The sequence below is a fragment of the Podarcis cretensis genome, assembly GCF_951804945.1.
Source record: "Podarcis cretensis genome assembly, chromosome: 17".
NCBI classification, from domain to species: domain Eukaryota; kingdom Metazoa; phylum Chordata; class Lepidosauria; order Squamata; family Lacertidae; genus Podarcis; species Podarcis cretensis.
Window position 1 is genome coordinate 24,057,209 of NC_137187.1, and position 71,499 is coordinate 24,128,707.

The 71,499-nt window shown below is 43.8% G+C and overlaps 2 protein-coding genes across 5 annotated transcripts in view; both read left to right on the forward strand.

Moving 5' to 3' along the window:
• The window catches only part of TUSC1 (tumor suppressor candidate 1), a 1,195-nt gene extending 729 nt beyond the window's left edge, over positions 1-466 (forward strand). Inside the window, exon 1 of the mRNA XM_079959842.1 lies at positions 1-466. This exon is cut by the window's left edge and continues 729 nt beyond it. The gene's annotated coding sequence lies outside the window, so the exon portion shown is untranslated.
• A 27,785-nt stretch (positions 467-28,251) lies between these two features.
• Positions 28,252-60,666, forward strand: SMC2 (structural maintenance of chromosomes 2). Of its 4 annotated transcripts, none has more exons than XM_079959184.1 (25): positions 28,252-28,377; positions 30,348-30,560; positions 31,640-31,789; positions 31,958-32,080; positions 32,710-32,748; positions 32,847-32,957; positions 33,229-33,273; positions 40,110-40,343; positions 42,217-42,366; positions 42,939-43,172; positions 44,635-44,794; positions 45,317-45,434; positions 46,517-46,655; positions 47,080-47,199; positions 48,158-48,362; positions 48,876-49,011; positions 49,899-50,023; positions 50,695-50,888; positions 51,256-51,399; positions 51,790-51,984; positions 52,631-52,831; positions 55,569-55,685; positions 55,957-56,117; positions 59,083-59,230; positions 59,792-60,666. In XM_079959184.1, the coding sequence occupies exons 2-25, from the start codon at positions 30,393-30,395 to the stop codon at positions 59,984-59,986; spliced, it is 3,612 nt and encodes a 1,203-aa protein (XP_079815310.1). In that variant the 5' UTR covers positions 28,252-28,377; positions 30,348-30,392; the 3' UTR covers positions 59,987-60,666. The 4 variants fall into 4 exon arrangements, with proteins under 4 accessions (XP_079815310.1, XP_079815313.1, XP_079815312.1 ...); XM_079959186.1 differs by lacking the exon at positions 28,252-28,377 and adding an exon at positions 28,424-28,444; XM_079959185.1 differs by lacking the exon at positions 28,252-28,377 and adding an exon at positions 28,516-28,615.
• The last annotated feature ends 10,833 nt before the right edge of the window (positions 60,667-71,499 follow it).

Below are 71,499 nucleotides of genomic sequence, written 5' to 3' on the forward strand. Positions count from 1 at the left end.
CTGCCTCAGAACTTAAAACGCTTTCCTTTTTTTGGCACCTGGTGGGGGAAATCAGGCTCTCTGCACACCCCACCCCTCACGGAGGTTAGCATCCTCCCCGTTTGTACCTTTCCCCCCTCGCAGGCAAAACAAAAGGTTCTGGTTGCCTGGTTTCCAGAATCTACACCCTCCCCCCTTGTTTACCTGCTAGCAGGAGGATGTCTTTGCCACCTGCCTTGTCCCAAAAGTGCATCCCTTGGGAGCCTCTGCTGATGCAAGGAAGCTGTGATCAGCAGAGCACCTGCCGTCAGCAGCCTCAGAAGCATGGGATGGCGTAAGGAAAAGACTTACTTGTCAGTCGTCAGTTTAACAGCAGTCTTTGGAAGGCTGGAATATTTGCTGAATTGCTGGCCTTAAAACACATTGCCTCTGGGGTTAACAAATCTTTGAAAGGCTCTTCAAAAAATAAAATTTGCGATGCACTGGATTGTTCTCCGTTGTACGTTTGTAATTGGTCCTGTAATAGCTTCCAGCTTTGCAGTCCAAACTCCAGGAACAGGTTTGATTCTTTGGGATGAGGGTTGCTGGCTAAGGAGAGGCTAGTTTGCAGGATACAAAGCTGGGCTGCAGTGCCTATATACATATGTACCTGGGAGTGTTATTAAACCCATTGGGTATGTTTAGGAGTGCACCGTTAAGCCAACAATGCTGGTCCAGTTTCTGTTGTGGTTTTTTGTGGTTTTTTTGGTGTTAAAAAAAATTAATTGTCTTGCAGATGCTATACCCTTTTAAAATGTGGCTCTTGGGGGGGGCATTATTGGGTTATTGCTTTTATTTTTATTTTATATACTGTGGTCTTTTTATGTGAACCGCCCCGAGACCTCCGGGTATAGGGCGGTATATAAATTCTATCAATCAATAATTATGTATCCAAGTTCCTGCAGCAGGGAGAGTCCACCTGAGTTTTGAAGTGAAGTTGGCGCAGCTGTATTTTGAGGCTGGAAGTCCTGAAAGGCTGATATTGTAGAACCCTGTTTGATATATATTCAGTGAGCCACAGCCACATATATATTTATTCATATGTATTCACATACATTTCAAGACCACGGTTAGCTTATTTTTTATAAGGGGCCAATGTATCTGTGGCTCAGGTGTTACTTGAATAGGCCTAAATCAACCATAGCTGATATAACAGTTATGGAGATTATTCCATAATGCCGTGTTCTTTAGGTCTCTTTGCACATGCTGAATCTGTAAACTGAACAAAAAATGTTTGTTTTTAACAATGGTCTAAAATGGCACAATTCAGCCTAAAAGGGTTGTCTTTGTCCTTGGCCATTGGAAAACTTTACAACCTCCTAAGCGTGTTTTCATTCTTGGGAGATGCTCCCCCACTGATGGGTCCAGCTTCCAAGAATGTGTGTTCAGAATTACATTCGTGTAATGCCTGCTTGCACGCCCCCCCCCCTTTCTCTCTGGGGGGCTGCTGCAGCATCAGCAAGGGGTTAAAGGAAGGAGCATTTCATCCTCTCCCCTACACACCTTTCCTGCATATAGGGCACTACTGGGGGTGGGGGGGAGAGGGGATTACAGCAAAGGAAAGCTCATCCTTGCTGGGCCAGAACTGAGCAGGCATAAACGATGACTGTTCTTCTTCCAAGGAGCAGCCAATGCTTTCTCCACACCATTTGCGCTCCACTGGGCTCAGCCTCCCTGCTACACAACCCTACTAAAGAGCAGAGCGTACAGGCTGGTGGATCTTGGAACAAGACAGTAACTCCAAGCAACAAGCCAAGGACAACTCGCCTAATCCAATAACCAGGACTCTGGGCAGGCAGGAAGCACTGGCAACAGTTAGTGCCACAGCTTGGCGTACATCAGTTGCCTGGGGCAGCTCTAGAAAGCTGGACTGCCACCAAAGGAGAGACATCAAAGGGGGTCACCCCAACATCGGGGTGGGGTAAAGCGAGGGCCAGGGCTGTGGTTACAGTGGTTCAGGTACATATCCAATGAGTATGTGGATAGCATAGGGACCAGGGCCTTAAGCAGGCAGGCAATAGTGGGAATACCCACTGCCCCAACTTAGGTGAACACCAGCTGTGTGTGGGGGGGGGGACTTTATAAATCCAGCCTGCCTGCCCTGGCGGAGGGGCTGGCACCAAAGGGGCCATCATCCCCTTTGGGAGTTGATGCCTCGGGGTGGGACGAGGGCATGGGCCAGGCCCCTGGGGGGGGATCTGAAAAATGTGCCCGGAAGGAGAACCTGGCGAGAGCAAGGGAACCAGTTCACAACAGGGGGCAGTACCGTAGGGGAGCCCCCCGCTCTAACCTGGGGAAATTGCAGTCATTCTACCAGCCAGCCCTTCAGGTCGGCTCAAAGCGATCCATGATCGCTGGTTGCCCAGTAGTTTGTCCAACCCGCTGTGGGTCTTGTGGGAGCTGCCCCCTGCCTCTCTCCACCAGGCCTAGGGCAGGGCCCTGGCAGACTACAGCTGCCTCCAAGGACTGCCAGGCCTCTTCTACTGGGTAGGAAACCCAACCCTGGGCGTTAACTGCAGCCTTGGAAGCCGAAGCTGCCCAAATAGTCCAAAACTGTTTAAAAACTGATTTAATCATTTTCAACAAATATTAACTTTCAGAGGTATTGCTGTTTGTTTATTCTTTTGCCTTGTTGTCAAGTTTTACTAGTCTTTTTGTAAATCCCCAACTTTTCTTAACATGTTTTGAAAGCTATTTTTGCAAGATGTGCCTGGGGGGGAACCGGGGGGGGGGGCAGGGGGCTGCATCTATTACAGTGGTTCCGGTACATATCCACTGAGTATGTGGATAGCGAATTTTGAGTCTCTCTTCGTGTGGACCGGGGATGAGAACGGCCCTCAGCCTGGGTTTGATCTGTGCTGACTTTTCAATTCCAACATGCCCCATAACAAGGGACACCACCTCAGTTCTTGAGGAAGTTCCGTTCTAAAAAAGCCTTGGCAACACTGCAGAAAGAGCAGTGATCATATTTTGGAAAACAGCCCCAGGAAACTCCTTCAGGTGGTTCGTAGTCTAACAGAACCACTTTTGACATTGGGGGTCTGGTGAGGACCACAAGATCTGCTGCAAGCCATTTACAAAAAAACTGGGGACTTTCTTGGGTTCCATGGTCACTGCAGGTGGTGACAGCAGTCCCAAAATTAAGAGGCCTGCGTCTTGGGAGAAAAGCAATGACCAACCTAGACAGCATCTTAAAAAGCAGAGACAAAGGGAAATCAGCCCCGAGTGCTCACTAGAAGGACAGATCCTAAAGCTGAGGCTCCAAGAGTTCCTGCATGGGAAGCTTCATAGGAAAGGACCAGGCCTGGGGCTCAGCCCCTTGAGGGCCAGGGCAGCCGATTAGAAGGGGGACAGCCGATACAGACTCACGAGGAGGAGAGTGGCATTCATCACCTGCCACTCCTGCCTCCTCCTCCTCCCCTTAATGAGCTTGCGGAAAGAGCACATTTGTCCCTAGAAGCAGGGGCATCTTGCCCAGAGGCTAGTGGTGCCAGGTAAGAGGCAGAGGCTCGACGCGGCACCTGCTGGCATCAGCTCACAGCCCTCACCCACCACACCCAGAGCCTCCATCTGCTGTGGCCACCAGGGCACGAAGCCTCCCTTGGGAGCCTCTGCTGATGCAAGGAAGTCGTGATCAGCAAAGCTCCTGCTGGCGACAGCCTCAAAAGCATGGAATGGTGTAAGGAAAAGACTTACTTGTCAGTCTTCAGTTTAACAGCAGTCTTTGGAAGACTGGAATATTTGCTGAATTGCAAATTTGGACAGGGCTCCCAACAGAATGGCTGGATAAGGCTGCACTGGGGGGATGCACTAGGGTACAGGATCTCAGGTAGGATTTCCCCTAAAACGGGGGGCGACAAAACAATTACTGAGATGGCGATAGGCACAGCAAAGAGGACCTTCACCGGGAGACTCAGGTGGTTTGTAGTGCAACAGAGACTACAGTGGGGTTCAGGCACCAAGCCCAAGGAGAATGTGACTACCTAGTCTCTGTTCACATGGACTGCTGGGAATGAGAACATTCCCTCAGCCTCAGACTACAGCTGCCTCCAAGGGCTGCCAGGCCTCTTCTACTGGGTAGGACACCCTGGGAGTTAACTGCATCCTTGGGAGCTGAAGCTGCCCAAATGGCCCAAAACTGTTTAAAAATTGATTTACTTCTTTGCAACAAATATTAACTTTCAGAGGTATTGCTGTTTGTTTATTCTTTTGCCTTGTTGTCAAGTTTTACTAGTCTTTTTGTAAATCCCCAACTGTTTTTAACTTGTTTTGTAAGATTTTTTGTGGGATGTGCCTGGGAGGAAAACCGGGGTGGGGGTGGGGGGTTGCATCAATTACAGTGGTTCAGGTACATATCCACTGAGTACGTGGACAGGGAATTTTGAGTCTCTCTTCGTATGGACTGGAGATGAGAACGTCCCCTCAGCCTGGGTTTGATCTGTGTTGACTTTTCAATTCCAACATGCCCTCTAACAAGGGACACCACCTCAGTTCTTGAGGAAGTTCCATTCTGAAAAGCCTTGGCAACACTGCAGAAATAGCTGTGATTGTATTTTGGAAAACAGCACCAGGAAACCCTTTCAGTTGGTTCGTAGTCTAACAGAACCAGCTTTGACATTGGGGGCCTGGTGAGGACCGCAAGATCTGCTGCAGGCAATTTACGGAAAAAAATGGGTGACTTTCTTGGGTTCCATGATCACTGAAGATGGTGACAGCAGTCCCAAAATTAAAAAGACGCCTGCTTCTTGGGAGAAAAGCAGTGACCAACCTAGACAGCATCTTAAAAAGCAGAGCCATCACCTTGCCGACAAAGGTCCGTATAGTTAAACTATGGTTTTCCCAGTAGTGATGTATGCAAGTGAGAGCTGGACCATAAAGAAGGCTGATTGCCAAAGAATTGGTCTTAATAAGGTTATGATTTATGTTTGTTTCTTTGTTTACTTGTTTGTGTGTTTAAAAATTTTGTCGAAAATAAAAAAGGGGGGGCAGAAGGTCTTTTAAATCACTTTGTAATGTGAATATAGACCTAGCCTAAGGCAGCAGAGGGCGATCTTAACATAGCAGCGGCTGTAGCTGAAAAGAGCAAGCCTGGTTTTCATTCCCTCCTTTTTGGCTGGCAGGAACACGATGGCACTTTGAAACTTCTTAAAAATGTGGGTTGGTACACAGCGATTTTAAAATGTACCAGTAAAGGGGAAAATCATGTCACCCAATCTGCCACAACACTGAGCAGGTGTCCAGTAGGGCCCCTTTTCCTTAAGATTGTGACAATAGGTAGGAGGTTGCCAGGAGGGATAGCCTGGGAGGAACTGGGCAGGATTTGGCAGAGTGGGAAAGCACCCCGAGAATAAGGAAAGGAAAAGAGAACGAGTGCCGAGGGTCTGGGGAGGAAACCAGATAGCTAGGGCTTGATAAACCTCTAGGGAGTTGCCAATCAACAAGAAATAGAAGAATCAAAGGAAAACCCCTATACGTTACCCAAAATCCTTACCGACCCCCTCTCTTTCTCCCCTCTCTATCCCAGACACGCGTGGATTAGAAACATGGGTACCCAGGCTTCCAAAAATGCGCGGGCTCCCTCCAGGAGGAAGGCTTTGAGAAAGCCATCCCAATCCCAGAGGGACCCTGACTCCCCTCTTGTATTCGTCTTGACCTATTGGAAGTCAATACCTGGCCATAAGCTACTGTCTAGACAAAAATTAGAGGACCTCTGCAGAAAAGCCTGGCCCGCCAGTACTGCCTCCGCAAACCCAGAACTACGTTGGCCAACAGGAGGCTCTTTTAACGAAGATCGCTTAAACCATCTAAGAAAGTACCTGATGGAGCAGAAGCCCTGTCAGTTAGAATATTTTACTGCCTTCGAGGCCGTCGGAGGATTACTTCAAGCTCCCAAAAGGGCCCCCTCTTTCCTGCTGCCCGCTAAATCCTGGAAAGCAGCCTTTGCCCCCCCCCACGAGGGACACCCCGCAGACAATTCCATCGAGCGAGCCCTGATTCCCTTCTACTATCAAGGGTTGACACCATCAGCCCCAAACAATGCAGATAATGACACAGAAACAAGGGAAGGAGGAGCAGCAGGGGCACGAGCCATGTACTTACTCGCCAGCAAGCTAAGGCAAGGAAGGGCGCTACCCCAGAAGACTCCATTAAATCAGATGAATCCACAGAGCCACCGGGAACCTCTAACCAGACAGCGGTTCAAATGCCTTAAAAGGGCTGTACCGATTCCACCTCTAGATCCCAATGGGGCCCCCCCGGGTGGTATACACACACCATCCCTTCTACACGGCCTAGTTACATGGTCAAAGCAAATGCCTTCCTTGAGAGATGACCCAGACAAGTGCCACCGCCAAGTCAGCGCCATCTTCTCTACTCATATACCCACCTGGGCAGACATCCACGTTCTACTAAATGCCCTCTTTAATGAAGCAGAAAAGGCAGACATACTAGCCAAAGCAGGAGAGGCGCTGGAACTCCCAGACTATGAGGCTGGCCGACCCGCACGGGTAGAAGCGTTCACAACCCAGATATTAAGGAACGAACCGTCCTGGGACTACAACACCACGGATGGGATCTGGTGTTTGAATTTATTCAAAAAAGCCATATTGGACGGCATAAAAGCTGCTGGTCAGCGCACCGTCAATTGGACAAAGGTCCAAACAGTGTTACAGGGACTGAACGAGCATCCCTCAGATTACACCAGGCTGGTATCAGCTATTAAAACATGGGGAGGGATAGACCCAGAAAACACCCAACACGAGGTTATTGTAAAGGGCTTCTTTAAAGACCAAGCTAGCCCAGACGTCAGGAAGGCTCTTAACCTCCAAATCGGTTACGACGGGAAAAGCATAAGTGAGATCCTGTCAAAAGCTAAGTCTGTGTACAACTCCTGGGACGAGAGGAAACAAAAGGAGCCCAAGCAGGAGAGTGAACACGTTAGCCTTGAGTATGGAACCCAACTCCTACCGGGGTGGGGTACTGAACGAGGAAAGGGGGTCCGGGGAGGAGGACCCCGTAACTCCTACAGACCATGGGGGCCCACCACAGGAGGATGTTTTAATTGCCAAGAGGAGGGGCACATCAAAAGGTTCTGCCCATATCTCAACGCAGGAGGCTATGGCGGGCAGGAATTCAGACCTCCCTATGAGAAAACCACCTATGCCCCTTTCCCATCCCGTCCTAATATAGCCCAGGGATATGGAAGCCTACACCCTATGCCCCGCAAGCGTCTTCTGCATCCTATGGCCCGCAAATACCTCCGTCTCAACCGCCCCAGAGCCACCGACCGCAACAAAATGCGAGACCTCAGACGCCCACCTTAAACCCACCTAACTCCCACCGAGTCAACACTACCACTCCGCCTATGCACCCGCCAAATCAGCCACCTCCTCCTCTCGACATCATGAATCACACATCAAAGGGAGTATTAGTCTCAATGGACCAATGGAGTATCTCTGAAGGGGGTTCCACCCTATGGAATATGAATGTACATGCAGCAAGAGTCCAAAGAGCATTTCCGATTGGTTGGAAACTAGAGCATCATTTTTGAACAGTTGATAAGAGTAGCTAACAAGTTACCTGTTTCTACTGCGCAAAGAACTTAGGGGACCTGCCATTGAGGCACCAGCAAGGATTTCTTGAATTGCAAGTACAGTTCCTGCATGGGAGGCTTCATAGGAAAGGACCGGGGCTGGGGCTCAGCCCCTTGAGGGCCAGGGCAGCCGATTGGAAGGGAGGCAGCAGATACAGACCCACAAGGAGGAGGGTGGCATTCATCGCCTGCCACTCCTGCCTCCTCCTCCCCTTAAGGAGTTTGTGGAAAGAGCACATTTGTCCCTAGAAGCAGGGGCATCTTGCCCAGAGGCTAGTGGTGCCAGGTAAGAGGCAGAGGCTGTGTGCAGCACCTCCCAGCATCAGCTCACAGCCCTCACCCGCCTCTGCCACACCCGGAGCCTCCATCTGCTGTGGCCACCGCGGAACGAAGCCTCCCTTGGGAGCCTCTGCTGATGCAAGGAAGTCGTGATCAGCAGAGCACCTGCTGGCAACAGCCTCTTGACCAAAAAGTGTTTAAAAACTGATTTAAACATTTTCAACAAATATTAACTTTCAGAGGTATTGCTGTTTGTTTATTCTTTTCCCTTGTTGTCAAGTTTTACTAGTCTTTTTGTAAATCACCAACCATTTTCAACTTGTTTTGTCAGGTATTTTTGTGAGATGTGCCTGGGAGGAAAACCGGGGGGGGGGGGGGGGGATTGCATCAATTACAGTGGTTCCGGTACATAGCCCAGTGAGTATGTGGATAGCAAATTTTGAGTCTCTGTTCCCATGGACTGGAGAGAACAACCCCTCAGCCTGGGTTTGATCTGTCTTGACTTTTCAATTCCAACATGCCCCACAACCAGGGACACCACCTCAGTTCTTGAGGAAGTTCCGTTCTAAAAAAGCCTTGGCAACACTGCAGAAATAACAGTCATTGTATTTTGGAAAACAGCACCAGGAAACCCTTTCAGGTGGTCCGTAGTCTAACACAACCACCTTTATATGGTGGTTATATGGACTCTGTTCTGAAACCATATGCCATCAGTGCTCCCAGCTATGTACGTGACACCACAGATTTTCTGAGGAAAATACAATCTTTAAATAATCTTCCCAACAATACTATACTATCTACTATGGATGTGGAATCTCTGTATACCAACATCCCACACAATGATGGTTTACAAGCTATAAGGAACACCATTTCAGATAAAACCACAGCGGACTTTGCTGCCAAACTCTGCCAATTTGTCCTTACCCACAACAACTTCAGATTCGGTGATGACCTGTTCCTTCAGATCAGCGGCACAGCAATGGGCACCCGCATGGCCCCACAGTATGCCAACATCTTCATGGCGGATTTAGAACAATGTTTCCTAAACTCCTACCCACTCAAACCTCTCTTGTACCTGCGATACATTGACGATATTTTTATCATCTGGACACATGGTCAACAGACCCTGGACACCTTCCACCAGAAATTCAATGATTTTCACCCCACAATCAACCTAACAATGAATCAATCTATGCAAGAAATACATTTTTTGGACACTACTATAAAAATACAGGATGGACGCATAGACACCTTATACCGTAAACCAACTGACCGACAAACATATCTACATGCCTCTAGCTACCATCCCAAACATACCAAACAGTCCATTGTATATAGCCAGGCACTACGTTACAGCCGCAACTGTTCCAATTCTACAGACAGAGACACTCACCTAAGAGATCTACAGCAAACCTTTTTAGAACTAAAATACCCAGCAGATGAAGTTAGACAACAGATCAACAGAGCCAGACTGATACCCAGAGAGAACTTGCTGCAAGACAGACCCAAAAAAGAAAATAACAGTACACCTCTAGTCATCACATACAGCTCCCAAGTTAAAACAGTACAACGCATCATCAGAGATCTACAACCTCTCCTGGACAATGACAGTTCTCTTTCTCAAGCTCTGGGAGGAAGACCTTTCATTGCCTACAGACAGCCACCCAATCTTAAACAACTCCTAACCCACAATAATACTACAACCAGACTTAACACGGGCACTGGCACCAGAGCCTGCAATAAACCCAGATGCCAACTTTGCTGCCACATACACCCGGACAACACCATTACTGGCCCCAACAACATCACACATACCATCTCGGGACTATTTAATTGCCCATCGTCTAACATTGTGTATGCCATCAAATGCCAACAGTGTCCTTCAGCTCTCTATATTGGACAAACAGGCCAAACCTTACGCTAAAGAATAAACAGACATAAACCTGACATCAGGAATCACAAGACAGAGAAACCAGTAGAACACTTCAATCTCCCAGGACATTCTATACAAGATCTCAAAGTAGCTGTTCTATTACAAAGGAATTTCAGAAATAGACTGGAAAGAGAAGCTGCTGAATTGCAACTTATTACCAAACTTAAAACCATGGAGAGACCTGGTCTGAACAAAGACATTGGATTCTTATCTCATTATACATGACAAAGCCATTTTTCACCTTCTCACCCCGGGAGAATGCCTGTGTTCCGTCTAGTCAAGTTGTATGGGATCAAATTCCACCCGTTACCTGTGAGGGTGTGAAGAGGCTTTCATGGGTGGGTGAAACCAACCCCGTCTCCTTGATTCTTGCCCATCCTGGCTCCTAAAAGCCATCCAGGCCAGGATTATCAATGGGCTCTATGGGCTGGCCAATGCATTTCTTGCCAGGAGGGAGTCTTTCCCAGATCTGCATGAAAAAGCAGTTATTAAACCCGCTCTTTAAAGCTGCATCAGAGCAAATGGCAAATCTGGGGGGGGGGGGGGGACGCAAATAGACCTTTATAGAATAAAGATAGGGTTTTATGGGCAAAGCGTCCAGACACAGGAAAGCATGGACGGCTGGATAAAGGAGGCCAAAATTAAGCATCGATAAGACCCAAGAGAGGGTGGATTAGATGGCGAGCAGCTAAGGTAGTGCAGGGGACCAGGAGCTTGGGGGAGGGCAGGCAGGGAATAGTGGGCATACCCACTGCACCCTCTTAGGTGAATACCAGCTGCTGGAGGAAACTGTATAAAGCCTGCTTGGTAACAGCAGAGAACCTGCAAAAGCGACGCTGACACGAAACCCCACATATATTAAGTAAAATAGAAATATCGCTACCCCACCCCCACTCACCTTTCCCCCCCCCTTCACTCTTTCCCCCTTTTCTATCTAATGTCTCAAAAAATGGAACTGATTTGCAAAAAATGTTGCTTGAAAGATAAGAGACATTGCATACTTTTGTAAACCAAGAAAATCTTTAATCAATATGCATTAAAATAAAGCCAGGCTGCCCTGGGGGAGGGGCTGGCACAAAAGGGGCCACAAAGGAGCTCATCATCCCCTTTGGGAGTTGATGCCTCAGTGGTGGGATGACGGCGTGAGCCAGGCCCCGGGGGGGGGTGTCTGAGAAATGTGCCCGGAAGGAGGAGCTGGCGAGAGCAAGGGGGCCAGTTCACAGCAGGGGGCAGTACGGTAGGGGAGCCCCCCCCCCCGCTCCAGCCTGGGGGAATTGCGGTCATCCTAACAGCCAGCCCTTCAGGTTGGCTGGGAGTGAGATCTCCCTGACCCATGATCACTGGTTGCCCAGGACAAAACACCACCCGCTGTGGGTCTTGTGGGAGCTGCCCCCTGCCTCTCTCCACCAGGCCTAGGGCAGGGCCCTGGCAGACTACAGCTGTCTCCAAGGACTGCCAGGCCTCTTCTACTGGGTAGGACACCCAACCCTGGGCGCTAACTGCAGCCTTGGAAGCCGAAGCTGCCCAAATAGTCCAAAAGTGTTTAAAAATTGATTTAATTGCTTTCAACAAATATTAACTTTCAGAGGTATTGCTGTTTGTTTCTTCTTTTGCCTTGTTGTGAAGTTTTACTAGTCTTTCTGTAAATCCCCAACTTTTCTTAACTTGTTTTGTAAGGTATTTTTGCCTGGGAGGAAAACCAGGGGGCGGGAGTTGCATCAATTACAGTGGTTCAGGTACATACCCTTTGACATTTGGGGTCTGGTGAGGACACAAGATCTGCTGCAAGCCATTTACAAAAAAACTGGGACTTTCTTGGGTTCCATGATCACTGCAGGGGGGTGACAGCAGTCCCAAAATTAAGAGGCCTGCTTCTTGGGAGAAAAGCAATGACCAACCTAGGACAGCATCTTAAAAGGCAGAGCAAAGGGAAATCAGCCCTGAGTGCTCACTAGAAGGACAGATCCTGAAGCTGAGGCTCCAAGACTTTGGCAACCTCATGAGGAGACTCCCTGGAAAAGACCCTGATGTTGGGGAGGAAATTTCATTCCTGCTACAATTAAACTATTTGCTGCAAAACCAACAGCACAAATACTATACGGCGCACCACTTGTCTCCCTCTCTAATCTAGACCCATATGAAAAGATACAATCAGGTTTCCTTGGATCACTCCTGCAAACACCCAAATGCGTCCCAAACGCCGCCCTACGACTGGAAGCGGGCTTATACAGCATCAAAGCCAAAGTATGGATAAGAACCTTATGCACTTGGCTCAGACTTAACAACTCGCCCGGTTGGACTACTCTCCCCGATGCTTCTTGACAAATTCCAATCTAGTTGGTCGAAGGGCACTCTCAGAAAATTGGCCACATATGGTCTCTCCCCAGAGTATTTATTAAGTTTAGAAAGAGGAAGGGCCAAGAACATAATCAAATTAAGACTCAGGGACATTGAAGCCCAAAATGACTTTAATCAACTTCCGATAACTTATAAACTCCTATTCAATTCCCAAAGGCCCCATCTAGCAAACTATCTCAAAGTACTACACAACGCCAAACACTGATGGGCATTTTCCAGGGCCCGCTTTAATGCTCTCCCCTCAGCTCTCCTAGAGGGAAGATACAACAAAATACCGATTGAACGAAGATTATGTCCCTGTAACAGCAACGAAATCGAAACCATCAAGCATGTCATCTTATACTGCCCATTATATCGAGACTCAAGAAAAGAGCTGATCGAGCAGATTTTAAGGAAAATACCTCATAGTACAGACGACACCTATATCAGACACCTCTTAGCTGACAAAGAGACCGAAATCAACAGGCCTGTGGCAAAGTTCTGTTACACTGCAACAAGAGTAAGACGAGCAATGATGTCAGCAACGGAGTTTTAATTGTAAACATCGAAGGAACGATAATAAACAGTAGTGACATTTGAATTGAATTTTAAAACCTTAAAAGCCGATACTTGGTCATAAACATAAGCACCAATTCTGTGAATTGGCTACATTTTTACTATTTGTAGCTCAATACTACTTATAATGTCATATTTTTATAAACTGTTTTCTGGTCATTGACCGTATTAAAGATATTTGGATTTTGGACCCTGATGTGGGGAAAGATTCAGCGGACCAGAAAAATGGGACGACAGAGGAAGAGGTGGTTGGACAGTGTTCTTGAAGCTACCAATGCGAGTTTGACCAAACTGTGGGAGGCAGTGGAAGACAGGAGTGCCTGGTGTGCTCTGGTCCATGGGGTCACAAAGAGTCGGACATGACTAAACAACAAGACATTTAAAGCTTTCTATAGCTCACATCAGGCCTGTTATGTATTTAAATTTGGTTGTTTGTTAACCAAAGTCTAGCAAGTTCTGTAGTAATTCTCATGTGATAGGCTAATGGTCACATGGGAGTTATCTAGTTAAGTAGAGACTTCATTTGGTGTAAAGCAATGACTTTTAGAATGCACTGTGAACATTGCTAAATTGGATAGTGCTGGAATCCAGAATCACCCACATTTTATTTGTATGCAGCCTTGCCATAGTTGGGACCATGCTCAAGGCGGTGTACAACAGATGGCTTACACAATTACAAACACAAAGGTCAAACAATAAAAACACATCAAAAAGTACACAACCAAATGGAAACAATTTCCATATAAATCCTAAGATGCAAAACCAAAGATACAGCAACAATACATGCTCTTGCACTGTAAACTGTAAACTGAAACAAAAATGTTAACAACAGTCTAAAATGGCACAATTCAGCCTAAAAAGGTTTTCTTTGTCCTTGGCCATTTGAACACTTTACAATCTCATGAGCGTGTTTTCATTCTTGGGAGATGCTCCCCCACTGATGGGTCAAGCTTCCAAGAATGTGTTCAGAATTACATTCGCGTAATGCCTGCTTGCACGCCCCCCGCTATCTCTCTGGGGGGCTGGTGCAGCATCAGCAGGGGGTTAAAGGAAGGAGCAGTTCATCCTCTCACCTACACACCTTTCCTACATAGGGCACTACTGGGGGTGGGGGGGAGAGGGGATTACAGCAAAGGAAAGCTCATCCTTGCTGGGCCAGAACTGAGCAGGCATAAACGATGGCTGTTCTTCCAAGGAGCAGCCAATGCTTTCTCCACACCATTTGTGCTCCCACTGGGCTCGGCCTCCCTGCTACACAACCCTACTAAAGAGCGGAGCAAACAAGCTGGTGAATCTTGGAACAAGACAGTAACTGCAAGCAACAAGACAAGGACAACTTGGCTAGTCCTTTGCTGCCAAGGGAAGCAAGGAGCACTCAAGAGTGAGAGGGGCAAGGAGTGATCTGCTGCTTCTGTCACCAGCTCATGAAGTGAACAGGAAGAACAACAAGATGAAGAACAAGTACAAGGGATGGTGAGCTTCAGGCCCAGGGTTCCATCCTGAAATGCCTTGGCAACACTGCAGGAATAGCAGTGATCGTATTTTGGAAAACAGCACCAGGAAACTCTTTCAGGTGGTTCGTAGTGTAACAGAACCACCTTTGACACTGGGGGTCTGGTGAGGACCACGAGATCTGCTGCAAATGAACCTCTCCCAACCTCCTTGTAAATAATACTCTAGCCCAATAGCAGACATGACTAAAATGTCAAACTTCCCGGCATGGCCTCACAGCTGCAGGAGGCTGAGATCTGGAAAGTAAGGAAAGTACAGTCATTTAGAAGCTAGATGGAGAGACTGTAAGCCCATGCTTGGAAAATGCACGTGACTCTATTTTATTTTATTTTTGTTTTATTTCTATATTTCTATTTTTAGGAAAAAAGAGGTTGAAGAAAGTCAAAGCAACGTAACAGAAAACTAAAATATTATCTTAAAAGATTTCAAAATAAAAACATTAGATTAAAATATTTTAATTCATCTAGTAGTTTATCCAAGTCCATCTTTTGAATGTTAACTTCAGAACTTTGAATTCCCAAAGCAGTGTCAAGTCATATATATGGTTTTGCTACTATGACTTCAACAAAGCCAGCATGTGTATGAATGACACGGACTCATCCCTTGCTTCAAAATGGGACACGAAAGCAGAGTTGTCCCTTCTCAAAGTCCAATTCAGTTTTCCTGGAGTCACCAGCTGTGGCACTGCATCATAACCCATGTATCAGGGGTCACTAGGGAAAGGGGTGAATAGCATTTATTGAATCTCTATGCAGAGGACACCATCTGCATGATCTCTAATCCTCAAAAAGCCATGCAAATTGTGAAGAATGAACTACGTAATACACATTTGAGAAGGCAGGTCTTAAAAAGAATGGTAATACATTTGAGTATTAGTCTCAAAGGACAAATGGAGCATCTCTGATGGGGGTTGCACCCTATGGAATATGAATGTACATGCAGCAAGAGTCCCAAGAGCATTTCCGATTGGTTGGGAACTAGAGTATCATTTTGGAACAGTTGGTAACAGTAGCTAATGAGTTGCATTTTTCTACAGTGCAAACGGAAGAACTTGGGGGAGCTGCCATTGAGGCACCGGGCAGGATTTCTTGAATTGCAACTAGAGTTCCTGCATGGGAAGCTTCATAGGAAAGGACCAGGGCTGGGGCTCAGCCCCTTGAGGGCCAGGGCAGCCGATTGGAAGGGGGGCAGCAGATACAGACCCACAAGGAGGAAGGTGGCATTCATCACCTGCCACTCCTGCCTCCTCCTCCCCTTAAGGAGCTTGTGGAAAGAGCACATTTGTCCCAAGAAGCAGATGCATCTTGCCCAAAGGCTAGTGGTGCCAGGTAAGAGGCGGAGGCTGCACCTCCCGGCATCAGCTCACAGCCCTCACCCACCACACCCGGAGCCTCCATCTGCTGTGTCCACCGAGGCACAAAGCATCCCTTGGGAGCCTGTGATGCAAGGAAGTCGTGATCAGCAGAGCACCTGCCGGCAACAGCCTCAAAAGCATGGGATGGTGTAAGGAAAAGACTTAACTCGTCAGTCTTCAGTTTAACAGGCAGGTGGAACTCAGAACAGGACAGCAACTGCAAGCAACAAGCCAAGGACAACTCACCTAATCCTTTGCTGTCAAGGGAAACAAGGAGCACTCAAGAGTGAGAGGGGCAGGAGTGATCTGCTGCTTCTGTCACCAGCTCATTAAGTAAACAGCAAGAACAAGATGATGAAGAACAAGGAGGAGGGATGGTGAGCTTCAGGCCCAGGGTTCCAATGCTGCCCCTATCCACGCTTTGGTATGTTACTTCTATCTCTGTCCTTAGCCACCCAGGCTACTTGGTAGGACACCCTGGGCGTTAACTGCATCCTTGAAAGCTGAAGCTGCCCAAATGGCCCAAAACTGTTTAAAAATTGATTTAATTCTTTGCAACAAATATTAACTTTCAGAGGTATTGCTTTCTCTTTATTCTTTTGCCTTGTCGTCAAGTTTTACTAGTCTTTTTGTAAATCCCCAACTGCTTTAAACTTGTTTTGTAAGGCATTTTTGCAAGATGCGCCTGGGAGGAAAACTGGGGGGGGGGGAGGGGGAGATGTTTGCATCAATTACAGTGGTTCGGGTACATATCCAGTGAGTATGTGGATAGCGAATTTTGAGTCTCTGTTCACATGGACTGGGGAACGGCCCCTCAGCCTGGGGTTGATCTGTCTTGACTTTTCAATTCCAACATGCCCCATAACAAGGGGCAACACCTTCCCCCCTGTGCAGGATGTCTTCGGGATGGGAGACCCTCCCTGAGGCTGCTCTTAAGAGTCCAAGTGGCTCTCCTTCCACGGGGAGCCCACAGCCAGCATGCCCTGTGGCCACAGAAGGCCTCCTCCTCTTCCCTGCCTTGGTCCAGTCCGCCTTTCAAGGCACCCAGGTGGCTTGCTGACACTGCGTCTAGTGGTAGCGATGTCTAGCCTTGGAAAAGGAGCCCTTCCTGCTGTCCAGTGGTGTAGCGTGGATTGTCAGCACCCAGGGCAAGGCAAGTAATTTGCGCCCCCTAACCCGTGGATTTTAGTAGGGGCAGAGAGCTGCGAGTGCGAGCCCTCAGATGTTGCGCCCGGCCCCCCCTGCACCCCCCACGCTACGCCACTGCTGCTGTCCATCCTGAATGGACTTCGTTCTGGTTGGTTCTGAATGGGAGTAAGACTGGGACCGAGTGCCGGAAGAAACCCATCTCTCCATTCCCACCTTGCTAGGGAGGCAACTTGGGCCTGCCGCTCCGAGTCATTGCAGGGCAGTGCCAGATGGGCATCTTGGCGGATGAAGGGATGCCCAGCCTGGGAGACGTCCTCCGGCCGACACACAGTAGAAGTGAGCGGCACAGAGACAGGCATCAGGAGGAGGCATGCGCTAAAGATTCTGCTGTGCACAAGAAGCACCCCTGGAGTATTTCAGCTGCAAGAGCAACAGCTTCCTCTCTTCCTCTCACAATCTGATTCATGGCTTCATTAATGTTGCTTGAGGCACCCTTCTTTTTTCATCCCGAAAACCTTTTTACTGGGTTATACTGGCAATGTTACAAATAGGAGAAATATGTATGGGGAAGATGGAAGAGAAATGTAGCATTTCCGCATTTTCCTTTTGTCTCCTCTTCCCCTTTGCATGTGACGTGGTATATTTTGTTTCCAGTTTCAGTTCCTTTCCTGTAGTTTCCTTGCCCACTAGCACTCTGGTCTGCCTGGATGGGATGGAAGCCTGGCTTGGTGTGGACTTCGCTGTGGCAGCTGCTGGGTCGCAAAGGCCACACAAAATGTATTTGTTGTGAACTGAGCCCCTCTTGCACCCCACCCTCTTTTTACGAGAACCCACAATGGAATCCGGCCTTTATTGTGTCAGTTCTTTTTTGCATTACAAAAAGCTTTGAAGCACACAAAAAAACATCAAACAAACAAGGGGCAACACCTCAGTTCTTGAGGAAGTTTCATACTGAAAAGCCTTTGCAACACTGCAGAAATAGCAGTGATTATATTTTGGAAAACAGCACCAGGAGACTCTTTCAGGTGGTTCGTAGTCTAACAGAACCAAATTTGACATTGGGGGTCTGGTGAGGACCACAAGATCTGCTGCAAGCAATTTACGAAAAACCTGGGGTCTTTCTTGGGTTCCATGATCACTGCAGGTGGTGACAGCAGTCCCAAAATTAAGAGGCCTGCTTCTTGGGGGAAAAGCAATGACCAACCTAGACAGCATCTTAAAAAGTAGAGACATCACCTTGCCGACAAAGGTCCGTATACTTAAACTATGGTTTTCCCAGTAGTGATGTAAGAAGTGAGAGCTGGACTATAAAGAAGGCCGATTGCCGAAGAATTGGTGCTTTTGAATTACGGTGCTGGAGGAGACTCTTGAGTGTCCCATGGACTGCAAGAAGATCAAACCTCTCCATTCTGAAGGCAATCAGCCCTGAGTGCTCACTGGAAGGACAGATCCTGAAGCTGACCACAAGACCTCCTGCAATGACTTCACAAAGTTTTTTGCTGATAAGATTCGGAAAGAGGGAAGGCTCCAGCACTGTGGTAGCCGGGCCGGAGAATGCCCGGGTTCCGTCTAGTCAAGTTGTATGGGATCAACTTCCACCCATTACCTGTGAGGGTGTGAAGAGGCTTTCTTGGGTGGGTGAAACCAACCCCGTCTCCTTGATTCTTGCCCATCCTGGCTCCTAAAAGCCAGCCAGGCCAGGATGGGGATTTGCTCTATGGGCTGGCCAATGCAGTTCTGCCCAGGAGGGAGTCTTTCCCAGATCTGCATGAAAAAGCAGTTATTAAACCCGCTCTTTAAAGCTGCATCAGAGCAAATGGCAATCCGGGGGGGGGGGGGGCCCTCAAATAGACTTTTAGAGTAAAGATTCGGTTTTGTGGGCAAAGAGCCCAGGGGTGAAGAGCATTTATTGAATCTATATGCAGAAGACAATCTGCATCTCTAATCCTCAAAAAGCCATGCAAATTTTGAAAAATCAACTATGTAACACACATTTGAGAAGGCAGGTCTTAAAAAGAATGGTAATCCATCGAAGGGAATTATTAGTCACAATGGACAAATGGGAGTATCTCTGAAGGGGGTTCCACCCTATGGAATATGAATGTACATGCAGCAGAGTCCGAACAGCATTTCCGATTGGTTGGGAATTACGAGTATCAATTTGGAACTGTTGATAACAGTAGCTAACAAGTTACCTTTTTCTACAGTGCGAAAGCAAGAACTTGGGGGACCTGTCACTGAGGCACTGGGCAGGATTTCTTGAATTGATACTACAGTTCCTGTATGGGAAGCTTCATGGGAAAGGACCTTACGGGGCCGGGGCTCAGGGCAGCCGATTGGAAGGGGGGCAGCGGATACAGACTCACAAGGAGGAGGGTGGCAATCATCGCCTGCCACTCCTGCCTCCTCCTCCCCTTAAGGAGTTTGTGGAAAGAGCACATTTGTCCCTAGAAGCAGGGGCATCTTGCCCAGAGGCTAGTGGTGCCAGGTAAGAAGCAGATGCTGTGTGCAGCACCTCCCGGCATCAGCTCACAGCCCTCACCCACCACACCCGGAGCCTCCATCTGCTTCGGCCACCAGGGCACGAAGCCTCCCTTGGGAGCCTCTGCTGATGCAAGGAAGTCGTGATCAGCAGAGCACCTGCCGGCAACAGCCTCAGAAGCATGAGATGGCGTAAGGAAAAGACTTACTTGTCAGTCGTCAGTTTAGCAGCCGTCTTTGGAAGGCTGGAATATTTGAATTGCTGGCCTTAAAACACATTGTCTCTGGGGTTAACAAATCTTTGAAAGGTTCTTTCAAAAATAAAATTTGCGATGCACTGGATTGCTCTCCGTTGTACATTTGTAATTGTTCCTATAATAACTGCCAGCTTTGCAGTCCAAACTCCAGGAACTGGTTTTGTGGGCAAAGCGCCCAGACACAGGAAAGCATGGGTGGCTGGAGAAAGGAGGCCGGGATCAAGTGTGGATAAGACCCAAGAGAGGGTGGATTAGATGGCAAGCAGGCAGGGAATAGTTGGAATACCCACTGCCCCATCTTGGGTGAACACCAGCTGCTGGGGGAAACTGTATAAAGCCTGCCTGGTAACAGCAGAGAACTTGGACAAGCGACGCTGACACCAAACCCCACATATATCAAGTAAAATAGAAACATCGCCACCCCACCCCCACTCACCTTTCCCCCCCCCCTCTATCTCTTTCCCCCTTTTCTTCCTAATGCCTCAAGAAAGGACACTGATCTGCAAAAAATGTTACTTGTGAGAAAAAGAGATATTGTACATACTTTTGTAAACCAAGAAAATCTTTACATCAATATAAATAAATAAAGCCAGGCTGCCCTGGGGGAGGGTCTGCCACCTCACGGGTGGGATGAAGGCATGAACCAGGACTCTTGGGGGGGGGGTCTGAGAAATGTGCCCAGGAGGAGCCTCAATTGCAGTAGTTCACAGCAGGGGGCAGTACGATAGGGGAGCCCCCCCCCCCCGGCTCCAGCCTGGAGGAATTGCGGTCATCCTACCAGCCAGCCCTTCAGGTCGGCTAAGAGCGAGATCTCCCTGACCCATGATCGCTGGTTGCCCAGGACAAAACACCACCCGCTGTGGGTCTTGTGGGAGCTGCCCCCTGCCTCTCTGCACCAGGCCTAGGGCAGGGCCCTGGCAGACTACAGCTGCCTCCAAGGACTGCCAGGCCTCTTCTACTGGGTAGGACACCCAACCCTGGGCGCTAACTGCTGCCTTGGAAGCCAAGCTGCCCAAGTTGCTCAAATCTTTTTAAAATTTGATTTAATCGCTTTTGACAAATATTAACTTTCAGAGGTATTGCTTTCTCTTTATTCTTTTGCCTTGTTGTCAAGTTTTACTAGTCTTTTTGTAAATCCCCAACTATTCTTAACTTGTTTTGTAAGGTATTTTTGCAAAATGTACCTGGGAGGAAAACTGCAGGGGGGGGTTACAACAATTACAGTGTTTCAGGTACGTTTCCAAGCCGTATGTGGATAGCGAATTTTGAGTCTCTGTTCACATGGACTGGAGAGAACGTCCCCTCAGCCTGGGGTTGATCTGTGCCGACTTCAATTCCAACATGCCCCATAACAAGGGACACCACCTCAGTTCTTGAGGAAGTTCCGTTCTAAAAAAGCATTGGCAACACTGCAGAAATAGCAGTGATCGTATTTTGGAAAACAGCACCAGGAAGCTTTTTCAGGTGATTCGTAGTCTAACAGAACCACCTTTGACACTGGGGGGGTCAGGTGAGGACCACAAGATCTGCTGCAAGCTATTTACAAAAAAACTGGGGACTTTCTTGGGTTCCATGGTCACTGCAGGTGGTGACAGCTGTCCCAAATCTAAAAGAGGCCTGCTTCTTGGGAGAAAAGCAATGACCAACCTAGACAGCATCTTAAAAAGCAGAGCCATCATCTTGCTGACAAAGGTCCGTATAGTTAAACTATGGTTTTCCCAGTAGTGATGTACAGAAGTGAGAGCTGGACCATCAAGAAGGCTGATCGCCGAAGAATTTGTGCTATTGTATTATGGTGCTGGAGGACTCTTGAGAGTCCTGGACTGCAAGAACAACAAACCAAGCCATTCTGAAGGAAATAAGCTGAGTGCTCACTGGAAGGACAGATCCTGAAGCTGACCAGGCCATGCAACCATGCCATGGGGTTATGCTGCAGCAGGAGCAGAGGGCCCCATTTCCAGTGGGGGGCAAAGCTAGAGGCCAAAGGGGGCAAGGCAATGAATGCACCAGTTGCCATTGTCCAGAAGGCTACTTTATATACACACACCAACCCTCCTCTCTATCAAGGCAGCCACTTGTCAAGATTCAATTTTAACGGACCAAACCACATACAATTGCTAAATATGGGTTAAATCTGCATGTGGCTCTATAGGGAAAAAATGTTTGGGGTGATGCTCAACAATAGTATGGCCCAGTAAAACGTAATTACATCAACGTTTATGATACACAACTGTTAATTCAGAACAAACCAGATTTATTCCAGGAATATTAGTGGACCCAATCCACAAATTGCTCCATTCACAATGACTACCAAAAGAGACTCCCCAACTAGGCACTCAGGTACCTAGACATTTCCATTCTAAATAGTCAAAGGCATTGTACATCTCTATTTTGGGGCTTGGCACAATATCAGATAGGCTAAGACATTTGGTGTGATGCTGGAGGAGACTCTTCAAAAAGATCAATTTCCGCCATTCTGAAGGAAATCAATCCTGAGTGCTCACTAGAAGGACAGATCCTGAAGCTGAGGCTGCAAGTCTTTGGCAACCTCATGAGGAGACTCCCTGGAAAAGACCCTGATGTTGGGAAGATTCAGGGGACAAGAAAAATGGGATGACAGAGGACGAGATGGTCGGACAATGTTCTTGAAGCTACCAATGCGAGTTTGACCAAACTGCAGGAGGCAGTGGAAGACAGGAGTGCCTGGCGTGCTCTGGTCCATGGGGTCACAAAGAGTTGGACAAGACTAAACAACAAGACATTTAAAGCTTTATATTGCTGTAGTAATTCTCATGCGATTGGCTAATGGTCTCATGGGAGTTATCTAGTTGAGATTTCATTTGCTGTAAAGCAATGACTTTTAGAATCCATTGTGAACATTGCTAAATTGGATAGTGCTGGAATCCAGAATCATCTAACGTTTTATTTGTATGCAGCCTTGCCATAGTTGTGACCATGCTCAAGGCGGTGTACAACAGATGGCTTACACAATTACGAACACGAAAGGGCAAATGATAAAAACACATCAAAAGGTACAACACCAAATGGAAACAATTCCCATATAAATCCTAAAATGCAAAACCAAAGATACAGCAACAACACGTGGTCTTGCACGTGCTGAATCTGTAAACTGAACAAAGAATGTTTGTTTTTAGCAACTGTCTAAAATGGCACAATTCAGCCTAAAATGGTTTTCTTTGTCCTTGGCCATTAGAACACTTTACAACCTCACGAGCATGTTTTCATTCTTGGGAGATGCTCCCCCACTGATGGGTCCAGCTTCCAAGAATGTGTTCAGAATTACATTCACGTAATGCCTGCTTACACGCCCCCCGCCCTTTCTCTCGGGGTGGGGGGCTGGTGCAGCATCAGCAAGAGGTTACAAAGGAGCAGTTCATCCTCTCCCCTACACACCTTTCCTGCATATAGGGCACTACTGGGGGTGGGGAAGAGAAGGATTACAGCAAAGGAAACATCATCTTTGCTGGGCCAGAACTGAGCAGGCATAAACGATGGCTGTTCTTCTTCCAAGGAGCAGCCAATGCTTTCTCCACACCATTTGCGCTCCACTGGGCTCAGCCTCCCTGCTACACAACCCTACTAAAGAGCAGAGCGTACAGGCTGGTGGATCTTGGAACAAGACAGTAACTGCAAGCAACAAGACAAGGACAACTTGGCTAGTCCTTTGCTGTCAAGGGAAGCAAGGAGCACTCAAAGAGTGAGAGGGGCAAGGAGTGATCTGCTGCTTCTGTCACCCGCTCATAAAGGAAACAGAACAGGAATAACTTCTATCTCTGTCCTTAGCCACCCAGGCTAACCTCTCCCAACCCCCTTGTAAGCAATACTCTAGCCCAATAGCAGTCATGACTAAAATGTCAAACTTCCTGGCAGGGCCTCACAGCTGCAGGAGGCCGAGCTCTGGAAAGTAAGGAAAATACAGTCATTTAGAAGCTAGATGGAGAGACTAAGCCCATGCTTGGAAAATGCACCTGACTCTAATTTTTTTTTTGTTTTATTTCTATACCACTTTATATTTTTAGGAAAAAAGCGGTTGAAGAAAGTCAAAGCAACGTAACAAAACTAAATTATTATCTTAGAAGATTTCAAAATAAAAACATTAGATTAAAATATTTTAATTCATCTAGTAGTTTATCCAAGTCAATCTTTTGAATGTTACATTTTGAACCTTGGTCTAATTCCCAAAGCAGTGTCAAGTCATATATATGGTTTTGCTACTATGGCTTCAACAAAGCCAACACGTGTACGAATGACATGGACTCATCCCTTACTTCAAAATGGGACACGAAAGCAGAGTTGTCCCTTCTCAAAGTCCAATTCAGTTTTCCTGGAGCCACCAGCTGTGGCACTGCATCATAACCCATGTATCAGGGGTCACTAGGGAAAGGGGTGAATAGCATTTATTGAATATCTATGCAGAGGACACCATCTGCATGATCTCTAATCCTCAAAAAGCCATACAAATTGTGAAGAATGAACTACGTAATACACATTTGAGAAGGCAGGTCTTAAAAAGAATGGTAATCCATGGAAGGGAGTATTAGTCTCAAAGGACAAATGGAGCATCTCTGATGGGGGTTGCACCCTATGGAATATGAATGTACATGCAGCAAGAGTCCCAAGAGCATTTCAGATTGGTTGGGAACTAGAGTATCATTTTGGAACAGTTGGTAACAGTAGCTAATGAGTTGCATTTTTCTACAGTGCAAACGGAAGAACTTGGGGGAGCTGCCATTGAGGCACCGGGCAGGATTTCTTGAATTGCAACTAGAGTTCCTGCATGGGAAGCTTCATAGGAAAGGACCGGGGCTGGGGCTCAGCCCCATAAGGGCCAGGGGGCAGCAGATACAAACCCACAAGGAGGCTGGCATTCAGCACCTGCCACTCCTTCCTCCTCCCCTTAAGGAGCTTGTGGAAAGAGCACATTTGTCCCTAGAAGCAAGGGCACCTTGCCCAGGTTAGTGGTGCCAGGTAAGAGGCAGAGAGCTAGATGCGGCACCTCCGAGCATCGTTCACAGCCCTCACCCGCCTCCTCCGGAGCCTCCATCTGCTGTGGCCACCACAGCACATAGCATCCAGCTGAGCCGCGAGGCGCCGCGTCCAGCCTCCGCCTCTTCCCCATCGTAAGAGCCAGCTGTCCTCCAGCCGCCACCCTACCCCTCCAGCCCTGCCACCCTCCCTAAAACTCTGGGAAAGGGGGGGGCACCAGAAGGAGCTTTGCACTGGATATGCTTAAGAAGGCCCTGCCAAGTAGCTTTCAGAAGTAAAGTTGTGTGTCTTGGTTGTACTGTAAAACAATGCTCAAGCATGTCTTTGTTCCTCAAGTGTAGAAGTATGTTACAAAAAGTAGTTTGCAACCCTGCTATACAGACAGCCCTCCCTGTAGGAAGGCAGTGGGCTGAAGGAGAGCTTTGCCACACTCCTCAGGACCTGGCAAAACGGGTGGAGCCCATGGCTATATTCAGACTCCAGAAAATTCAAAGTGAAATAAAATAAGAGGCCAGCTATTGGAGAAGAATGCAATTTCTTCCAACATTTGACATGCCATACAGGAGACAAACGATACCAGTGCTAGAAACTCCTTAGGTTAAGCCTAAAAACATTGCTATCTGCCCACAAAGGGAGCTTCAGAAGTCTTTGGTGATTGGCATCATCCAGAGTTTTGTCTTTCTCCAATGTGAGACATGCCATACAGGGGACAAGCCATACCTACACTTGTTCTAGAGAGCAGTAACTTTGGTATATTGCCACACCTATCATCACAAGGTGAATGCTCACAAGGCAACCTTCCCCGGTCACCCAATCACAGAAGTGTAGCTAAGCAGGGAAGGGGGAGGGAACGGGCAGATGGGGCCATGGGCAGCTCCCCAAACATTTATTTTCAAAAAAGCTCAACTTTGGTCTGCCTCAGGCCACCGGTAAGGGCTGCTACACAGCTGCCCAATCAACAGGCTTTGCAACTAGGCTGCAACCAAGAAAAATGGGAACAGCTATTCCACCTGCTCACCTGAGCAACAGCAACTATGTTACCTGAAGCTTCTATTCCAGCTGGCTATTAGCGCATCTAATTTGCTCCTAACACTTCATTTCAGTCTCCCATTACTACTGACCTTAAGAACACTCAAGTGTGGGTGGGTTACACTTTGGAGAGGGACAAACCTTTTAAAATATAGTATATACACAAGCGAGGTCATTAAACTTCCTTGAAAGGGTTAACAGTAAATATTGCAGCATGCAATATTTGATGCCAGAGATTTAAAACTGTAGAGCACCATCAGTGTGCATGGCACTTTATGTATAAGAATATAAAACTGACGTGAGAAGCTACAAGTCGTAGTAGCTGAACAAGGGTACCCAACGTGGCATTTTTAATTTTTAGCACAGGTGCTTTATGTAGCATCTCTAAAAAAGAACTGCTTTAAAGGTTTCTTTGAAGCTAGCAAAAGCCTTCATTCTTTTTCATTTGCTGGTAGAACCAAAATGCAGGTGGGGTATGATAAATTGCATCACAGGCCCCACCCATGCAATCAGCTTCTGTTTGTCCCAACAGCTGGGTAACAAGTTTATATTGCATTTTCCCAGGATAGGTATAGCAATTCATGACTTCTTTAAAAGCAACAAAACATTGCTTTCTTCCCAATCTCGTAGCTTCCAACTTAGGATGGTAGTAAGAGAAAGTAATTTTTTTTCAGTACAGTAGTAAAAAGTTTTAATGTATTATTGTCAATCTGTACTTTTGAGAGGCTGGTCCCTCACCCCAAAACAAAACACGAGTACTTCAAAAACTCTGGGTGAAAAGCTGCTTCAGATTCTGGTTTAAAAGCTGCATTGGGCTTGGATATAAGCATGCTTCTAATGGCTAAGATTAAAGGAAGACTTAACTGTAGGCAGAAATATTTAAACTTAAAAGCTTGCTTGAATAGTTTGTCTTTTCTGTTCTGACTGCTTTCATCCCCAGGTAACAAAAACTTGGGTGGGATTCAAAAGGGAGGGAGATAGATCATGTTTACAGCAGCTTTACACTACCAAGCACAAAAAGCCATGAATGCTCTTAAGTGGTATTATCCTGCTTTTTAATTTTGTGTATAATCTGGCCTAGAATGTTTGACTGGAGCCCTCTTGCCTCTTACAGATATTTTCATCTATTTACAAGGCTGTTAAAGTTGCATTATTTTCTGCAGCTGCATGACCACACAGCAGCCAGCATTAAACTACAATTTGAAAAGCTCACCCCCTGCCCCTTCCAATCTTTTTTTTTCGCTTTTCAGCTAGGTCTTTTTAAAGCTTCAAGGCTGCTTTGCTCCAACAAATTAAGTTCCCTACAGGTAAAGCTACCATATTCTTGTGTTGGGTATTCATGGGTTACTTAAAGCATGTTCCAACCAGCTGTATATAGATGGTTATCTACCTTCCCAACCTTTCCTGCAGGTTTTCCATACAGCTGAAACCAGCAACTGGTACCAGACCAGAGCTTGCTTTTATCTTTCTCCCTCCCACTCATTTTTCCTTTACAGCTATATACCTTTGATTTTACAGGTTTTAGGCCCAAGGCATGCAATTCACATCAAGCCAGTTTTAAGTTCTCTAGTAGCTATATAATTTCAGAAAACCTATCATCCTACTCCTGGTGGTAAAACTGATGTTGCTTCAGAAGGGGATCCCAAAGAAAACAAGCTGCTATTGTTATCTGCAGTTTGTTTAAAAAACAAACACAATCTTGTAGTGAATAGAACAAATGTTGGATAGAAAAAAGAACAGTTGCTGTAATTCCCAAAACAGTTTTTAAGGTATCAAACAACTCCCAAGTTCTAGTTCCCTATTCTCATTACATATTTCTTAAAACATATGTCTCCTTCAGGATTGTCAGTGCAGAAAAATAGGGGGGAAACCTGAATACTGGAGAAGCTCCTACACTTTCCATAGTGTGCCCAAAAAAAGCAAACCTCTCTTTTACTCTCCTTGCTGAAAACTAATCTGATTTGGCTTGGCTTCAAATGGAATAGGAAAGGGTGGGGGGAAATCCTGCATTCTTATATGGTTATTGCTGTACTTTTAATTTAATGTAACATCCCAAGACCATGAAGCTCTTATTTTCACTTCAGCAGCTGAAAATCTTCAAACGCCACCACAACCCGACCCCGCCCTTCCTTCTTGAGATTAAGTATTTTTAAGCTATTGAAGCAATGACTCCCAAAAATTCGTCCCCTATTCCCTCGTTATTTCTTTAAAAATTCAGAACAGCAAGTGCAGAAGGGGGAGGAAAAAACTCAATACTGGAGAGGCAGGAGCTACTACTTATAGAGCCTGCAAAAAAATAAAACCCCAAGCAAGCCTGTAGTTTACTCCTTGCTGAAACAAATTCTTCAAACAAGAATAAGGGAAGAAAAAATTCGCCCTGTATTCACTCAGAACCTGAAAGTGTAGTGCTGATAACCCCACCGTCGCAGGTTCAATCCCCATATGGGGCAGTTGAATATTCCTGCATTGCAAGGACTAGATGACCCTCCTTATTTAATTTGCTAAAGCATTATAATCTAGAACCAGACCCTAGAGCAGAAGCTATTCAAACCCCGCCAGCGCCCAACCTCCACCCTTTCTCCCTTTCTCCCCGCAGCAAGAAATGAGCGTCAGCGAGGCTTCCGCGCCTTTTTTATATCCAACGCCCGGGCGCCTCCATCCAATCACGAGCGGCGAGGGTGGGGCTGTGCTCACAGCGCCGTTGTCTCCGGGGGTGGGGAAAAACAAACACCAACAAACCAGGCATCGAGTTGGACAGCTTTGTCTGAAAAAGTCTCGCGAGGCGCAAGGGGAAGGACCCCCGCGCTCGCGCCGAAATTCAAGCGAGGGGAGGAAGAAACCGCCGTCGCCTCAGGTAAGACTCGCGGCTCCTCTGCTTTCCGAGGAGCCGGAATACAGAGAGATTACCTCACGCCGAATGTGCAATAATAATAATAATAGTAAGTGCAACTTGAAAACGGCCGCCTCATATTTGCGCGCGCGTGTGTGCCTGTGTCGTGTGAACTGCGGAGGGACATCCGTGTCGGGCGACCCTCGTGACGCGCGTCTATGAAGGGCGCTCCGGCGTGTGACAGGGTTGCGGGGTGAACCAAGTAAGGGAACGGATCCGGGGATTTGTCCTGCTGCGCGCAGCCCTTTAATACAAAAATAAATAAAAAACTAACTGGCCAATTCTGTCCCAGATAACTCGGTTCCCACGGGTGTAGCGCAGGGCCCCCCAAACCAATCAAAATCAATACAAACCTGAGGGGCTGCACACCCAATAAAAGTCCTGGCTACGCCCATCCTGCCCCCCAAAATAAATCCTGGCTACATCCATGCTGCCCCCCAATAAATTCTGGCTATACCCATGCTGCTCCCTCCCTCCATAATAACTCCTGGATACATTATTATTCTTGTTGTTATTGGATTTATATACCACCCTATACCTGGAAGTCTCAGGGCTGCTCCCTCCCCCCCAAAATGATAACTCCTGGCTATACCCATGCTGCCCCCCCCCCAATAATAGCTCCTGACTACATTATTAGTAGTACTTGTTGAATTTATATACCGCCGTATACCTGAAAGTTTCAGGGCTGCCCCCCACCCCCAATAATAACTTCTGGCTACATCAATGTCGTCCTTCCAAATAATAAATCCTGGCTACGCCCATGCTGCCCCCCCCCCCAAAAAAAATCCTGGCTACGGTGGCATGGCTGGTTGGCTCTCATTTATGAGTGCCACCTCTGTGGGTTGGATTGAAGCTGCAATCCTAAGCATATAGAGAAGATAGAGAAAGAGTGTGTAACATCGCTCCGAAGGTGGGTAGCTCGGTTGGAGCATTGCTCTGACAACACCAAGGTTGCAGGTTCCGTCCTTGGATGGGACAGCTGCATATTCCTGCACTTGAGGGGGTTTGACTAGATGATCCTCGGGGTCCCTTCCAACTCTCTGATTCTATGGGATGAGAACGTCTGCCTGAGAACCCAAACACCCATGAAATGCGGCAAAGCACCGGCAGATCTGCGACACCTCGGCGCAGAAAAATAATTTCTCTTGAATTGCGGCACTTGGGGCTTGAGTACACATGGCAACGATCCATAGGCCCCCAGTTTCCTGTGATAGGCAGCTGTTTGAGGCATTTCACCTCAAACCAGCTTCGGTCTGACTTGGAACCTGCGGTGCAGCCTCTGCACAGATGACAACTTCATTAAATGTTATTGTCGTATTTATTAGATTTATATACCACCCTTCATAAGATCTCAGGGCAGTTCACAGAATAAAATACAGGATAAAAATAAGTAAATCAAAACAGCAAAACATTAATCCCTGAGGTGGCTCAGCTGTAAGGAAACCTGTTGGATAATGAGCATCCTCTGAGGATGTCCCTACCCCGCTCTCTAGGACATAGAGAGCAACGTAAAAATGCTTTTTGAAAGGCAGGGAAACTGACCTTGCTGCAGAAATCTCAAATTAGTTGCAGCGTGTGTTGATTTCTCCTGTGCAACATTACTGTAAAGTTAAGTCCCAGTGTGATTGCAATGCTTGCCATCTCATGCTTGTCACTTGCTGCATTGTGCCCAATAGATTCTTACTTTATTTATTTCATAAAATTTATACACTGCTTGATTGTGAAAAACCTTCAAGCGGTTTACAAAAAGGTAAAAACAATAAATTAAAGAAAAAATGGAAATATACAGAAAGTTAAAATACTAAAGCCGATTAGAATTCACTGTTACTTCAGATTTCTAAGCATCTGGGTAGGATCCATGAAGTATGCATGTTTGTAACTCACAGAATTATGACTCAAAATACAATTTATGAATCAAATGTTTTCTTTCACAGGTTAAACAGTAGGTTTGCTTGGAATCTCCAGGGAGAGCAATCAAAATGTACGTAAAATCAATTGTGCTCGAGGGGTTTAAGTCTTACGCTCAACGGACAGAAGTGAATGACTTTGACCCATTGTTCAATGCTATTACTGGCTTAAATGGAAGTGGCAAATCAAACATCCTGGACTCCATCTGTTTCTTATTGGGCATTACCAATCTATCACAGGTGAGTATATGCCTTAGACATCTACTGGCATCAATATTTCCATTCCTTGTTCTTTGGTGAGCTTAAAGTTTTTGTAACAAATGCTAGAATATTACACATTCTTCTGATTGTTGTTGTTTAGTCATGTCTGACTCTTCGTGACCCCATGGACCAGAGCACGGCAGGCACTCCTGTCTTTCACTGCTTCCCGCAGTTTGGTCAGACTCATGTTTGTAGCTTCGAGAACACTATCCAACCATCTTGTCCTCTGTCGTCCCCTTCTGATTAGAGGAAAACTAAACAAATAATTGCCTATTTTACTGTGGTGGAATGGTGATGACTCGGCATACACTGAGTGCAGAATTTCAGGCAGGGAATCTCTTCCAGCCCACTCTGGGGATTCAACTCTTGGACCTTCTACATGCAAAGCAGATGTTCTGTTACTAAACTACAACCCTGCCCACTGACAGTGCAATCTGAAGGAAAACAAAAACAGGCAGGGTATTTGGTCCTTAACCTGTCTTTACTCCATGTATAACTAAACATAGAATTTTGTACTGCTTATAATTATGACTAGCTAGGGGTACAAGTCCATTCTGGCAGCAGCACTTACTGAAACTTGTCCTGTATGTTTGCCTATGAACTGTTTGAGATAGAACCTAAAACTTAATTCTAATTTGCACTTGTGGCAGTTCAAATTGTTTGTGGATCACTCACTTAAAACTATACAAATATTGGCTGGATTCTTCAGTAAAACTACAGCACCAATAGACAATTTCCAGTCACATGTGATTTTTTGTATTCCAGTTCACTGTGGGAGTTAAGACAAATACTCATTGGAATTATCCAACATGGAATGCTAAACCATTTTATAGATTTTTTTGAGCTATATATAAAACTTCCCACAAATTTCATCATAAAATTGATTTTTTAATTTTTTATTTTTAAAGTGTGTTTCTCTCCTCAATCTTGTATAAACATTGTGAATGATGGCCCAAACAGTTAACTTCCAACTAAGTGTTTTAGACGCAACCCTATAGCCTAAGCATGCACTCTTGCTATCATCAATTGAAAATTACTGCCCTTTTAATGTTTTTCAGGTGCGAGCTTCTAACTTGCAAGATCTGGTTTACAAAAATGGCCAAGCTGGGATTACCAAGGCTACAGTATCAATCACTTTTGATAATTTTGACAAGAAGCAGAGTCCATTCGGGTTTGAGATTCATGATGAGATTACAGTAACAAGGCAGGTGAGCAATAGTTAGGCTCTGTAAAGGTATATTCTGAAATCCTTTGTTTATTTGTTTTTGGCATATGTAGCTGCACATGCCAAGCTGTCTAGATGCTTGAATACTGTAGCATCAGACTAGAAGGAAAATTATGCTTTGGTACATAATGAACCCTTGTTTCTTCTCAAGGTGGTGATTGGAGGCAGAAATAAATATCTAATCAATGGTGTGAATGCAAGTAATGCTCGAGTACAAGATCTCTTCTGCTCTGTTGGACTGAATGTCAATAATCCTCACTTTCTTATTATGCAGGTAAGCATATATTGTTATAAATATAATCACTTTTCTTATTGTGTTGGTTTTTTTTAGCAGGCAGGAACTAGGGTGCAGTCCTAAAGCTAGATCTGTTGGGATGAGCATGATTAGGATCCAGCAGATCTCCAGCTGTTTTTTAAAAAATGGAATGGGATCTTGCAGATTCTGAGGAAGTCCTCTCTGGGCTGCATGTTTTATTATTATTATTGTGATTAATCACCTTTTACACAGTTGTCTCAAGGCAACATACAATAGAAACAGTAAAGGCCCCAGTTAACACAAAAAACAGCTGATACATTAAAGGTAGAACTAAAATAATGCAAAATAGTTATGGAATCAACCAGTTAATGAATTGATGTGTCCTCTGCCAGGGACTCTCAATCTTTCCAGTTCTTAATTCTTGTAAGGACTGATGATAACCCTGCTTGGTTCAGAATACTATTCTTGCCTGTATCTTTGCGCATTCCACCTCCACTTCCCTGAAATCTGCCCAGTGTTTGCTATTTTTAGGTCAGTGGCTCTTTGACACAAACATTAAAAGTCTGCTATGTATCTTGATGCTAATAATAAAAATGATATCTTGAAATTACATGAGATGTTACTGATTGATTTTCATTCTGTATTAGGGACGGATTACCAAAGTTCTGAATATGAAGCCTCCAGAGGTAAGAATGCTGGAGCTTTTTCATTAGTGTTTCCTTCATTCATTTTGGAATTGATTCTTTATTTAGCCTGAGATTGCAATAACAGTTTTTTGTTCTAGATTTTGGCTATGATTGAAGAAGCAGCTGGCACTAGGATGTATGAATGCAAGAAAATAGCTGCCCAGAAAACCATTGAGAAAAAAGAGGCAAAACTTAAAGAAATTTGCACGGTACTAGATTTTTATAATAGATTTTTATTTATTTTGGGAAGTTTGCTTTTCAGATATGGATGGCTGCTAAAGTTCCTCAAGGAGTAGATTAAGAGGAATGAAATGAGCTTTGACTCTGGTCCTGTCTGTCTCTTTCCTTAATGACCAATTTGGTTTTATTTACTCTTTTTAATTTAATTTTTCAAAGTCCATTGCAGATGTCCCATCCACTGAAAGTATGGTGGGAGCATTTGGAAAATTCAAAATTTTTCATTCTGTACTTTGTTCACAGATTTTGGAGGAAGAAATCACACCCACCTTGCAGAAACTGAAAGAGGTATTTCCCGTTTAAAATGAAAAAAATGTTTTACATTGCAAACCAAGGCATGTTTAAAGGTAAAGGACCCCTGACAGTTACGTCCAGCCGTGAACGACTCTGGGGTTGCGGCGCTCATCCCCCTTTACTGGCCAAGGGAGCTGGAGTTCGTAAACAGACAGTTTTTCTGGGTCATGTGGCCAGCATGACTAAGCCACTTCTGGCAAAACCAGAGCAGCGCACAGAAATGCCATTTACCTTCCTGCCAGAACGGTACCTATTTATTTACTTGCAGTTTGTTTTTGTTTTTTTATATAATATTTATTAAGGATTTTTTAATTACAACACACAAAACAAAACATACAAAAATATCACATATCATAACATATTTTCTTGTCCTCTTTGGACTTCCTCACATCTCCCGCTCCTGCGTTCCTAATTTATAAAAATTAAACCAGCAATTTATCGCCTTATCCGCACCCTACAATCAATTTTTCCAATGTTATATCTTAAATTTTAGATATGTTTATTTCACTCTTTAATACATTAAACTTAGCCTAATAGTTATCTAAAAGTTTGATTTTTTCATGAATTTAACTTATCTTCATAATTCACTTCATCTGTTTCGATGGTGCCAAATTGTTTATGATCAAACATCCTGCTTAACATTCATACAATTTACAATATTTCTGCAAATAAATCTTAAATTTTCTCCAATCTTCTTCCACCGTCTCCAATCCCAGGTCTCGGATTCTGCCCGTCATCTCGGCCAGTTCCATATAGTCTATCAGTTGCATCTGCCATTCTTCCAGTGTGGGTAGCTCTTGAGTTTTCCAATGCTTGGCAACGAGTATCCTTGCTGCTGTTGTTGCATACATAAAAAATGTTCGATCTTTCTTTAACACCCCTTGGCCAACAATACCCAAAAGGAAGGCCTCTGGTTTCTTAAGGAAGGTATACTTAAATACCTTTTTCAGCTCATTATATATCATTTCTCAGAAAGCCTTCACTCTAGGGCAAGTCCACCAAAGGTGAAAGAATGTTCCTTCATTTTCCTTACATTTCCAACATTTATTATCAGACAAGTGGTATATTTTTGCAAGTTTGACTGGGGTCATGTACCATCTATATATCATTTTCATTACATTTTCTTTCAAAGCATTACATGCAGTGAAATTCAGCCCAGTAGTCCACAACTTTTCCCAGTCCTCAAACATAATATTATACCCAATATCCTGTGCCCACTTTATCATAGCCGATTTAACCGTTTCATCTTGTGTATTCCATTTTAACAGGAAGTTATACATTCTTGAAAGTACCTTAGTCTTAGGCTCTAACAGTTCCGTTTCTAACTTCGATTTTTCCACCTGGAATCCTAATTTTTTGTCAAGTTTAAAAACTTCTTTAATCTGAGCATAGTGTAACCAATCTCGCACTTTGTCTTTCATTTTCTCCTGACTCTGCAATTTCCAGTTGTCTCCGTCTTTTTCTAATATTTCCCAATACTTCGGCCATTTGGCCTCCATATTGAGTCTTTTCCGGGCCTTAGCTTCCAATGGTGAAAGCCACCTTGGAGTTTTGTTTTCCAATAAGTCTTTGTATTTTGTCCAGACATTAAACACTGCTTTTCTGACAATATGGTTCTTGAAATTCTTATTAATCTTGACCTTGTCATACCATAAATATGCATGCCAACCAAACGCATTGTCAAAACCTTCCAAATCTAATACATCAGTGTCCTCGAGGAGCAGCCAATCTTTCAACCAGCAGAAAGCTGCTGATTCATAATACAGCCTTAAGTCTGGCAGGGCAAAGCCCCCTCTTTCTTTCGCGTCAGTTAATATCTTAAACTTAATTCTGGGCTTTTTGCCCTGCCAGACAAATTTGGAAATGTCTCTCTGCCACTTCCGGAAACACTTTGTTTTGTCCACAATCTGTAATGTTTGAAATAAAAAGAGCATTTTTGGCAATACATTCATCTTTACAGCAGGATTTCAGCCTAACAAGGAAAGTTTCAATCTTGTCCAACTTTCTAAGTCTCTCTTAATTTCTGCCCAGCATTTCTCATAATTATCTTTAAATAGACTCAGATTTTTTGCTGTTATGTTTACCCCTAGGTATTTTACTTTTTTAACCACATTTAACTCTGTCTCTTTCTGAAACTGTTCTGACTCTGTAACTGTCAAATTTTTTCCCAATACCTTAGTTTTCTGCTTGTTTAGTTTAAATCCCGCTACCCAACCAAACTCTTGAATCAGTTGTAATACTTTTTTCGTACTAGATTCTGGCTCCTGTAGGGTCAAAACTAAGTCATCTGCAAACGCTTTAAGTTTATATTGCTTCGCTCCGACCTGAATTCCTTCAACCAGCCGGTCCCCTCTAATCATGTTCAAGAGCACCTCCAGGACCGAAATAAATAACAATGGGGAAATAGGACAGCCTTGTCGTGTTCCTTTTTCAATTTTGAACTCTTCTGTAATCACATTGTTAACTATCAGTTTGGCCTTTTGTTCTGAATAAATTGCGTCTATCCCATTTCCAAAACCCCGTCCCACTCCCATCCCTTCCAAATTTCCCTTCATAAATTTCCAAGAAATATTATCAAAGGCCTTCTCCGCATCTATAAAAATTAACACTGCTTTTGTATTGATATTTGTTTGCAAAAGTTCCAAAATATCAATAATGTTCCTTGTATGTCTGCCCGGGAGAAAGCCTGCCTGACCCTTGTGAATTACCTGATTCAAAACTTTTTTAAATCTACTTGCTAAAATGTCTGCAAATATTTTGTAATCCACATTTAGAAGGGAAATGGGGCGGTAGTTCTTAAGTTGAGTCTTTTCAGTTTCCAATTTTGGTATCAATGTGATAAACGCTTCTTTCCATGATTCCGGCGCCTTCTTCCCCTCCAAAATTTCGTTGCTAACCTCCAACAATGGTTGTATCAAATAGTCTTTCAATGTCTTATAGTACTTGGAGGTGAGCCCATCTGGCCCTGGAGATTTGCCCAATTGCATGTTCTGAATGGCTTGTTCAATCTCTTGTCGTGTTATTTTAGAGTTCAGGATTACTCTATTTTCTTGTGACAGTTTTGGTAGTCCATTCTTTATCAAAAATTGTTTTATCTCAGCCTCATCTTGCGGCCCTTGAGTATATAGTTTTTTGAAATATCTCTGGAAGCATTTTCTGATATCCACAGGGTTCTGAATGTTTCTTCCTTCAATCTCTAAATTTGTAACTGTGTTTAGTTTTTGTCTCTTCTTCAACTGCCATGCTAGCAGTTTCCCACATTTATTCGCCGATTCAAATGTTCTTTGTTTCATTAGTTTGACTTTCCACTCTATTTCCTGGTTTATCAATTTGGAATATTGTGCTTGATAGAGTTTGATTTCTCTCAGAATTGGCTGTGACTTCGGATTTGATCTTAACTTCTCGAATTCTTTAATTTTCTCCAGAATCTTACCTTTTTTCTCATTTTGTGTCCTTTTCTTTACAGCATTCTGTTGTATCAAGAACCCCCTCATCACGGCCTTACTTGCATCCCAGATAATTCTTTTTTCCACTGTAGTATTCAAGTTTATCTCAAAATAATCCTTCAAGACTTTTTGGGCCTTCTTGGTAATCTCCTGATCTCTAAACAAATTGTCATTCATCTTCCATCTAAAGGAGCCGGTTGGTAGTAGTGTCATATCCATCTTTACAGCATTATGGTCGGAGCAGGTCTTTGGGCAGATTTCCACCTTTCTGGTCTTAGGTGCCAGACCTCTAGATATCCATATTTGGTCGATTCTCGTCCATGTCAGTTGGGCTTCAGAAAAGAATGTTCCTTCTCTTCCCAAGGGGTTCTTTGTCCTCCAGATGTCAATCAAGTCCATATTGTCGGTCAGTTCAAAAAAAGTCTTAGGTAGTCTGCCATCTTTTGTAACATTTTGATTTTGTGACTTGTCCATGTTGGATGATACCACGCCATTCATATCTCCCATCATAATGATGTTGTCATAGTCCAGATAGTCCAGGATGCTCTCATGCAACTTCTTATAAAATTCCGACTTCCCCTCATTTGGTGCGTAAATTCCTAATATCAAAAACTTCTCTCCTTGGTATTGTATCTCAATTGCCAAAATTCTTCCTTGCTCATCTTTGAACAAAAGTTTAGGTGACAGGCTCTCCTTTGCATAGATCACCACTCCTCTTTTCTTCACTCGATCCGAAGAAATAAATTCTTGGCCTAATCTTTTATTTATTAGCACTTTTTTATGGAGCCTAGTCACATGTGTTTCTTGCAAACAAATAATGTCCAATTGTTCTTTTTTCAATATATGAAATAACTTCCTCCTTTTTTCCGGGGAATTGCACCCATTAATATTCCAGCTCAACAGTTGCAGGGACATCCTGAACAATTCTGTTATTTCTCTAGGGGTGGTATCTTTTTCTCTGAGTCTTCAGGTTCCAAGGGTAGAGGTGCAGCAGATGCTCCAGGCCCCAAAGGTGTTTCAATTCCTTTCTGAAGATCCTCTCCGTAAGCAATCAGAAATTTATCTCTGTCTTCAAGTGTTTTAATTTTGACTTTCTTCCCTCTGAAGGTGCAAGATAATCCCTGAGGAAATTCCCACCTAAAAATGATTGAGTTGCTCCTTAACAATCTGACCAATTCAAAATAGGCGGATCTGAGGTCCAGCAGTTGTTTCGGGATGTCTTTGTAAATTTCAGCTCTTCTGTCCAAAATGTCCAGTGACTTTTCGTAGTGTAAGCCCAGTATCTTGTCCCTTTCCTCCTTCGATCTCAAAGTTATCAAACAGTCTCTGGGCTTATCTTTCTTTGCAAATTTTCCAAGTCTGAAAGCCGACACAATTTTAAAGTCCTTTTCTTCCTGTATAGGCCAGAACTTGGAAAATTCTTTGGTCAGGAACTCAACTAAGTTTCCTTCTTCAACTTCTGGTATTGACCTTAACCTTAAATTATTTTCCCGGTTCCGCAGTTCTATCATAGACAAATACATCTGTTGCTCTCCAACTTGTTTATAGAATGGTTTTACCTCTTGTTCTAAATTTTCAACTTTTTGACTAGTAGCCTCAGCCAGTTTACGATTCTCTACAGTGGCCTCAGTTAACTGCCCAATTGCTTGTACGTTCTGTGCCACCTGTCCAGTTATTTTATTTAGACAAGCTGTATTTTGGTCGATTTTGGCTGTTTGTTCATCCGCTTTCTTGTCCAGAGATTCTACTCTTTTATCCAAAGACTCCAATTTTTCATAGATTTTCTCTAAAATTGAAGCAGTTGCTCCTGAGACCATATCTTCCAACTGTAACTGCTCAGTTTCTTCCCCTGCCAACGGCAGAGTAGACACAATTTCTTCTTCCCCTGCTGACGGCAGAGTAGGTACAGATGATCTACGTGTCTGTAAGGCTGAGGTTAAAGTTGTTTGTCTAATTCTTGCTCCCCTTTTTCTTGTGCCGCTCATTCCAATTTTATCTAGGAGTCAAGGTCAAGCTGAGTTGTTCCCATGAGAATGCAGCAGCCCAAGAGCAAACAGTCAAATAGGAGGAAAGGAAAGAGAAAGTAAAGTAGTGTCACTGCTGTAAATCCAAAATCCTCTAGAGGGAGCTTAGAATGTCTTGAGGGAAGAAGTCAAATCAAATAAGATCAATAAAGTCAAATTTAATGTCCAAAGACCTTCAGTAACTAGTGTTTAGCAGAGTTGGTGTTAACAGCATAACATTGTTTCTGACAAGTGCCAACTGGTGTTTCAAAGTAGCAAGTCCAAAAACGCTCAGATTGTTGCAAGTCCAAATACACAATAGCCAAATCTGCAAACTGACAGTTCTGCTGTTCAGGCAGCCCAAGTACCTGGGCTTCTCAGTCAAAATTTGTAGTTCCCAAAGCAGAAGATTAACACAATCCAAATAAAAAATGAATCCAATAAATAAGTTAAGTCCTTACTTTACCTAAAAGCAGCTTCAATGAATGCTCAAATCAGATAGTTTAAAAGCCTCTTCAATGGCTCCACACCTCCAGCTCTTTTTGCTTTGAAATTTAAGTAGCAGCGGAAGACGGACTTCCTTTTAACATCTCTCCGCTTTCAGCCGAATTTCCATTAATTTAAACTCCAGTTATAAAAAGTCCCTCCTTGCTCACGGGTTGTTGCTTTTCTGATTCTGAATATTTTGAGGAAAAAAGGTCAGCGCTCACCGACAGCAGCTGCGCGGCTTCACTACAGAGTAGCGATCGACTCACAGCGCCGCGACCCCCTCCACGATCCGAGGCTCCTTACGGGGTCTCTTCTGCGTTTCAAGGGCCGCTTCTGGCACCCGCCGAGTCCCACGTCCCCAGGCTCTTGCTGCCTGGGGTTTTTCAGCGCGGGTCTCCGCTTTGCCGTAGCGGACGACCCGTTTCTGTAGAGCTTCCTCCTCACAGCACGAGAATGACCGCCATTGTCGTTCGCGCCGCCTCCGGAAGCCCTATTTACTTGCAGTTTGACATGCTTTTGAACTGCTAGGTTGGCAGAAGCTGAAACCAAACAACAGGAGTGCACCCTGTTGCGGGGAAATGAGGCCTGGAAATGAGACGATATTGTAGACCTTTCCTTGACATGAACTAGTTTGCAAACTGCATCACTTTCTTACTATTCATAATGGTTTTAGTGAATGTGCTTCATTTTTCTAGTTTTCCTCTGAAATTCTTACATTCTCAATATACATTGCAGAAATATATTCTTGGAATCCAGTAATTTGTAGGTTTTTTTAAAAAAATAGAACTTCTGTTTAAATAAATGTGTTGGCCATGTTTTCTAATCTAATTACGCTGTTTCATCATAGCTGTTATTTCTGGTTATGGCTTATATTTCTGCTTGTCCTTTCCAGGAACGATCCTCTTACTTGGAATACCAAAAGGTCATGAGAGAGATTGAACACCTGAGTCATCTGTACGTTGCATATCAGTTTGTGTTGGCTGAAGAAACCAAGGCACGTGCTGGTGATGTGCTAAAGGAAATGGAAGGAAACATTGTAAAAGTCCAGGAAGAGATGGTTGAGAATGAGAAGAAAGTAAAGGAACTTAGCGCAGAAATAGCCGAAATGGAAAAGAAAAGGGATAAAGTAAGACCAACTAAACTGCTGCCGTTATTTCTTGTATTAAGCACATTTTTAAAAAGTTTTTTGTGTCTGGATTAAACAGAGAATTCCAACATGTGAAGTACATTATATTGACCATTTCCATATCACTTGGAAATTACATTTAAAGGCGTAACACTTGATAAGAAACCTGCACTATTTGGTTAGCTGAATAACTCAGATGTTGTACATCAGAAGTAGAGCTTTCCACTGAAGGTATCTTAGGGATTAAAGAAATTGGATGGTTGAATTTGAGGCAAGAGGGTATCAAGATAAGAAACCTTTTTATAGTCTTGGTGCTTACAGGAGACATAGAAGATAATTTTGGAAGTTGAAGCTGACAATTTCTTCAGCGAATCCTGTCCTAAAGCATGATGCTGTGAACACTGTTTGGCTATAAATGGAACCATTTGTATACAGCAAAGTATGCACTTGTTTATAGCACAGTTGGTACAGAGATATTCACCAAGCAAAGCTGTTAGTATCAAATAATACATTTTTTAAAAATGCATCTCTTAGCGGGGTAGGAATTTGATGGCCCTCTAAGAATAAAAGTTGCTGACACAGCCTATTACTTTCCTATTCCTTTCTACTTTCTGACATTATATCTACTATCCATACCAGATGAACTTTCTAAAAAGAGATTGCAGTGGAAATGCGGAAGAATTGTAATCAAGGAGAGGAGGTGTAGGTGGCCTTGTGCAATTAACCCTTCATTTAATGCTGACTTAAGTGCTTGCAGAAACACTCCTATTCTTGGAGACGGCCCAGCTGTGGGTTGATTGCTGGCCTGGATCATGGGATTCCCAGACCCCCAGGTAAAGGTAGTTATATAATCATGTCAGGTACAGGTAGCTGAGTCATTAAGTGTCTCCTGCATGGAGCAGAAAAAACCATAGAGCTTGAGCAAGGAAGGGGGAGCTTTGAAGCAGACCTACACTGTTGCAGGTCTTGCATCGCTGTCAGGACCGAGATCCAGTGTTAGATATACAGTGGTACCTCAGGTTACATACGCTTCAGGTTACAGACTCCGCTAACCCAGAAATAGTGCTTCAGGTTAAGAACTTTGCTTCAGGATGAGAACAGAAATTGCGCGGCGGCAGCAGGAAGCCCCATTAGCTAAAGTGGTGCTTCAGGTTAAGAACAGTTTCAGGTTAAGAACGGACCTCCGGAACGAATTAAGTACTTAACCCGAGGTACCACTGTATAAGCTAATCACCAAATGGTACCTTAAACCTAGGTTATGGTTACCACAGGGGAATGTCTAGGTACACCTCTTTTTTTCTTCTTTTCTTTTCTTCTTTTTTTTTTCTTTTTTTCTGTGAAAATTATTTTTCATTTCATTTTTATACCACATATTTTAAAGAAAAAAAAATTCAAAGCGGTTTACAACACATTAAAACATCAAATAAAACAATCCAGAATAAAACAAATTCAAGCTTCAAGGAAAATAATTCAGATCCTTCTCTAAGTGACATTTTGCTTTCCCCATATTTATTTATTTACCTACTCTACTACCGCTGGGGCTCCCTATAGCAGGAAGTGGGGATTCTGTCATCTGGTATTTTGCCTGGTAAAAAGCAAGGAGTTATTGGTTGTTTGATTAGTATTCTATGTTAAGGCTTGATTATTGTTTGCTTTTCTATCGTGCAAAGGAGGAATTGTTTAATCGTTGAAGGAGTTCTGTACCCTTGTGTGCATGTGAAGCCATTTTGCTTCATAAAATTCAGCCTTTCTCCACTGGTGGTCTGCATTTGCTTCAGAGATCTTTAACAAAGAACCATTTTGCCTCTTCTCAGCACACTTGCAAATACACAAAACACATAAGTTAACGATTGATACTTTAAAATATTTGCAGGAATTTAGTGGTGTTCTCCATTCACTAGAAGAAGCTCTTGCAGAAGTTCAGAGAACAGATACTAAAGTGCAGAGCACGCTTGACATCAAAAAGCAAAACTTGCAAAGTGAAGAAGAAAAGCGTAAAGGGCTGGTTAAATGCATGGAAGAGGTAAGCAAAGAACACTTTGTTAAATTATACACTCTTGTCTTCTCTTTCCCCTTAATGTTTACTCTCGTACATTTTGGTAATATTCATTATGTACTTTTACAAGTACTTGTGTCATAGAAATATATCTTAACATTTGTAAAGGTAACATAAGGGAGCTGGGACTGCTTCATGATTGCAGATATTGTGTCCCACAGAGGCAGGGCACTAGGTTGGGAATCGAACAGTGCAATCCTGCACGTGTTCAGTTGTATTTGTTTCCTTAAAAGGCTGTTGCCCTGTGAACAATTACAATGCCCCATTGAAACCAGTAGGACTTATGTGCGGGTACTTTGAAGATGGGGTCAGGGTCTTGTCAATCACAAATTCTGCCTTGGTGCCCTACCAAAATTTGTGGACAAATTGTGCAGTTCTTCGGATCCAGGCCATGTAAGATTAAATGTGACTGATGTCGATTTCGAAGGGTAAGTGCCTTTAAAAAAAAAGTCTGATGGACTTTTTCTGGTCAATTGCATCTAATTTTTGTGGGCTTCTGTGTGCTTACAATTTGTATACAATTTTACATTTTCTTGTAGGACTCTAAAGCTTTAGTCTCAAAGGAAAAAGAGGTAAATAAGATTACGGATGCACTGAGTGCTCTACAGGAGGCAAATAATAAAGAGATGGAGGCTTTGACTGCAGCCCAGCAGCACTTCAATGCTGTATCTGCTGGTCTGTCCAGCAACGAAGATGGGGAAGATGCTACTTTTGCTGGACAGATAATGGCTTGCAAAAACGATATGAGCAAAGCAGAAACAGAAGCAAAACGAGTAAGAATCTGTTTTTGCATCTTTTGGAGAGGGTGGGAATCCTTAGCCCAGGCTTCCTCAACCTCAGCCCTCCAGATGTTTTTGGCCTACAACTCCCATGATCCCTGACTAGCAGGACCAGTGGTCAGGGATGATGGGAATTGTAATCTCCAAACATATGGAGGGCTGAGGTTGAGGAAACCTGCCTTAGCCTTTAAAATGACAAATATATTGTGTTATGAACGTCTGTAGGATTGCAACTTAGGAGGGCAGTGACTTCCTATGAAGGCAAAAGCAACAATAAACAAGCATTCTGCATTCACCTCTGCTAGTGACAGAGGTGACTTTCTTAAAAGCCAATTCCTACTTCGAGCACTTTTCTAATCCAACTCATTTTGGAAAATACTATTCTTGAGTGCAGATGCTAAATAATTTGAGTAGACGTAGATGTATGCAGATAGAGAAGCAAAAGTACCTCTTTTAGTTTTCTTTTATCTTACTGCCTTTTAGCATTTTTCAATTATTGATAGCTATTTAGCAATATTACTCATATGTATGGTTAAATATTGGAAGATTTATATTAGGGATAAATTAGGATGTGTATTGAAAGGTGATGGACAGAAGATAAAGGGGCCTATTTAAGAGACAGGGTGGGAGGCTAAGAAAGGGTGATGCTCTCCTAGGTAAGAGCTCAGATAAAATAAAATGGTGATAGAGGCCTAGATAGATAGATAGATTGTATGATATGTTGAAAACTTAACAAAATTGAAAGAGAGGAAAATACCTTTCTCCCTTTTGGAAAACAGTGCAAACTAAACAGCTCCTGAAAAGAAGTAGAAGCGTGTGAACATAGGGGGCAGAAATGATTATCAAACTTCTGCATATGCTGTTATATGATAGTGATGTTAAATGTTACAAATATTTCATATCCTACTATGGAGAAAGTCTCCTTATCAGGCAAAATATATTGTCTCATCCCTATTCTTCACTCTGGGCCTGCCATCACATTTTTTGTTAAAGCAATGTAATGGAACAACTGCTTTTTTAAGCATATTATAATCAATCACTTTATTTGCATGCCTTTCCAAAGTTAAAACCATGCTAAAGGCATCTTACAACATTTTTTTAAAAAACCACTTGATTACAAGCATAACAAAAGTAGTCATAAATAAATAAAACATTGAAAAATACATACACAGTCAAATTGAACAATTTCTGCATAAATAAATCATAAGATATGAAATAAAGATACAATAGTAACAGCCCCCACCCCAACAAAAAAATCCTAAACACTCCAGCCTAATCATGCACCTGTCTTGGCCGTAAGCTTCACTGACGCTTCTGAATAAAGCTTGTGTACGTTTGCAGCCTATATTTAGTGGTTCTAATGTAAAAAGCCTGACTAATAACTTCATTTTCATGGCAAGGTGAGAAAATGCTTCCGTATAAGCAATGTTCCTAGACTTTTGAATTTTCCTTGCAGGCTCAGATGAAGCTGAAACATGCTCAACAAGAGCTAAAGACCAAACAAGCTGAAGTGAAAAAAATGGATGCTGGCTACAAGAAAGATCAAGACACCTTTGAAGCTGTCAAAAGGCAGAAAGAGAAACTAGAAAATGAAATGAAGAAACTCAACTATGAAGGTTAGCTTAGGACTAGGTGATTGAATGGCGAAAACGGTTGGGAGTAGAAGGAATGAGGAAACAATTTATGGAGGTGTGAATCTAGAAGTTAATGTCTGGATACTACTGAGAAAGGAGGTAGCACAGAATTGCTTGTGAAATTCAACAAGGCTTTTGCTGGTCATGTACAGGTGTGTATTTAAGAAACTGCTATCCAGCAGACTTTTGGTGAACAGCCAAAGTTGGACAAGATGTGAGCCAGACATAGAAGAGTGCAGGCTTGCTAATGTTCATGCACATGCGTTAGCACATGCTAACATGTGCCATGAGTTTAAAATGCAGTCACATGGGCCACCTACGTCTTGTGCCTATGTTTAAAATCCCCCCTAGTGGCACCTAAATCAATGCTCCTACCAGTTTCGCACATTTTGGGTGTTGTGTAGTATTATTTTAGTTAGATATGGGCTGTGCATTTCCTCCTAAACAGCTTCATTTTGAAGTTACGTAAACTGGGTTCTTTTATTAATTTCTTGGTGATTCTAGAGAAAAAAGAAGAGACCCTCTTGGAAAAACAAAGGGAGCTGTCCCGCGTGGTTAACCGCTTGAGAGAGTCCTATGAAAAGTTAATGAGCAAGTTCCCCAACCTACGCTTTGAGTACAGGTAAAACTACAGACTCATCTGTTCCATTAAAATGTCCTATTTTCAAACATGGAAGCTGAGAAAAAATATTCTGATTTTGGATAGAATTTCAGTGCTTCAGTCTGGAAGCTATTAATTAGTCAAGAACATTATTTATATACTTATTTTGTAGCACATTTGTTGCATTATGCCTTCCCCTCTTTTTCCTTTGTTTTTTTTATCTGAATTTTAATAAAAGCTTTCAACATACAATAAAAATTAACTAATCTAAATAAGGGGGGGGGGGGAGACCAAAGAAGGTAGGAGGGAAAAGGGGGAAAAAAATACAATAAAGAGTCCTCTATCAGCGGTCAGACTTAATCCTTACCACCCACAAAAGGGGGTGGATCTTCCCAGCTCTCACCTGGGAGCTTCCATTTCTTCTTCTAGCCTCCCACCCTGGGAGTTCTTCCCTTCCTCTCCCACAGGGTCCTTCATCAGTCATTCATCACCTTCCTCCTCAACCCAACATAGAGGACATCAAAGAACAAAATATAACCTAAACAAACTCAAGCAAACAAAAATAGACAAAAGCTAAAGATCATTAAAAGATCATAAAAAAGAGATAAACGAAAGAATTGGAAAGGACTTCCAATGCTCCATCTGCCCATTATGTATATTAAGGTTATTCAAAATATTAAAATTGGCTGGTTATTAATAGGCAATTAGATCACCTCGGGTGTAATGAATTCCAATTTCAAAAAGAATTAAAAGACGGTAGGTTTTGCTGACCTGATGTCTTAAGGACTATTATGCAGAGTCTCTGAGATGTTCCTCCACATCCAATAACAATTCTTTGTCTCCATGTGACAAACGACTGCTTTCAGAGGTAAGTGAGGTTCATGCCAATTAATCTCCCTATCTTCAAAGGGAGAGTGTGATGCCAGGATTCGTCCTGGCTATCATAAATCATTGCATAATTATCTCTGTTGTCAGAGCATCGATAGCGAGTCATCCATTCCCCCCCTTCCCCCCCCCAGCTTTATGTTGTTCTCAAGCAATACATTTGAATTGACTGATTAGCAACAGCCAAATTACGACTGATGGTTGTTGTTCATTTTAAGAGATCCAGAAAAGAACTGGAACCGAGATCAAGTGAAAGGCCTTGTTGCATCTCTGATTACGGTGAAAGATATCTCTACAGCAACAGCACTAGAAGTAGTTGCTGGGGGTCGACTCTACAACGTTGTGGTGGACACCGAGGTATGTTTTTCTCAGTAGGATAAATTAAAAGAAAATATCCAGGCTTTTGAAAGGGGTTTTCTACAAAAAAGACCCTAGATGTGGCAGCAGGTATACACTAGATGGCAAAGTGCTGCCAGTCCTAGCACTCAACAATGTACCCGCATGAGGCACCTGTTTGAAATTGGTTCTGTCTCATTCACAAATTTTATGGCCTTATTCATATCTTAAGACTCAGAATCACAACTAAAGCTTGTCTAACGTGAGCTTCATACAGTTTGAAACATAAGCTAGGTGTGAGTTAGAAATTAAACCTATAAAGCTTTTCTACCTTTCAGAAGTTGTAATTTATTACTGCTGCAATCTGTTATTAACTCAGCACCAGCTATGAGTTAAATGGGTTAGTATGTAAGTGTAATTTTTTGTTTTTGTTTTCTTCTGTTAGCTTACTGGGAAAAAATTGCTAGAAAAGGGCGAACTGAAGCGTCGCTATACCATTATTCCACTGAACAAAATTTCAGCAAGGTTTGTTGAGAAAGAAGCTATCAGAGCGGCTAAAACCTTGGTATGTTCTTAAATAATTTTACAGAATTTTTTCCAGTATGCTACTGGTGAATTATTTCACTTGTTCTGTATGCAATGGTACCTCAGTTTTTGTACATCTCCATTAATGAACATTTTGGTTTCTGAATGCCATAAACCCGGAAGTAAATGCTTCAGATTTTGAACACGCCTCGGAAGTTGAACATGCCACGCGACTTCCGTATTGAGTTTTCGGTTTTCTAATGTTTTGGAACTCAGAACAGTTTTCTGGAACAGATTACATTTGAAAACCGAGGTACCACTGTTTATACCAAATGCTTCTTTTATAGGCTGTGAATTTGGGCTAGATGATTTTGCGGACTTCTGGACTTCTTAGGTCAGGCACGTCTGAAATCTGTTTTGGGATTTGGGAGCCTAATCCGGCCTGCTGGTCGGTTTAATCTGGCCCCTGTGGCAGTTTATTTCTTGGGGTAAAATCCTAAAAAAAAATAAAAAATGAATGTTCACTTCATCAAATCTGGCCCTCTTTGAAAAAGGTTTGGACACCCCTGTCGTATGTGGTCTCTGTCTGAGCAGTGGGTTGGTGAGAAATCACGGGGCAACCATCACAATTCAACCAATATATCTGTTATACAGTCATTCAGACAGAAACAGCTGGGGGGCGTGAGCTTCTAGACTGGCTTCCCAGGAGAGGTGAGGTGGTGGGCAGCTCTGCACAGTGTAAATGCATCAATAAGAGTTCAGGCTGCTTCTGCTGCTGCTTCTCCATGGCACCAATCTCCCTGCTGCCTTGTTTCCTTCCCTCCTCATAAGCACCAATGACCTACCTCCCAGGAAGCTAGCAAAATGATTCTTCCCCCTGGTGACCCACTTCTGGATTGGATGAATAGGGGAGAGCAAGTCGTTGAGTCTCACTGTTTCTAGTGCTGTTTGTTCTCTTTTTCTCTGCCGTGTTAATTCTTTTTTCTTTTGGACGTTAGGTTGGTGAAGACAGTGTTCATCTGGCCCTTAGTCTGGTGGGATATGAATCTGAAATTCAAAAGGCAATGGAATATGTTTTTGGAGGCACGCTGGTTTGCGATAACATGGACAATGCCAAGAGAGTTACCTTTGACAAAAGGATAATGACAAAAACGGTCACCCTTGATGGAGATACCTTTGATCCTCAAGGCACTCTGAGTGGAGGTAATTGCTGCCTTCTATTTCATATTGCACAGCTATAACTGATTTTTTGTTTTCTTTTTGTTTGGCTATACTGAATTTGGATTCATTTATTTGCTTGCTAAAGACTGCATTTCTAGTTTTATCCCTCTGTTATAATGGACAGATGTGTTTGTACACACTGTTTACCCTGGCTTTTGAAACTTGAGGTGTATATTTTCTGTGACTGTAAATTGTTTTAAATGGTTTTTAATATTGTGCTTTAATTGTTGTAACCTGCCCTGGGACTTGAGCGTGAAGAGCAGGTAATAAATAATATTTTTAACAATACATGTGGATCACTTGATGCAGCATAACAAATTTCACCCTGCAGACAGAGCATTTGTGTCACCTGACATTATTCCAAAGGCAACCCTTTTCATCCAATTGAATTCATCATAGACAGCTGTGGAGCGACTGGATTATGCTTGTGTAGTTTATGTATTCATTGGTCTTCATTCAAGCAGCTGTTTACGTCTTTTTTCTTTCATGAACCAGGCGCACGACCACAATCTGCTTCGGTTTTGTCCAAGCTTCAAGAAGTAAAAGATGTGCAACAGGAATTGAAAGCAAAGGAGGCTGAATTGCAGTCAATAGGAAAGGAATTAGAAAGTCTGCAGGGGACTGCTGAAAAGTATGTATTGTCAGTACTTACTTTTGTATAGAAACCTGAAGAAGTTTGCCTCACTTAAAGCAGTATGAATGTTTTATAATGCTGTATTTCACGGGAAGAATTGGGTCTTTTTCCCTAGATAAAAATCTGTGAATAAAAAACGATGTATAGAAGCTTAAACTTCTACAGATAGTTGGTACAAGCTGGCTTGTAGTAATGCTACTTCCGTACCAATTAAAGAGCACAGTTGACTAATTTTGTGTGACATCTGTACTACAGAAATATTACAATTATCACAAAACATTTGTTATGCTTGTTATATGATAAAATGAGAGGGACAGGAATGTGTACACTACCTTGAGTTCCTTGGAGGAAAAGACAAGATGCAAATGCAGTTAAATAAAAAATCATTAGAAAGTATTGATACTATCCAGTTCAATTGCTTTTAAAGATACTTGTATATAAAATACTTGGGGACGCAGGTGGCTCTGTGGTCTAAAAACCACAGAGCCTAGGGCTTGCTGATCAGAAGGTTGGCGGTTCGAATCCCCGCAACGGGGTGAGCTCCCATTGCTCGGTCCCTGCTCCTGCCCACCTAGCAGTTCAAAAGCACATCAAAGTGCAAGTAGATAAATAGGTATTGCAAGGAGGTAAACGGCGTTTCCGTGCACTGCTCTGGTTCGCCAGAAGCGGCGTAGTCATGCTGGCCACATGACCCAGAAGCTGTCTGCGGGCAAACGCTGGCTCCCTTGGCCTATAGAGCGAGATGAGCGCGCAACCCCAGAGTCGTCCGCAACTGGACCTAACGGTCAGGGGTATCTTTACCTTTTATATAAAGGTTTTATATAAATATAAAATACTTGGGTGAAGCACTGGTTGTTGTTTGTAAAATGTTTAATTTTTTTAAGGTATCGTCAGCTGAAGCAGCAATGGGAGATCAAATCTGAAGAAGCAGAACTATTGCAAACCAAGTTGCAGCAAAGTTCCTATTACAAACAGCAGGAAGAATTGAATACATTGAAAAATACAATTGGTGAGAAGAAAACGGTGATAGCGTATTTTAACTGGCTGTATGTAGTGTTACTTTGGGTTAGAGTCTGCAAGCCGGTTGCTTTGTGAGGGAAATGACTTTTTAAAAATAATAATCGTTTTAAAAGGTAAATTAAGTCAATGTGGGAATTTGGTAACTTTTTGTATTTCTTGCCAGTGGTTAATGTTTATCTTTCTCCAAAGGAGAATTAGCCTCTTTTAATCTCCAGTAGCTTTCTGCAAAGTGCATTCTACATTGAGTCACTGGTGCTTGACATCTGTGGTAGCCTGGCAAATCATTCAGATCAGATCCCAGCCTCACAAAGTGGCACAGGACTGGTATTGCTTCGGCGAGAGCTTGGCTGGCGTGATGGGCTCCGTTCACCCTCCATGCCCCCCCCCCATGGTGTGTGCACATACCTGCCCCGGGCGCCAGAAAACCATACTACACCACAGGCTGAGCCTTTGTCTTTATCAGTAGGCATTACAAGGCTGTCATATTACTTTAAAGATGACAGCATTTTTGACTTTGAAAATACGTCATGCTTTTACAAAAGGAACATTTCATTTTCTCTCGAAGTTTCCTTGGGGGAGGGGGGATTTTTTGCTTCGAACAGAATTGCTGTAGAATCTTTCTGCCCAGAAGTTTGTGATCAGCAGCCTCTTCCTTTTCAGAGGAAAGTGAGGAGACTTTAAAGAAAACAAAAGAGGTTCAGAAAAAAGCAGAGGAAAAGCTCAAAGTGCTGGAAAACAAAATGAAAAATGCCGAAGCAGAAAGGGAGAAAGAGTTGAAAAATGCCCAGCAGAAGCTTGATGGAGCCAAAAAAAAAGCTGATGCTTCCAGCAAAAAGATGAAAGAAAAAGAGCAGGTAAAACTTTTAACAACAGTGTAATGGTGCCCAAACATTTAAATAGTCTTGAAATTAACTGAAACGTGATTGTTCCTAAACTAAATAACTTTGTGGGGGAGGCACTTAGGTGGTCCTTAGAAGACAGTTGGATGTGGGAAAGCTTTCTACCGTCAGGAGAACCTTGGAAAACATTTGCCCAACCCCCCTTGAGAGTCTAGTGTGCATAATTTCATTAGATTAATACCAAGCAAGTGCTATCCGTGTAGCACAGATAATATGAATGCTTTGGCAGGAGCAAATCCCACTGCGTTCAGTGGGGCTTGCTCCCAAAGAACTTGCAGCCTTAAGGGGTGTTGTTGTTTTTTTGTTTGTTTGCTTTGTTCAGGAAGCTGAAGCTCTAGCACTGGAACTTGAAGAGCTAAAACGGGAACAAAACTCTTATACGCAACAGATTGAGGCGGTGAATGAAGCTATAAAATTGTTCCAGGAGCAGATTGAGGTCATTTCAGCCGAGGTAGCAAAAAACAAGGTAAGTCTTATCATTCTGATTTAATGAAAGAGGCAACCTGACATGTCTTCTTGAACTCTCAAGCTTTAAGAAAAGAGGGGCTGATGAGTCAATACTCCAGAGCATCCTAAAATACTATGCTGGCAAGTCCCATTTTTGTGCTTGCCAAATCCCTCTGTTGGCATTCCATTTTGTCTCTTAAATCACATCTTGAGGGTGGGGACTTGCCCAGCAAGGGAGACTGGCTTTGCCTGTAAGGTGCCAGTTGATGATCCACATTCAAGATTCTTTAAATCTTGAGTGCTTTTTTGTTTTGAGTTTTAATACGTTAAAACGTACTACTTTAAATATTTCCAGTCCACATTTAATTTTAATCAGTGTGGAGAGATAATTGTCTCCTTTGCTGTTCAGGAATCCGTAAAGAACGCTCAAGAGGAACTGGCTAAGCAGAAAGCAGTGGTGATGGCCCAGGATAAAGAAATCAAAGCCAAATCTACAGAGGTTGTGAAATATAAAGAACAAAATAACAAGGCGCAGCTTAAGATCAAGGAGCTGGAACACAATGTCAGCAAACACAAGGAGGAGGCTTCTGATGCTTCTGCAAAGGTATGTTAACATATCTACTTCCTCACCAGTGAGTAAGATCCCTACTTCTGATACTTTTAACTGTGTTTGAATTTAAAATATGCATATTGTGGGCAGAGATGAATTCTAAGGGATGTAACGACTGCTGAGTGCATTGCTTGTTCATCTCCCATTACCATTGTTTGGCTTTATCTATGTGTCTGCAAAAACATTGTGATCCTACTAGCAAATGCAAGATTACCGTATTTTTCGCTCTATTGGACGCAGTTTTTCCCCTCCAAAAATTGAGGGGAAATGTGTGTGCGTCCTATGGAGCGAATGCAGGCTTCTGCCATAGCCGCGCGCAACCCCTCCAGCAGGGAGAGGCTGCACGGGGCTATGGCTTCTTTAGCCCTGCGGAGCGTCTCCCGGCAAGGAGAGGCTGCACGGGGCTAAAGGGGAAGCCAAAGCAGCGAGCGGGATCCATCCCGCTCGCTGCCTTGCCGTCTTCCATAGCTGCGTGCAACCTCTCCGGCAAGGAGAGGCTGCACGGGGCTATGGATTCTTTAGCCCCACGCAGCCTCTCCCGGGAGTGAGAGGCTGCATGGGGCTAAAGGGGAAGCTAAAACAGAGGGAAGATGAATATTACTCTATAAAAGTTCTAAACTGCTTTTTTTGTTTTTTACAGGTTGCCAAAATGCTGAATGACTATGAATGGATAGCTTCAGAGAAAAACCTTTTTGGCCAACCAAACACAGCTTACGATTTCAAAACTAACAATCCAAAAGAAGCTGGCCAGAGACTTCAGAAATTGCAGGAAAAGAAAGAGAAGTTGGGCAGGAATGTCAACATGAGAGCTATGAACATGCTTACAGAGGCAGAAGAAAGAGTTAAGTTGCGTCCACTCCACTCTTTCCCCCTGCCACCTCCCAATTACTGTGTACACAGCCGTACCATATCCTGCATTACCCTACCCTAATGTGGAAGCATAGTGAACAACAAACTGGATGGCTTTAGATGCCTGACTATGCAGAAAGCGGGCAATATGTAACTTAACATGTCCTGTCAGCACGATGATTTTCATTTGTGCAGCGCCTGCCTCAGATCCCTCAGATCTGCTCCAGAGAGTTGAGAGAGCCCCCAGAGTAAATTTAGAGGGTATGTAGCGGAGGAGAGTGTCAAAGGCAGAGAGGGGAGTTTTCCATTGAGCAAGCAGAAATCCTTGTGCTGATGGAATGCTTTCATTGGATACTGCCCAGAGTTTTTCTGTGTACTTCAAGCAAAAGACCTCCATAACATTCTTAAAGGAGTCATTCAGGCTTCCTGTTAATGAGCTATAATTATTAGCAGGTTTTTACCCAGCTGCCTAAAGCATTCAGGTGCCTGGTGCCAGAATGGCCAGCCCTTATGATATGGAAAAATGCAGCCAATGGCAAGAGGGGCTGTGACACTGCTTTTTTTTTTAATAAAAATTTTATTAGGTTTTCACATTTTATACACACACACAAAACAAAAACAAAAACAAAACATGTATAATTTCATACTCTTACTTTCTTTACCCCCTTTCCCTGACTTCCCCCCACCCCCTCTTCATACATCCCAATTCCAATAATTAATTCAGCAAGTTCTTGTCTCTCATCTTTAACATATTATTATTATTTTTAAACTTAGCTCTTTTTACTTATCCACATTTAACTTATCCAATTCTCTTATAAACATTAAATCCTTTTTCTAAGGTCGACCTAATTTCCCTTCCACAAATTTATCCCTTTATATATTAATTAATTATATGTCCTAATAGCCAAATGCAAAAATCATAAAAAATTTTGAGATTCTGTTCTCCCCTCCCTCCCTACCCTGGTTTCCATCCCTTCCCAAGCAAATGTCCACAGTTCCTAGCCCGGATTCCTCACATCCGAGGCCTTCAAATCTCTGTCCGTCTCTCTCTGCCGATTTTGTTGGTAATCCTTCTTGTTGGACCTCAGGTCTCGAAGGTGTTCTGTCACAGTCACATCAAATTTTCTTCCATCCAAGATACTTAAAAGCAGTTGCTGCAAAAGGTCAGCTGATCTCCCATACTCAAAGAGGAAGTCCCAATCATATTTCTTTATTCTTTTAAATTCCAGCATTCCAGGTATTCCAGGGACTTCCTCCTTCATCTTTCTCATCTTTCGCAGATTTGTAATCCAAAGATCTTCTTCTTTATTTCCTGACAATATAGACTCCTGATTGGTATTTTCCTGTACTTTTTCCACTCCTTCTTTCTTTTCCACCAATTCCAAAAATGTCTCTTCTGGTTCAGCTGCAGATTTCTTATCAGTCCCTTCCTTTACACATTCAGCAGAGTTTGTTTTAGGATTCAAGGTCATAAGTTCTTTGTTCATAGCCGTACTCTGCTCTTGCAGGATTCCCACAAGAAAAAACATTTTTTCTAACTCTGCCAGTAATTTTCCCTCTGCAGCCATTGTAATGTCTCTAATTCCCCCTAGGGGGATTCCAGTTGCTTAATAGTCCTTTTCCAACAGTCCGTTACTTTGTTGTTTATAGCTACGTTGTTTCCAACCACCTCAATTCAAATACAACACTTTTAGTTCAGAGAGTTATTAAGTAACAAAGTTCTTAACTTTCACCGCCCATTTGACAGCTCCTTTGACAGCTGTCAAACCCCTTATTCTTTTTCCTCCGGCTCACGCACAAGACGCTTGGGGGGGGGGGGGGTTTACACAAAAACTTCCAAAATTCCTCACTTTCTCTCCAGCACAAAGACTTCTTCTGTCAAATTCATGGAAATATCTTTTATCTGACACCAAAAACAATACTCTCCACCTTAATTCTCCGATCCTTGCTTTAGGTCGTTTGTAGATGGGGGGGGTGCGGACTTCCCTTTAGCACATCCCCCGGTTGTACCGAATTCAAAGATATAAATTTTAGAGTCCAAATTCCATTCTACTCACGGGTTGTTTGTTTTCCAGTCCAAATTTTGGGAAAAAAGTCAGCGCTCTCCGGCCATGGCTCGCGGCTTCGCTCCACTGAAGTAGCGGTCTACTCACAGCACCACGCCGCTCCCCGTACCCTCTCCGTAGCCTTTAAAAAGGCTCTTCGTGGGTCGGGGAAGGCGCTTAAGGTGCCCGCCGAGTCACCAAGTCCGCAGGCTTCCGCGCCTGCGGTTTCTAAGGGTCCCCGCGTCGCCGGCGCGGTAAGACCCGTCTTCAGCAGAGCCGATTCCCTCCGGAGCTCGGAGGGAATCCGCCATTAGCCGATCGCGCTAACCCGGAAGTGAGGGGCTGTGACACTGCTGCTAAGAGTGATCTTCTGTGACATCAGAGCAGGACAGCCAATGGCAGCAAAAGAGGCTGTTACTGGTATATATTAGAAGGATTCTGCTTTTTGTTCCAAACTATCAGTGTAGTATCAAGCTTCTGCAGCATTGGTTCATACTTCCACACCACCAAATAAATACTGACAACTCCACAAAGCACTAAAGTCCCCGACCCTACAAGCACCTTCTTTACCTTGCTTTTGTGAAATTGTTCAAACACACACTAAAAATCAAGGAAAACTGCAAGTTCTACAACCTAATCTGCCCCTTGCCAAGTCACATGATTTTCAATCTTGTCTGTTTCTAGTACAATGACTTGATGAAGAAGAAAAGAATTGTTGAGAATGACAAGTCTAAAATTCTTGCGACAATTGTGGAGCTTGACCAAAAGAAAAATGAAGCTTTAAATGTTGCCTGGCAGAAGGTAGGTCTCTTTAGTTTGATAACTCTTCTGTCCATGGGCTCAAGAATAAACTTAATTTCATGGGTCTTTTTTTAATGGATTAACCAAAATCCATTGTCCATTTAACTATTACTTGAGATGCACAAAAGTCCCATCAAGCAAAATGAGTGGCAAAAAAAGACCTTTGTTGCCTATGGAATTGCTGTGTGCTAGAAATGGAAGCCATGATTCAGGTCTCGGTCTTAACTCAAAAGAACTTCTAAAAATATGGTGGTTGTATTCAATTTCCCAGGTAAACAAAGACTTTGGCTCAATTTTCTCAACGCTTCTGCCTGGGTCCAATGCTATGCTGTCTCCTCCTGAAGGCCAAACTGTTCTAGATGGTCTCGAGTTCAAAGTTGCTTTGGGGAACACCTGGAAGGAAAATTTAACTGAATTAAGTGGGGGCCAAAGGTTAGTGTGATATATATATATATTTATATATATTTATAAACACAAATGTAGCACAAAATCAAAGACAACCATTAAATTGCCTTCTGTCCCTTTCCCATCCTTGTCCTATACCGCAGGGATATCCATTGTTTTTTATGATACATTGTTCTGTGTAATAGTCTGGATACTGACCTTGTTAAGTTTCATGAGTTCAGTGAAAAAATGGTGAGATGTTCTTAATACAGTGGACGCTCGGGTTGCGAACGTGATCTGTGTGGGAGGCATGTTCGCAACCCGCAGCGCCATGTCTGCACACGTGCAGCTTGCGATTCGGTGCTTCTGCACATACGCAAAGCACAATTTAGTGTTTTTGTGCATGCGTGAGCACCGAAACCCGGAAGTAACCCGTTCTGGTACTTCCAGGTTTCGGTGCGTCCATAACCCAAAAACGCGCAACCTGAAGCATCTGTAACCTGAGATATGACTAGTTACAGGTAGGTAGCCGTGTTGGTCTGCCATAGTCAAAACAAAATAAAAAAATTTCCTTCCAGTAGCACCTTAAAGACCAACTAAGTTAGTTCTTGGTATGAGCTTTCGTGTGCATGCACACTTCTTCAGATACACTGAAACAGAAGTCACCAGACCCTTCTATATAGTGAGCCTGTTGACGACTCTTAACGACTGCAATAGGTCTTACAGGAAAAAGCAAGGGGTGAGAAGGTGAAAAATGGCTTTGTCATGTATAATGAGATAAGAATCCAATGTCTTTGTTCAGACCAGGTCTCTCCATGGTTTTAAGTTTGGTAATAAGTTGCAAGGAATTTCAGAAATAGACTGGAAAGAGAAGCTGCTGAATTGCAACTTATTACCAAACTTAAATTGCAACTGAATTGCAACTTATTACCAAACTTAAAACCATGGAGAGACCTGGTCTGAACAAAGACATTGGATTCTTATCTCATTATACATGACAAAGCCATTTTTCACCTTCTCACCCCTTGCTTTTTCCTGTAAGACCTATTGCAGTCGTTAAGAGTCGTCAATAGGCTCATCACAGCTATCTGCCAATCACCCATTCCCACCACCCTTCTGAGTAATACCCCTCCCCACCTTCTCACTATATAGAAGGGTCTGGTGACTTCTGTTTCAGTGTATCTGAAGAAGTGTGCATGCACACGAAAGCTCATACCAAGAACTAACTTAGTTGGTCTTTAAGGTGCTACTGGAAGGAAATTTTTTTATTTTGTTCTGAGATATGACTGTAATAGGTTTCAGGGAACTGCCATCAGCTCAGAGGCGAGAGGTGGAAGGGCAGTTGTGTTACAGGGAGCCTCCGAAGATCTTGCAAAGCAGTTCTTCCTCTGGCGAGGAGGGAAGCCCCGCCTCCAGTGGGGAAGGGACGCAGAGATCAGAAGATGCTAGGGAGAGCCTCAACACCGAGCTTGAGCAAAGAGGAGGGGAGGCAAGTCCCCCTTTGCCAACGCCCACTCTACGCAGTAGGTTTGCGCTCAGAGAGGGGAGGAGAAGGGTGGGGGTCACACGACTGTTATGCTTGGGAAGGTATAAGGACCGCCCACTCCCAGATTCTGCTAGTGACTGAGCAGACATGGACTTGTGATGCTCTGCATTGTAAATAGTTTTGTACAGATAATAAAGCCTGGAAAAGACAGGTTGGAGTCTTGCCTGTTTGCTCTCGAGCAACCACAACAGCACATAACAATAGGAAATAATAAAAGAACAATAGGAGTTGGGTAGCTAAACTAAAATAGCTGCTGAGAAATCTGTCAGAAGGTTTAAAAACGCAACTGTGGGCTCGGCTTCCATTAAGCTAATAAATAGTTTTATATGTGTGGAAATGTCTATAGAGGTATAGCAACGGGGAAAGTACAGGCGTCAGCTATACTGTGGTCTGCAATTTCCGAGGCTCTTTATTCTGGTGTCTACAGTATGGGGAATGCAGAGTGGTGCGTGAACTTGGTTTTGGAGAAAAATACTGGCCAGAGGAGGGAGCAAACTGACAAATTTGACTAGCCCAAAATGAGCTCACCTGATTATTAGGTTCCTTGGGAATATTCACTTTCTTGGGAACAGGTCCACTTTGGAATCCTTGTGGGTGTGGCGAGGTGGTCCAAGGGCTGCTGACTCTCCTTCCCTAATTTGGAGAGACAGGGAAGATGGGATGTATACTAATGCTTACTTGCTGTTTACCAGTTAGTGCATAACCTGCACTCATTAAAATTGGTCCAACTGCTCTGGCTGCCGATTAATTTCTGAGATCAGTTCAAAGCAATGATTTTGTCTAGTAAAGTATTATGTAGCTCAGAACCCCAATACCTCAAGGGCTTCCTCTCCTCGTATGAACTTGCCCAAATCCTGCAGTCTTCATCAGAGGCCCTTTCTCCGTGTGCTTCTCCTGAGGGAGGTACATAGGATGGGCACGTGGAACAGACCCTTTCAGTTTTGGCCCCTTCTCTGAAATGCTTTCCTCAATGAAGCACACCAAGTATTGTCAATTTCAGTTTTTTTGACAGCAGCTTAAGGCATTTTCACTTGGTCAGGTATACTCTTTTGTGGCTGGCTGATTATAAGACTTTATTGTGTTACTGAACGAGTATTTTAGATATTACATATCATAAAATGTTTTGAATCTTTTTGATGTTATTTGTATTTTATCTTGCTAAGTTGTTTTGAGATTCTTTTAGTACAGTGACAAACAAATGTAGCAAGATTTAAACTGAAATCTTTGGTGCGTCTAAACTGTTTATGCACTTGAGGTTTACATGATGTTGTTGTTTAACTCAAAATTTTCAAGACCTAGCTGTGTCACTTTGCATTACTCTCAAAGACAGAAGTATTGTGAAGTATTCATTAAGTACTTCTATTCCAGAAACCTAAAAAAAAGTGTCCGTTATTGAAAATAGGGATACAGGTATTCACATATAAAACCTGGGTGTGTCTGGTTCTCTATTTTTGTTTTGCGTTTCAGGTCTCTTGTGGCTTTATCTTTGATATTGGCCATGCTTCTCTTCAAGCCAGCTCCGATTTACATCTTGGATGAGGTAGATGCAGCCCTTGATCTGTCACACACCCAGAATATTGGACAGATGCTTCGAACCCACTTCAGGCATTCCCAAGTAAGAAACTAGTAACAATGAGTGTAATTTTCACAGAGTATCTTCTGAACAAATGCTTCTGGGTCTTGGAAGGGTTCCAGTTCTCTCTCTTATCAGGTGTACTGTACATTTGTTCATTTCTGTCTCAGTTGCTCGTTCTTTCTATAAAAGTAAGAGGAATAAATGGAGATTCTCACAGAATATTAAAAACACTATAAATCATCAAACATTAAAAACTTCCCTAAACAGGGCTGCCTTCAGATGTCTTCTAAAAGTTGTATAGTTATTTATCTCCTTGAAATCTGGGAAGGGTGTTCCACAGGGCAGGTGCCACCACCAAGAAGGCTCTCTGCCTGGTTCCCTGTAACTTCACTTCTCGCAGTGAGGGAACTGCCAGGAGGTCCTCGGAGCTTGGCTTCAGTGTCCGGGCTGAACAGTAGCGCTTGGGCAGATTTTAGCTGTTGTTCATGAGAGGACTGCAGTTAGACACTGTTGCATTCCACCGATAACTTCATTTCATATTACAAAAGGAAGTTAACTGTTTCAAACGTATGCTTAACAATATGCTTTTTCGGTTCCTAGTTCATTGTGGTATCGCTGAAGGATGGTATGTTCAACAATGCAAATGTGCTCTACAAGACGAAGTTTGTGGACGGCATTTCCACTGTGGCACGGTATACTCAGGCTCCAAATAGCAGCACAGCCAAGAGGGGAAAAGACAAAAACGAAGCGTCAAAGAGCAGAGGCATCTGTCTGACAACATCTATTCCCGTTTGAAACTATATGATTATATTATACAAACCTGTCTTGTACCTAGTAGTGATGATATTTCATATTTTTTGGATGGAATTCAAGCTACTTTTTGCAGCTGCTAAACTGCTGGCTTTGGCTCAGTTTTATGTTTATATTTCTGAACTATCATGGCAGTTCATCAATTTGAGGCAGCTTTAAATGGTAGTAAAATCTAGTGCATCATTATTTTTCATTTAAATTCAAAAATTTGTAAATATTTATTACTTCTATTCTCCTGTTGTGGGCTAGTATATATACCTTTTAAGCACTGAGTAAGTAATTTGTTTGCATTTACGATACAGTAAACTCTGTGCATTGAAACTGAACTTACCTGTCTCTGTTTGATGATCAAATTATTCAACAGAGCAGGGGGGAGCCAACATGGGTCACTTCAGAGGTTAAAGGACTCCTGTAATTCCTGACCATTAGTCATGCAGACTGGGAACAGATGGGAGTCCGACAAGCTCTGGAGGGCACCAAGTTGACTACCCCTACAACAGAGCTTAACTTTGACCAAGAGCGGGAAAGAGGGAGGGTAAGAATGACATAAAAGATCATCTGTAACACTTACTGCTCAAACAATGCTTAACTCTTGCTATCCCACTTTCTTTTTGTATAGTTAATGAAATGTTCATCTTTGATTTAATAAACCAGTTGGAACACAATGGTCTCTTTCTGCTCATTGTTTCTGAGTTTACCACAGAAATTGGTAAAACAGACTTAGCATATTATTTTGCATATGATTAGCAAGGTTGTTTTTTTTAAAAAAAAATTACCATAATGGGCAGGTGTCTTAGACATAAGCAGGCAAGGAAGCAATTGGAAGACCGTAAAGTTCAGTTGGGCTGGAACTGCCAAATTCTGGTGTTAGATGCATTTAAAACTGATTCCTTCTCTAATCCTAGTTGTACGGGGAGGATGAACTGCCTTTCTATTCTCTCTGGCCTGGCGTTACTAATGGTTTTTGCAAACGTGCATCATGCGTCTCTGTGTACCCGGCGCTCAGAGGTGAACTGCACCCCACAGGGATCCCTGTAGAAACATGCTCTCCCACAGCACACTGACCTGGCACCAAAACGGGCATTTCGCCAGCATATAACTGGCAATAGAATGATCCATCCAGAAAATGAGATGCTCAGTATTGGGTAATGTGTGCAAATCCTAACAGTCTTTCATTTGAATCATTGTCTGTCTCTGAGGAGGGTGTTCCTTGCACAGTTCATAGTCCTTCACAGAAAAACCTTAGCTCACCTCAAATATGTAGAAGGCGGTACAGTATGTACGTTCGGGAATTGGGCTAGATGATCCTTGAGGTCCCTTCGAACTTGACAATTCAGTTTCTAACTATAAAGCTGAGAGGACGACTCTGGGTTAGGTATCTTGGCATGGTTTGAAATTAAAGTAGTCTGTTAAACCACTCTTTTTGACGTGATCCTCAGGTTATGTGGCACTGTTAGATGTTTTTGTTTGGCAAAACTCAGTTTGTCTTTTCCTCTCTTCCTGCAGGCCAAGAGGAGGTTGGGGGGGGGGGGAGTCTTTTAAATCACTTTGTAATGTGAATATAGACCTGGGCTGAGCAGCAGAGGGCGATCTTAACATAGCAGTGGCTGTAGCTGAAAAGAGCAAGCCCTGTTTTTGTTCATCTCTTTTTGGCTGGCCTTTCTATACTCGTGTGCAGGAACATGATGGCACTTTGAAGCTTCTTAAAAATGTGGGTTGGTACAGCGCCACAGTGCTTTTTAAATGTACCAGTAAAGGGGAATGTGATGTGCATCTTCACAGGCATTGTGCTGCTTTCCAATGCATCAAAATGTAGCCACACCATGGGGTTATGCTGCAGCAGGAGCAGGGGGCCACATTTCCAACGGGGGGGGGGGCAAAGCTAGAGGCAAAAGGGGACAGGGCAATGAATGCACGAGTTGCCATTGTTCAAAAGGCACTATCAAAGTTCAAGGTTGCATCCCAGCCAGGTGGAAACATTTTTGGTGGAAATCATGACCAGTGAAGGGTCTGGCCTGGGGAGAGTGCTGAGGGCCTGTTAGAGAGACCTTGAGGGCCACACACAGTCCTTGAACTTGAGGTTCCCTACCCATGCGCTACAGGCTGTAGAAAGACTTGCATTTTTGACAAATAGCAGGAGGTGCTGCCAGATTTTGAGAACAATTGTGTGCTTTTCTGATATATGTTTTGTGACGGGTGTTAGTTTAAAAGCAACACAGCCGCGAGAGTTCTGGTAGCACAAGGATGGAAGACTGAAGAAACCCCAACTAAAGAATCATGGCAAGAAAAATTGATGGACTATGCAGAACTGGCAAAACTGACATATAAGCTACGGGACAAGGATAACTGTGACTTTAAGGATGATTGGAACCCTTTAGGTAAAGGTAAAGGTACCCCTGCCCGTACGGGCCAGTCTTGACAGACTCTGGGGTTGTGCGCCCATCTCACTTAAGAGGCCAGGGGCCAGCGCTGTCCGGAGACACTTCCGGGTCACGTGGCCAGCGTGACATCGCTGCTCTGGCGAGCCAGAGCCGCACACGGAAACGCCGTTTACCTTCCCGCTGGTAAGCGGTCCCTATTTATCTACTTGCACCCGGAGGTGCTTTCGAACTGCTAGGTTGGCAGGCGCTGGGACCGAGCAGCGGGAGCGCACCCCGCCGCAGGGATTCGAACCGCCGACCTTTCGATCGGCAAGTCCTAGGTGCTGAGGCTTTAACCCACAGCGCCAACTGCGTCCCCTGGAACCCTTTACAAAGTATCTAAAGACGTAACAAAGCGAACTGGACTCCTTGGCAGGTTTTGAATAAACATTCACAAACTTTTTATTGATGATAATCAGCTAAATAGTTTGAGGATCTCTACAACTTTCTAACATGCAGAAAACAGCATTCTTAGAGAAACCAAAGACTGGAACTAAGGGAAGTCAGGGGGTGGGTGGGGGGATTTTGTGGGGGGGGGAGGAAAAATGGGGGTGGAAACAAGGATGATGTTTTTGGATAATATGTGCTGTTATAATTTTGAATAAAAATAAATAAAAACATACACGCCCTCTGAACCCAATTTTCCAAAGGCTGCAGTCCTGCTGGGAGTAAGCCCTATTCAACTCAGTAGGTCATACTCTGGAGTAGACATGATTGAGATGGCAGCGTGCTTGCTCAAGTCCTCCCATTGGCTTCCTCTCGGAGGCAGTCCAGAGAGAAACAAAGGCTTCCATGCACATGGTTCCAGCTCCAGCCCCTGCTGTCTCCAGCTAGGACTGAGAAAAGACTCCGGCTTCAAACTCCAAAGAGCAGTGCCAGCCAGTACAGAGACAATACTGGTCCTTGGTGGACCAATGGTTTTCACTCAGTATAAGGCCGATTCTTATTTTCAGAGGTGAACCTAGTCTTTGGCAAGGAGGTGCATTGTCAGCCCTGAAGCAGCAAGACACCATGGACCAGAAACTCGAAAAGTTTGCTTTTTGTTGTCTTTAGCGCTCTGCCAGTGACTTCCTCTGCCATTGGGGTTGGCTCTGCCCTGCCTCCCCTCCTCCTCTCTTGCTCCATCCATCGGCTTTCCTCCTTCCCTCTGCTTGCTGCTTCCCCTCCTAGCCACTCCGGGCCAGAGTGCAGAAGCACAATACAAACATAGTTTTAAAAGAATAGAGTAGGCATTGGAGACAGCTGATCTATGAATGTGCAAGTGTTATCCTTTAAGAGGAAGGGAAGGGTGGTATTTTGGCAGCTGCAGCTGCATGCTCCTACATTTAGGAATCAGTGGGCCTACTGCCTTTCTTTGTACGCACAGGAATTACAAGGCAAGGGCTAGTTAAGGTTCTAGGTAAAGGGACCCCTGACCATTAGGTCCAGTCGCGGACGACTCGGGTTGCAGCGCTCATCTCACTTTATTGTCCAAGGGAGCCGGCGTACAGCTTCCAGGTCATGTTGCCAGCATGACTAAGTCGCTTCTGGCGAACCAGAGCAGTGCACGGAAACGCCATTTACCTTCCCGCCGGAGCGGTACCTATTTATCTACTTGTACTTCGTGCTTTTGAACTGCTAAGTTGGCAGGAGCTGGGCCCGAGCAACAGGAGCTCACCCCGTCGTGGGGATTCGAACCGGCAACCTTCTGATCGGCAAGCCCAAGAGGCTCAGTGGTTTAACCCACAGCACCACCTGTGTCCCTCAGTTAAGGTTCCAGCTTTCTGGAAATTCTTTATATGCTGTTTTAGGTATTTGGCACAAAGCAGGTCCACAGTCCAGGGAACTGCGGCTGTCGCCATCTTGTGCTGCTCTCTGTAAAGCAAATCATGGGTGCCCCAATTGTTTTGAAACAGTGGTGGTGGAGGGGCAGGGCCCTGATTCAGAATGCAGAACAAAAGTGACCATTCTGTCATTGAGTGAAGTTACCGTAATTCTTTTTGCCTCTGCAGAAGAGTGGGTACTGGAATTTCTCTCAGCCGAGCTTTGAATACCAGTCTGTGTTATCCAATGCCTGTTCTCTTCTGGTATGCTCATATGGGTGAGGCAAATGGAAATAATGTTTTTCTGCACTTCAAGTTAGTGTGGCTGTGTGTTACTGTAATAACTATGAAATGTCTAATGGGGTTGAACCACATTATTCTCGTGACGTTTTGTGAAAGAGTCAGCTGAGAAAACAACCACCACCAAAACAAAACTCACAGTGACATAATAAAGCAAAGGGTGTTTTCCAAGAGAATCTCTTTATTTGCTCACGATAATAAAAGAAAGCCCTGTTATATGAGGGAATTTCTGAAAATTGGTAAAAGCATCTGGAAGATTTAGCGGGGGGGCAGACCTCAACAACCCCCTCCCCACCCCACCCCTCAAAAAAACCTCAAGAACTTATGTGTCCAGATTTTCACTTTTTGAAATATAGCAACCCTACATTAGGGGGGAAATTGGGAAAGGGGATTTGGATCTCGTGTCGAGGCCTGTCTCTGAAAACTTCAACAGTAGGCAGGAGATGTTGCAGTCAAGCTTCAATTTTGTTCTCAGAAACAAATATTTGAGCTTCCGTATTTAGCACAGAGGCAGCCTTTTTTAATCTTTTGTGTATGTGTTTCGTGGCTGGCACTTGTTGCTTAGTACATTTGAAGAGGATGGCTTAGACTGCTGGATCTTGCGGTGAAGAAGTCTTGAGATTATTCAATGTTTCTGATTTGGAATGAAGAATAAAGGGCAGGCAGAAGGTATATTTTGAGTGAGCAATAGATCAATGACCATTTTCAAACAGCTAGTTAGTAACTCCCTGGAATCTTGCTCGGATGCCTGAGTATTGTCTTCCAAAGCAATTAGAGTGGTATCTCGGGTTAAGAATTTAATTCATTCTGGAGGTCCATTCTTAACCTGAAACTGTTCTTAACCAGAGGTAACACTTTAGCTAATGGGGCCTCCCGCCGCCACTGCGTGATTTCTGTTCTCATCCTGAAGCAAAGTTCTTAACCCGAGTTACTATTTCTGGGTTAGCGGAGTCTGTAACCTGAAACGTCTGTAACCCGAGGTACCACTGTACTCCATTCTGATCTTAAAATGGAAAGCATAATGCTGGTGGTCAACAAAAGAGGTTTAAAGACTCAAGGCAAATCTTTAAAAATGTTGTATAAACACCGACAACTGGGAAACACTGGTCTGCGAGCGCTCCAGTTGGAGAACAGCCTTTATTAAAGGTGTCATGGGCTTTGAAGACGCTCAAATTCAGGACAAAAAGGGAGAAACGAGCTAAGAGGAAGGCATGCTTGGCAAACCCTCACCGGGATCCACTTCCACCCGGAACCCTATGTCCCCACTGTGGAAGGACGTGTGGCTCCAGAATTGGCCTCCACAGTCACTTACGGACTCACTGTTAAAACTGTGTTCATGGAAGACAATCTTACTCGGTTACGAGTGATTGCCGAAGAAGAAGGAATCTTGCAAAGAATGCTGGACTACTCAAACCTTCCTCTGATCTAGCAAGGGCCTTATGTTCTTGGGCAAGCAGCCATACTTCATAGTGCTTAACAAAGATGAATTATACCTAAGAGATTTTGACCCATGCATGCCTTTAAAAAGTGACTGAAGGCAGCCAGCTCGTTGTTTGAGTGCAGAGCTTGCTTCACTCGTTAAATCTTCCACAATGTTGTTTTTAAGATTTCATTTGCAGTGTACGAAAGGTAAATATCCCTGCTTTTTAAATCTACAGGATGCCTTAAATAACCCTTTCTTCGGCTTATTACCCCTATGAAAGCTTATTGGCTTTAGAGGCAATTGTCTTAGAATGGTATGAAATGCCTTTGGAGCCCAGGCAGTTTCCTTCCTGTTCAGGTTTAAAGGATTTTCCCACTGGAATCATATATATGGTTGTGTTTTCCCTTCTTATGGGAAGTTGGTTTTCATTAGAAAATATATTGTAATGCAAACAAGCTGAGGAGGTTGTGACCATCTCATAAATTTATGAGCGGGGACTATGGATTACTGAGTGCTTTGAATTTTTAAAGCTCCCACATAGAGAAAAATGAAACCATTATTAAAAACACCAGGGGTGTGTGTATGTTTTAAAAAATAGTTTGGACACTTCCCCCTCCAACTGGGTTTGTATGAGGCAGAAGGGAAGTCTGTGTGGTGTTGAGTCAGTATGTTTGCCAGTTTTCTAAGTTTCCCACAGCGATTTGAGGTTTAGATGTCCCTCTCTCCAAATCTTGGGGAAAAGGCATTGATGTTCTGGGGGACAGAGCGCTAGCCAGACTCTACAGAGTAGTGCATGGCTTAGACTGGTAACACAGGCATATACCCCAAAGGACACTGTATGTAGGGCTTTATTTTTTCAAGGGGAACTCACAGGTACTCAGTTTTTACTCCTCAGGTGGGTTCTGGCAAGTGGCTTTTTCCCCCTGGGGGTATTCAGAGGTATGCAGTACCGGCACCTTTCCCCTCAAATGTTAAACGTGTGACACTTACTGAAGCAACTTCATGGCACCATTTTTTTCCCCCTAGGAAAAAACCCCACTAACCGTATGAATATTTGCTCTTCAGAAGTATGTCAGTGGCCAAAGGAAGCACAGGTAAATCCGTCTGATGCTGAGATTTTGCTTTCTCGCTTGTTTTATAATTTACTTCGTTTAATTATAATTATATATCGCTTTCTTGTAAAATGTCAGGGCCGCATACAGTGTTAAAAATAATGTAAAAGCAATACAGAAGAAATGTGAAAATTATTGGCTACGGAATAAAATTTTGAACAACTGCAAATGGAAGCATGAAAAGGTCTTCGAGATATGCAAGGAAAGTGAAAATGATGGTTAGATTTCTGCTGAAAGAGGGTTCCACAGCATAGGACTGACAGCACTATAGGCTATGCCTGATATTTCTGGCTGAGATCAGTCAGGCCTCAGTAACAGGGAACAGCTTCTGGAGAATCTCAGTGATCAGGTTGGGATACAAGGGCTCAGTGATCCTTAAGTTATTCTGGACCCAAGTTGTTTGGGTCTCTGTATATCAACACCAGCAGACCCTCCAAGTGTCCCTATTTTCCAGGGACAGCCCTGGATTTACAGAAGCCGTCCCAGTTTCTGATTTGATCCCGGAATGTCCTACTTTTCCTTAGGACATCCCTATTTTCATCAGAGAAATGTGGGAGGGTACGGAGTTATGTGACCCCCAAGCCAAGGAGATAAGGAACTATACAGTCTTTAGAAGACATTTGAAGGTAGCCCTGTACAGTCATACCTCAGGTTACAGCTGCTTCAGGTTACGTTTTTTTCGGGTTACGCACCCACCAAAACCCAGAAGTACCAGAATGGGTTACTTCTGGGTTTCGACAGTCGCACATGTGCAGAAGCACCAAATCACAACCCGCACATGCACAGACGCACCGCTGCGGATTGCGAACGTGCATCCCGCACGGATCATGTTCGCAAACCAAGCGTCCACTGTATAGGGAAGTTCTTTAATGTTTAATGTTTGATGTTTATTATTATTATTATTATTATTATTATTATTATTATTATTATTATTATTTGAAAGCTGCCAAGAATGACTGGGGCAACCCAGTCAGATGGGTGGGGTATAAATAATAAAATCATTAGTGTTGTTATTATGATGGAAGAGGACATCCCTATTTTCATGGGAGAAATGTGGGAGCATATATGCGCAAGGACTTTGAGCGAGATGGATCTTGATGGATTTCTGATGGCTCCTGGGAATTTCCTAGTTGGCATGTGATAAACAGGTACAACAAGAGATGTTGTTTTACTGAGGAACAGCAAGGTGTGTAGGGCCATTAAAATGATTGCTCCCAAGGGTCCTGTCTGGTTCTATGAGGATGGCCTTGTTCTCTGGTATTCTGAGGAGCTATGGTTGATGAAGCATGCTGGAGGACGTCTGCAGGACAAGTGTTGGAAATCTTGATCCAAAAGCTGATCAAGCGTGTTAAAGATACATAATCATGCATCCGACATGGTAGTAAAGGCAGCAAATCAGTCTTTGTTTTGCACTGAAGAATATGAACTGAGGAACACGAAAATTAAACATTTCTTTGCTTATTTGATTCATAAAACAAACCCTCAAAGTGTTTTTTTTTAAAGAAGGTAAAACAATAAAACCACGAGAAATTTTCAACCATGCTTAAAACCATTTAAAAGTTAAAATACTAACAGATTAAAATTCACTTTCTAAGCATCTAGGATGCTAATAATGCCTGTTTGCTTGGTCTCCTTAGCTTCATTTCCACCAAACAACTTCTCTGGAGAGAGAAATAAGCCTGTTGTCTTTTGGAGTCCACAAATAAGACACGAACTGATTTTTTAATTCACTTCTTGGTGATGTTTCTTTATCTTGGCATTTTGGGTACATAGCACTGATAACCGCTTGTAATTAAAACACTGGTTGAAAAGCTCTTTTGAGCCACACTCCCATTTTGGCTTTGAATCGAGATGGAGTAGCTCCACTAATTCCAAGAAACTGCTTTGATGTTTGCTTCAATACATCTTTGACCACAAACATCAGCCTCAGCTGTTGGAAGTGTAGGAGCACTGGGTTCACTTCTTCAATAGTGAAACAGTGAAAAATAAGGACGATAGCTTGCATCCCTCATAAACTAATAGTAGCATAATCCTGTTCTGTACCACACTGTCTCTGAGCTGCAGCCTTTCATTCGCCATCAAACATTATAATATTGCTTAAATTCTGTGTCAGCAAGAGCTAACTCCTTTAGCTTTTGTTTGTTTTACTGGCTCTGTTCCTGTCCCTTTAATGGCACCCTGTCATCCAGAAACTTAGCAAATGAAGGTTTTCCAAGCCTGCAGGCATCCCAGGCTTCTGTTTAAGACCACGTCTTGTTTGCTACCATTTCCAGAACCAGATTCTATCACACCCTCCAAAGTTTCCCTATTTTCTAGGGATAGTCCTGGATTTACAGAGAAGTCGTCCCGGTTTCTGATTTGATCCTGGAATGTCCCGCTTTTCCTTAGGACGTGCCTCTTTTCATCAGAGAAATGTCAGAGGGTATGGAGCTATGCGACCCCTGAGCCAAAGAAATAAGTAACTATACAGCCTTTAGAAAACACCTGAAGGCACCCCTGTATACGGAAGTTTTTAAAATGTTTAATGTTTTGGTATGCGTTTATATATGTGGGAAGCTGGGGCAACCCAGTCAAATGGGTGAGGTATAAATAAAATAAATAATAATGACAATAATTTATTATTGACCAGGGCTTCTCTATTTTCATGGGAGAAGTGTTGTGGGTCTGTTCTATGCCTTGACATCCTGGAAAGCTATGGGGACCTTAGTGACTTGCTCATTTTTACAGGCCTGAGTTGACCCAACCTTAGTTAGAATAACATTTACTAGGCTTGCAACCCATACCAGACTTCATGTCAAAATAATGCATACTCCCCGCAACTGTTCCATTTTAAGCGGCACACCCTGGAATTGCAGAAGCCCATCCTGGATTCTGTTTGCATCCAAGCATGTCCCTGTTTTGGAGATGACAATGTTGGAAGGTATGCACAATGCAGGGATAAGCAAATGGGTAGGCAAACTAAGGCCCGGGGGCCGGATCTGGCCCAATCGCCTTCTCAGCCTGGCCCACAGATGGTCCAGGAATCAGCATATTTTTACATGAGTAGAACGTGCCCTTTTATTTAAAATGCACCTCTGGGTTATTTGTGGGGCATAGGAATGTGTTCATTTTCCTCCCCAAAATATAGTCCAGCCCCCCACAAGGTCTGAGGGACAGTGGACCGGCCCCCTGCTGAAAAAGTTTGCTGACCCCTGCTCCAGATGATACAGTATTTGACTCAAAATCCTATCAGCCCCAGATAGCAATGGCAATGGTGACGGAAGATGTGAGGTGTAATCCAACACAATGTGGAGGACACCATGCTAGGCTGCCCCTTGTGTAATGAATTGGCCCTCCTGGAAGCAGCCAGAACCGGCTCTCTGACCCTGTGCTTTTAGTTGTGGTTCTGCATTATAACCCCTTCTCACAGCTATTTCCCTCTGAGCAAATCAGGAAGAATGTTCAGTAAACAGATTATCTGTAAGCCACCCATAATTATTTGATGATGCAAGCCCATAAGAATGGCGGTGACAAGGGATTATTATCTGAGGTGTTGATCACCCACCTTGGACCACTTGCTATCACTTAACAACCCTTGTGACAATAAACAGCAGTGCAGAGGAGCAGGAATGTAGGCAAGGGCAGCCTTGGGACTTGTTTATTTCCGCCACAGAAGCAATGATGCCATTTACAGGAGTGTTATTCCCCCATTTCACCCCGCTCTGGAGGGTTGGGAGGGGAAGTTCTGTTGCACAAATCGGGTACTCCCTTAAAGGGGGCACGTGTTGTGGTGAGACCTGGCAACCTAACCCTGCGTTGTGGATGGGTACATTTGGATAGCCACAACACCCGATTGGTAGGTCCCTTGATGCAGGGTTCAATCTGGCCAATGGGACGCAGGCTAAATGGTTCAAGGGACCTATATATACCTATGCATGTGACCCAGAGCTTCCTCTTTCGGTGCGTGAATCGGAACACCCGCCCACCTCTCCCTGCTTTTAGGGCTTTGTGCTTGACCTTGCTATGCCGTTGTCTGTCAATGGGACAGGGGCACGGCAGGAATTTTTCCCACATGGCTGATTGGCTGTTGCCATTTGGGTTTCGCCTGCCACGTAGCAAATTGTCACAACTTGTAAGGTTGCGGATAGGCTCTGGTTCAGGTGATAGTGATGGGAGAACGCTCTCGCCATCCCTATGTGAAGGGTATTCCGTTAAAGGAATCCAGGGACTCGGTGGTTTGGTCAACCCCTGAGAGGAGGTTGTGCCCGTGCCTGAGTCCAGGGGAGCATTTTGGTGGCAGAGATACCCTGTACCCGGCTTTCCGCTTATCCAGGTGTTCACCCTTGACTGACCTATGCTGGTGCCCTGGGTCAGCGCTACCTCATGGCAGGGAGCTAGTCGAACCAGAGCCTATGTAACCAGTCACTTTCTGTAATCAATAAAGTTGTGGCCTAAATTCTGC

Excerpts from the sequence above, each read along its gene's own strand:
- SMC2 (XM_079959184.1), top strand. The coding sequence starts at position 30,393 with ATGTACGTAAAATCAATTGTGCTCGAGGGGTTTAAGTCTTACGCTCAA. Across the intron at positions 44,795-45,316 it reads GAAGAAACTCAACTATGAAG|AGAAAAAAGAAGAGACCCTC; the intron begins GTTAGCTTAGGA and ends TGGTGATTCTAG. Across the intron at positions 47,200-48,157 it reads TCAGAGCGGCTAAAACCTTG|GTTGGTGAAGACAGTGTTCA; the intron begins GTATGTTCTTAA and ends TTTGGACGTTAG.